The sequence below is a fragment of the Malaclemys terrapin genome, chromosome 6, assembly GCF_027887155.1.
Source record: "Malaclemys terrapin pileata isolate rMalTer1 chromosome 6, rMalTer1.hap1, whole genome shotgun sequence".
In the NCBI taxonomy this organism is placed as follows: domain Eukaryota; kingdom Metazoa; phylum Chordata; order Testudines; family Emydidae; genus Malaclemys; species Malaclemys terrapin.
This window is the reverse complement of record NC_071510.1, coordinates 52,759,494-52,831,582: the sequence shown is the minus strand read 5'-3', so window position 1 is coordinate 52,831,582 and position 72,089 is coordinate 52,759,494.

The window sequence follows — 72,089 nt, the reverse complement described above, 5'->3', positions numbered from 1 at the left end:
TGACAGTTGTGTGTGTTTCTCCTTGATGCAAACCCGCCCCCTTTGTTGATTTTAACTCCCTGTAAGCCAACCACCCTCCCCCCTTCGATCACAGCTGACAAAGGAAATAAAGTCACTATTGTTTTGAAACCATGCAGTCTTTCTTTATTAATTTAAAAAAGGGAGATAACTGATAAGGTATCCCGGGTGGGGTAGGGAGGGGTGGGGGAAGAGGGGAGGAGAGAAGGACAAGTCCACATTGCTTATTGTAGCCACACTACAAATCAAAACTGTTTGAATGACAGCCTTCTGTTGCTTGGGCCATCCTCTGGAGTGCAGTGGCTGGGTGCCCGGAGCCTCCCCCCTCATGTTCTTGGGCGTCTGGGTGAGGAGGATATGGAACTTGAGCAGGAGGGCAGGCGGTTGTACAGTGGATGCAGCGGCGGTCTGTGCTCTTGTTGGCTTTCCTGCAGCTCCACCAGATGCCTGAGCATGTCCGTTTGCTCCCCCATTAGCCTCAGCTTTGCATTCTGCCTCTTCTCAACGTGCTCACTTAACACTTTCCTGGACTCTTCCACTGAATGCCTCCATGCTTTCAGCTGTGCCTATCAGTGTGGGAGGACAGCATGAGCTCGGAAAACATGTCATCACGAGTGCATTTTTTTCACCTTCTAATCTGCGATAACCTCAAGGACGGAAATGATAGGGGAGCATAGAAACATTTACACCTGCGGGGGGATAAAAAGGGAGAGTAAAATTTAGGATGATACATTTCTGAGAACAAAAGGGAGACTCTTTCACAGTGAATCAAGCAATTCACAGCAGACAGCACATGTGCTTTAGGTACAAGGTCGCATTTTGCCTTTTATGTTGAGCCATCACACACGGCTGGGCAACAGAATTCAGTTTCCAGGCAGCCATGGTAAGCCAAAGGGTACACGGATTTGGCTTCTAATGTCTTGATAACATGTGGGAATGTTTTCAAACTGCAGTACCCTCCTTTCCCATAGCAAGCAATGCCGGTTGGGTTTGCCATTTAAAAGGAGGGGCTGTGGTTTTCGGGTGGATGTGCAGCACACGCCTCCCCCACCCCTCTGCGTGGTGATCCCTTTACCCTTCCCCCTGCCACATGGCTGTTCTCAGGGATGATCCCTTTTAGCCAAGCGCAAACAGCCCAGCATGCTCGTGTAGACACATTCATTATAAAATTGACCTAATGTGGCTAAATTCAACCTAACCCTGTAGTGTAGACCAGGGCTTAGAGTTAGACTATGAGTATGATCCAAAGCCATTGAAGACAATTTTCTCATTGGACTTAAATGCCAAATTTTGCTCTTAGTTATATCAGTATATGGATAATAAGTTCATTGAAGTAAGAATTTGTCCCTAAATTCAGTCCTGGTGTAAATTAGTGCAACTTCATTAATGTAGACTAAGTTGTGACTTCTTACACTAATGCTTTGTGGACTGGGTTCAACCTGTTTTTCTCCTGTACTCACTGAGTCTGCTGGAATCAACAGTGATTTGCTCTGTTTGTTTCTTTTTAATCAGGGGAAATATATGCATTTTAATATATTAATAGGCTTTAGAGCTAAGGCAACAGAGATGCAGAAAACGTATAATTATAAATAAACTAGTTTCTATTACTGTGAATTTTAGCAAGTAAAAATAAATCTTTTGTAATAAAAAATTTGAAATTTAGCACCACAATAAGGCACTGCATCAAAGCATACCATCGGGCTTTAAATAATGCAACGTGTTTTAGCGCAGAAACTTACTTGTGATTTTTTTTTTTTAAATCTGGGCAGGACTTACCTGCTTCGGCGTTTAATTTTGAAATCCAATGTTATCTCATAGATTTAAAAAAAAGACATTTCCTCTTTCAATTGTTTAGCAGACTCTTTAGCCACTGCAGTAAATTGGTTGTGCAGCTCACATGTCTGACATGTGAACTAGACGTGTGACAGATCTTTTAAATTCTACTTTGATGGCAGCATTGTGGGACACACAAGTCCTGTCTACGTAACAATTATGAATGAGTCAAGGGGAACCCAGTTACAGCACAGTTATTTCCTGACGCAGTTTTAATTTTGTTAAAAGTTGCAGTGTAGATGGGATCTAACTGCTACTCACTGATCCCTTGCAGTGGTATTACTGGCAACCACAGAGGAGCATCCTAGCTTGACTTCTCAGGCAGAGAGTTGCTACAGGGGATGAAATAAGATAATATAGGGGGAAATAATGGTCTTCTGAACAAAGAGGTGAGTGAGCCTTAGACTCTTATCTAAACTGACACTGGTCATGGTGAGATACAGGAAAGGAACATTCTGACAATAAAATGATTTAAACTAGATATGGATGCCTACAGAAACACTCATCTAGGTACGCAAATATAATGATCCAGACTTTCAGGTCTGGCGAAGATGCACTCGGCACAGGGCTTTGAGTGGGGAACCCAAAGGAGCTATATGCCATCTTTACATCCACCCAGTTATCAGGTTGTTGGGGGCAGTTTCCTCCCAGTGCAAGAGAGAGCACAATCGGAGCCATTAAGAATAGTAATACTGGATCAGGCAAATGGTACATCTACCCCAGTATCCTGTCTTCCAGCAGTGGCTGGTACCAGATACTTCAGAGGGAATGAATAGAACAGGGCAATTATCTAGTGATCTATCCCATGAATCCAGTCCCAGCTTCTGAGAGTCAGAGGTTTAGGGACACCCAGGGCATGGGGCTACAATCCTGACCACTTAGGCTAATAGCCATTGATGGACCTATCCTCCATGAACTTATCTAATTCTTTTTTTAACCCAATTATACTTTAAGCCTTCACAACAAGTTCCACAGGTTGACTCTCCGTTGTTTGCAGAAATACTTCCTTTTCTTTGTTTTAAAACTGCTGCCTATTAATTTCATTGGGTGACCCCCTGGTTCTTGTGTTATGTGAAGGGGTAAATAACATTTCCTTATTCGCTTTCTCCACACCAGTTATGATTTTGTAGTCTTCTATCATATCCCCCTTTAGCTGTCTCTTTTCTAAACTGAACAGTCCCAGTCTTTCTAATCTCTTCCCTCATGGAAGCTGTTCCATACCCCTAATCATTTTTGTTGCCATTCTCTGTACTTTTTCCAATATTAATATATCTTTTTTGAGATGGGGCAATCAGAATTTCATGATGTACTCGGGGTGTGCGTTTACTATGGAATTATACAGTGGCATGATGATATTTACTTATTAGCTATCCCTTTCCTGTTGGTTTTCTTGACTGCCGCTGGACATTAAGCAGATGTCTTCAGAGAACTAGCAATGATTCTTTCTTGAGTGGTAACAGCTCATTTAGACCTCATCCATTTGTATGTATTCTTGGGATTATGCTTTCCAGTGTGTATTACTTTGCACTTATCAACATTGAATTACATCTGCCATTTTGGTACCAATCACCTGATTTTATGAGATCCCTTTGTAATTCTTCACACTCTGCTTTGGACTTAACTATCTTGACTAATTTTGTATTGCCTACAAATTTTGTCACCTCACTGTTTACCCTTTTTTCCAGATCATTTATGAATATGTTGAACAGTATTATTCCCAGTATAGATCCTTTCTTCACTGAAAAACTTACTATTTATTCCTATCCTTTGTTTCCTGTCTTTTAAACCAGTTACTTATCCATGATAGGACCTTCCCTCTTATCCCATGACTGTTTACTTTTCTCAAGAGCCTTTGGTGAGGGACCTTGTCAAAGGCTTTCTGAAACTCCAAGTACACTATATCCACTGGAACACACTTGTCCACTCAAAGAATTCTAATAGATTGGTGAGATATGATTTCCCTTTACAAAAGCCATGTAGAGTCTTCCCCAACAAATCTATGTGTCTGATAATTCTGTTCTTTACTATAGTTTCAACCAATTTGCCTGGTACTGAAGTTAGGATTACTGGTCTGTAATTGTCAGGATCACTTCTGGTGCCTTTTTAAAAAATAGGCATTACATTAGCTAGCCTTTCAGTCATCTGGTATACACTGATTTAAGCTATAAGTTACATACACAGTTAGCAGTTCTGCAATGTTATATTTGAGTTTCTTCATAACTATTGGATTCCCCCCATGTGGTCCTGGAATTTATTACTGTTTAATTTATCCATTTGTTCCAAAACCTCCTCTACTGACACCTCAATCTGGGACAGTTCTACAAATTTGTCATCTAAAAAGAATAGCTCAGGGTGGGAATCTCCCTCACATCCTCTGCAGTGAAAAGCAATGCAAAGAATTAATGTAACTTCTCTGCAATGGCCTTGTCTTTCTTGAATGCTCCTCTAGCACCTCAATCATCCATTGATTGTTTGGCAGGCTTCCTGTGTCTGATGTACATAAAAAAAATTGCTGTTAGTTTTTGTGTCTTTTGCTAATTTCTCTTCAGATTATTCTACTTACTGTTTTTTTCTATTTGAGGTACATTTAATTTGAGCCTCCATTACGGTGTTTGACATAGGAAGAAGTTGCTAGATCATCCTCCAGCTGCTTCCCCTCCTGCCACTGACACACCCCTTCCGTCATGCTTTCTGCTGCTCTGGAAATTCACTGAATGTGGGCTCGGAGTATATTAATGGGACCTTTTTTTTTATTATTTTATTTTAACTGTATTATACCCTACCTTGATAGATTAGGTACATTAGAAGTTCTGTTTATGCCAGCAAAATATTGATGTCAATTCAGAAATAATAGTAATAATAACAGAAAAATAATTGTGTACAAATTAACACAATAAATAATTTTGTTTTGAAAATATGATCAATTTAATTATTACTGTCTGGGGCAGTTCTCTGTTCTCAGAAGAATGGACACTGACAGATTACACTGAACATGCAGGAAAACCTCCTGGATTTAAGATGCTTCAGATGTGTTCCCCTTTCTCTAGATCCTACATTTAAAAGCTCAGCTTGTTCATAAATGTGTCATTTCAGACTGATCTGTATGCCTAAAGCAACCTACATGTCAGTGTGCTTTTAGGAGCAAGATTGATTGAGTGAGGACATTGGAAGAAACGTTCAGTCACAGTAGGTATCAGCAAAATACCAGGAATTAGACTGCAGAGAAGTCATATGATTTCAGTGTGCATGTTGTGTGAAAAAGATAGAGATAGTGTGGTACAGGCACTCTGTTTTTTCCAGCTTCAAGAGTCTGGCATGCTGCTTTTTCCTAGCTATAAGGAGTGAGGCAGTGCTGTTTATTCATATAACTGCAAATCATAGGAAATAATTCAACAAAGGCTTACGGTTCTGCAGTGTTTGAAAACTTTTTTTAGGGCCCAGTGCTGTCCATATTGCCATAGGCATGAAAATAGCTGTAGAATTCCCAGAGACACTCCACAGAATTCTATCACCAGTGTCTGTTCTCTGTAAAGAAAGTTTTCTTGTAGGGTGGCCTACATATTTGTGCTTTGCTTTCTATCTAGATCTTTGTTATCCCTCAAAAAGGAGCTTTATCTTTCTATAGTAATGTGAGGCAATAGTGAATAGTGCAAAATATGCAAAGGTCCAAATTCTGTTCTTCTATTATACCCCAGCAACTGCCACTGAAGTAAGTGGGTTTTCATCAATGTAAACTTGAGGAAAATTTGGTGTTTTGTTTCATGGTCCAGCCCCATATGAAAACTATGCAAAATGCTGAAGCCGGACTATACACTTTTTTATCAATATTCAGACTCTCTATTATAGCATGAAGGAAAACATCTCTCACCATCTCCAAAAACAGTCACATGAGGAGATTAAAACTAATGTGGCAAGAATAAAATGAAGATAAGCTCACAGCTGTCAGTTTGTGAGAACAGGCTTTTAATATTTTCTGGCTGCAACTTAGTGAAATATGGTGATACTGTTGGGTCTGCCAACTGCTGGCCAGACATTTGAACAGACTCATTGAATAACTGGTGTCTGGACTAAGTAGGTCAGAATGGTTTCCTGGGTATAACTTAGATATAATTTTTCCTATTGCTTTTGCATCCTGACTTACAGATTCGAGCCAATACTCTTATAGACTATAGACAGCAACTATTCTATATGGGACAAAGGAGACTCTCTATGGCTGAGCCAGTTATACTACTACTACTACTACTACTACTTTTATAGCCACCCTTCTCCAGGATGAAAAGTGCTTTGCAAAGGGGGGAGATGGTAAATAATATCCCCATTTTTTAGCGCCCCTCCTTTTCCCTTGTGGCTCATAAGAAGTGATGTCAGATCTGGAAAATGAGGCACAGAGATTTAAATGACATTCCAATCATGAATCAGTGACAATCCTTGGCTTGACCAGTGGGCAGCCAGCATAATGTAACTCCACATTATGATGGGAGGCTGGCCTAGTACTTGTAAGCTCAGGATCAGGGGAAATCACATTATTTTTGCACAGCCACCTTCTGAGTTATATCAGGGGCACAAAGGCCAAACACTAGAATCTGGACCTAAAAACAATCAACGTGTCATTGCAATATAGTTTTCTGAGTTAATTCTAAATTGATTTCATTACAGATATTCCGCAAGTATCTTGACCTGACATGGTTAATAACAGAACATAATTGCACTGATTATTTCACTTGGGCTAATGGATATATGCTGCTACCCATTAAATCACAGCTTTAATCTGGCCATTTGTTCATTCATGGGGTCATTTCTAATCAAATGTTATTCACAACTGTATCAAAGATGACAGCGTCTGGAATCAAATTTCCATAGTTGCTGAGTAGTGCTAACTGGTCATGATGACACTATTTGTACTTGCCAATATTTCACTGACCAATTAACAATGTAATAACATAGTTTAGACTTAACCAAGCCAAGACAACATTTAAAGGAATTACTTAGAATTTACTAGCATAGGATATGTCCAAATGCTTTGATACATTAGACAAATAATATTTTCTTATTAGTATAAAATAATCAAACCATTAAAACATATTCCTCAACTAATAAATTCTAGCTAATTGCCTTAGTTTGGAGCTGTCAATCTACAAAGATCTGCTGATGAATGAAATAATGTAAACAATCTGAGTGTGCACTTCCTTTGCAGTGAGATTGCAGACTTTCTCTACTAGCACAATTTGCCTGAGCCAGGATTTCAGGCATTCTTAGAATCTGTTTCTTTTTTCATTTTCAACATAAAGGAAAGTGTAACTATAACTGCACAGTCAGACTAAGTTTGTTCAATTTACCTGTTTTCTTACACCCATCAGCACATAAAAGTTTCAGTGTGTTGACAAACAAGGTCAGCTTAAAAATAGAAACTGAATCCATGCCTCTTCTGGAAAAGCCCGTGAGCTTCTGAAATTGTTTTGCAACTCTACAGTAAATTTCTAATTGCTACGCAGTGAATGCTATACTAAGGACAATGTGATATTAGTTGTTTCCATAGTACCATATACATGTGTGATGCTTTACTGATGTAAAATAAAACAAGGGACCTCCGGGAGCTAACAGTCTAATCTTTTCTTTTACAGAGGCTTCCAGGAGTCAGCAACTAGAGCAATATTATGATGGTCTTGTCAGTCAGTTAAATTCAGAGACTCATCTGTATCCAGAATGGGAGGCCCAGGCCTTTGTTTCCACTGGAAATTCAATCATGCATATAACATTCCGGGTGTTGCTGGATGTAAACTGTGAAGCTGTTAGGGACATTAGATAGACACTTGTATACACAGTTCAGTAGCTTCTCTGTATAGTCTTTCTGAATCCTCAATGATGCCATATAAATTCAAAATTAGCTTCTTTGAATTTTACAGTAGCTTGTCCAGGTGAACTAATAAATGCATGAAAATAACCCTGTACAGGCTGGAACTGGGTCAGCGTACATTAATACCAGTAACCTGCAGAAAAAAGTTCCTGTTACAAAATCCAGGAAAAAATAAATCTTTACTGCAAAGCAAGCAGCAAATAAATCAAGAGGTACCTGTGACTCTTCCTTTCTCAAAGTCCCAGTGCCTATGTATGTGTCCTCCCTTGCAGACAGGCCAGTCTTTTTTCCCTCAATGGTAGTCTGAGCATCTCCTGCTCTGACTTTTCTGTTGACTTGGGGCCCTGCTGATCCCATGACATGGTTGTATACAGTGTATTGCTCTGAAATGGATGTAACTTGCCATCTAATCTGTGGCATGCTGCATGCCTTATCAAAATTAGAATGCAACATGCTTTTTGCTACTTTGAGGGGCATGTGACTTGACACAAAACACTGCAGCCCCCTCTCACATTTTGCTTATGAGTAATTTTCAGCCCCTGGTGATCTCCCTTCCATGGGGTTCTTGGAAAGAGTTGAAACTGTTTCTAATCATCTGATTTCTGATCATGCATATTGAACTATGTTGGGGTTCAATTAAGAATATTACCTGTAGTATATCTGTTACAGAAGTGTAAGATACACATAATATAGGCATGAGACTATTCCATGAGTCATGAATCCAAAGTTCCACAGGAAGCATCCCAAATCAACATCATCTTCCTGAGTGCTGGATTTTGCACTGCTTTTTCTTAGCTAGCTAAAAGACTTTTGCAAGTGGACAGAGTCAACACCTCACTGAGTGTACACATGAGGAGATGCCTGTGTGTTGTTTATTCCAGTAAGTATATGACTAGTCAGAGTTAAAGGAACGTTCAATTGAGGGAACATGTCAGAACACCATGGATCTCCTCCCTTGATGACACCTGAGAGGAATGAAAGGACCTGCTGGCCCCAGTGGGAATGAGAAAGATAAGAGCACATTATCCCTCCCTCTCCGACCACAGGGGTGAATCAAAAATAAGAATCCACCTTCATCTCTTCCTCTCATGACCATGTAGGAAGGAAGAAGAAGAGAAGGCTCCGATCTACCTCCCTTGGTCACCTAGGGTGGAGATGGGAGAAGAGAGGCCCTGGTACCACAGCAGCCAGTTAATATCCTGAATCCAATCTGTCAGATGGCAATTTGGGGACCCAAACATTTCTTCATGTTAAATAAGCAATCAAGTTTTTCACTTTACAGTGCTGTGTTTCCATTTAACTGCATTGCTATCTGATAGTAGGGGTAAACACACCAGCTTACATAGCCTAATAATGAATTTTTTTAAAAGCAGCTAAAAGCCATACAAGGGCATTTCCTCAGGATTAGGATAAAAAAAATGTTTAAGCAGGAAGGAGAGCTGAAGAGCCCTGACTATGAATTTGCTTTAAGCTGTGGAATGCTGAGTTTCTATAGTAGTAAAAAGAGCATGGACTATCCAAATATTCTTGATAGACTTTTAAAGCCTAAGGCCTGCATGCACAAAAGGAACTAGGCATTGTGATGATTAGGACTTAGATGGCCAAATACCTATTTTCCCTTGGTTTGTGAATGGGACTTAGATGGGAGATAGGCTCCCAGGAGCCTAGATGGAAACAGCAGTGTGAATGTTCAAAAGCAAAAACATAAGTGCCTAGTTTTACTACAAAAATTTAGATGCTGAGTAAATTTAGGCACCTACAGGGTTCAGTGAGAGGTTTGTGAATTGCAGTGGTCCCAAAGCTGGGACTTGGGTGCTTAGGAGCCTAACTTCTTTTGAGCGTTCAGGCCTAACTGATTTACTGTCAGAGTGACACCTGTGAATAAATAAGATTTGCAAGATAATATACCCAGTCTGGAAGAAGATTTCCAGAATAAATGTATAAGAATAGTCTTAGGAATCCCTTGGTGCTTGAAGAATCCATTCCTGATTGCCTTCAAGATGGCCATTAATGCTACACAGCTATTCTACATAAAGATTTTTTTTTTTTTTTTGGTTAATAGGTAATGAAAATTTAAACACAGGGATAGATCAAAAGAGAAATCTTGAAACTGAACCACTTTGAATTTTAGGATGCGAGGAGAAAGTTTTGGATTCAAATCTCCATACCAAAACCTACCATCTAGTTTTGTGTCAGGTTTGCAGAAGGAAGGGAAAGGACCTACATTCTGGTTTCAGATCATATGTGGCCAAAGTCTTGTGGGAAGTGCACATGAGAGTTTTATATTGCTGAATGCAGTCTTAAAACTTTAGTCTTGATTTACTTTCAGCCCCAAGACCTAGCCTAAACCTAATCTGGACCCACACATGACTTTTATTTTTCTGTGCCAGATCTTCAGCTAGTATAAATTGGCATAACACCACTGAGTTCAGTGGTGCTGTGTGATGGGGAGTCTGCACCTTAATGGCAATAGTGGCTAGTAGTCAGCCTACCCTGCCATATATAGTCCTTTAAGGGTTTGAAAGGGCCAATATAAAGACTGAAGGGGGATATGGATAGAGACCAAAGTTCCAGGAATGAGTGGTGCTTGGGAGGAAACCCTATCACAGTATCTTTAAGGGTGCAGAGAGGGTGGACAAGGCTCCCATCTCACACAACCAATTGTGAATGAGCTGTGAGATGGAGACTAGCATATGTGCTACTAACAAGGCAGGTAGCAGAAGAAGATGGTTGTCAGACCTGTTGGGAGTGAGGACTAAGTGGTGCCAGCTGAGGAGGAAGCTGGCTTAGGCGCTGCAGCTGGTTAAAGTACATACTACTCCTGGAGGTGAGCTGGGGATTCCTGGCTTAAGAGAGCAGCAATAACTCTCTGTTTTATCCAGGCTCCTGTGAAGCAGTCCTGGGGTCTTACAGAACCAGTGTTCTGTAAGAGCAACAGTGAACTGTGAGTTGAGCCCAGGAAGGGGTAAATATTTTTTTTGTTTGTTAATCTGGGACTACTGTTGAAGGGAGTATTTATTTTGGGACTCTGACAACTCTGGATGGGGATTGAACCTCAGAGAGGCCTGGCTGGAGGGCTAGGCCACTGAAGACCAGATGAAGGCTCCCAAGAGGAGCTAATACTAAGAGAAAGGCCCACCAACCCCACACATAGCCACAAGGGTGTGCTGTCTGGTGAGTAATTCCTGGACATATAGGGCTTGCTTTGGGGTGAGACCCCATGACATGCCATATCAGTTTACATTATCTAAGGATATTGGCTTCTATATTACATTTTAAGAGTGGACAAAGTTTTCATGTATAGCCATTATTGATTCAGAGGTGACTTGGGACCCATCTTCCAAAATGGTGGCTGTGCCCAATATTACCATCTATTTTGTCTTCCTGTTTCTTTTGACCACATTTAGGGTAGCTTACTTATACTGCTGCGCTGGTCAGGCAGCTGAGTGATAGCAACCCCTTGGGCTGCAGCACAGTTGTGGCAGAGAACTGATTTTGCTGATTCACCCCTCTGTCATCTGGCTATTGTAACAAGCAGTATGTTATCCACAAAACTCCTGGCTGCTGTTGGTGAGATGGAAAGTACAGAATCAAACCAATTTATCCACTATTTGTAGCTCTCTGTGGCTGATGACTCACTTGCAGAATATGTACAAGTATGGCTAGGAAGTTGGGAGCTACTTGAGAGGAGGTCCACAGACCAACTAACAAAACATAACTTTTCTTCTCATTGCCCTACCTACATAGTTACAGGTGGTAATTACCATGTTTATGTTCTCAAATTTTCCATTAACTGTAAGTTCTCTGTATGGCCAGGAAACTAGGGGGGAGGGGGAGGAGAGCGAGAAGGGTGGTAAGTGAAAGAGTTTGGTTGTCAGAGTTTTCCTAAGCTCTCACAGCTCTATATTTTAAACTTTGTTTCTAAGAAACTTATTTATTATTTCAAAACCTAAACCTTACTACTTTGTTTCCTGGAAAGGTTTTCATATTTGAGTAGTCTAAATCTACTTTATATGTCACACCAAGACTGATTTGGGTGATTAAAATGGATAAATTTGCTGCATAATTTATGGTAGCATTTTATGATTAACTGTTTCTAAAATAGCTCACATCATTTATTTTACACATGGGCTAACATAAGAATATAAGGCACTACTGTCATGGCTAGCTTCTAAACTGAAAACATGTGAAAAAGTAAATGCTGAAATGTAGGAAATCTAAAAGGACCTGCTGCAATAAATTCATCTATCTATATATTGTGGGAAGCTAGTGTTTTCTGTGAGTGCTGTCTGTGCAGCATTTATGAGATCTAAGCAACTTTTAGTCTACAAAAGATAATGTCAGCTGCTGAGATCTATCAACATACTGTAGGCTACTCCAATCAGATATGGACTGGGTCATTGCAAGAATTTAAAAACCCCTCGGCAGAGTTTGAAGCCAGAAGGGTCCATCTCAGAAGATTAAACATTTTCAAGGTCAGAACTCCAATTAAGATGGTAGAACTGTCTAACTCTTGACAGGACTGAAGTTGCTCTGACCTTCCTGGTGTATGTATAAGTAGAATTACTTCTGGGAATAAATAATTTTATGACAAAGAAAGTAATGAAATGCATGTTGTTGAATTACTACACAAATGTGGGCTATGAGAACTTCCATGAAAGGGTTTAACCTAACAGGCTCTCACAATATCTGAATATATCTGATTAGTGGCGCTAGCAGATTGTTAGCCAGTTCTTAAGAGTAGGTATGGAAGGATAATCCAGTCCATTGCCAGATTGAAACCGAACGTCAAAAGCAAACCAGAAGGATTTACACCATGCAAACCAACTCTTTGGCAACAAGAATACCTCAGCTCTTCTGGGGTTATCTATCTGCTGAATGTGTCCAAGACCAAGGTCAGATACAAAACTGTTGGGAGGGGGCATGACGCCAAGTCAGAATGCAGAGCCTGAGGATGCAGATATTCTAGGTGTATTTTAAAGCTGAACTACTCCTCTGAAGATTTCCAGTTGTTTGACATCCTTTGTGGAAAACAGCAATTAATACATATTGTGAGTAAAATAGATTGAGGAAACATTGCAAACAAATCTCTGGGACACTGATTTCTTCAAGATGAACAAATGCACTTTAAATCCCAAACACTACAAACCACTCAGCAGAACTGACAAGAATACCATGCATTTATTTAGCACCTTTCATCCAGAAGGATCTCAAAGTATTCTAGGACTGGTTCTGATGTCATTCACTTGCTTGGATTTTTTTGGACTAGATCTTCAGCTAGGTGTAAATTGGCATAACTCACTAAACTAAAGTGGAACTACACCAGCTGAACATCATGCCCTTAATATTCTGGTGGCTGGGGGTCATAGGCCGCTTTTTTTTTTAAAGCCTCTGAAATCTGTGGCCAGACTCTCAGTTGTAGCAAACTATTGTCTCACCTGATAATAGCTCATTGGGCTAGTTAGAGTAAGTAGTCATTTTGTGTCAAGTGCCCTTTAGAAGGCTTCCCCGTGGCTCTAACAAGTTTTCAGAGACCAAGAAAATAATGAAAGTCCCTAAACTCCCTCCATGCACTTTTTCATTTTATTCCATGAAATAAGTAAGGGATGTCTAAGAAGCTGTTGTGAATGTAGGAGGCAAAACTGTGAGCCAGGTTTTGCATATATGCTTTGCTTTGTGTCAAACTTTCAAAATACAGAAATAATTTAGAGCTGTTTTTGGTATGTTTTGTAAAACATCTTGGTTTTTAATCTGAGGTTTTTCAGTTCCTATTTTCCATATTTTAATGGAAATAGCCATCTGAGGAATTAGTATACACTAGGTAAATAAATGAAACTGAACGAGCAGGTCTTAGTTCTAAAGTTTATCCCTTTACGTTAATTCTGGGAAATCTGCAGGAAAATAATTGTTTGCCAAGATAGTGCTGATCTTAGGAGGAGCTATGCCCCACAACTTTCACTGATGTCAGTAGGAGCTGAGGGCATTTATTAGCTCTGGTCCCAAGCCTGCAATCAATTACCTGCATGCTTAACTTCTCTCATGCGAGTAGTGTCATTGCTAAAGTCAAGCACATGCAAAAGTGTAGGATGGGAATCAATAATACATACTGACACCAAAGTCCTAGATCAAATTCGATGATCTTGTTACAAATCTAGGGACAACTTAATTTGCAAACTACTCCTTAAATGCAAGGAGAAGCTTGTCTGACTCTGACTAATGATCAAATTATGATAGAAATGATTCATACCTATTCCTGTACCAAGTAGGGTATAAGAGAAGCATCAGTGTCTTCAAAAGGCACATGATATTCTTCTTGGGAGGCTTTTTGGATACCATGTAATCTCTCTCTCTCTCTCTCTCTCTCTCTCTCAAAATTAAGGGTAAAAGCAGGGAGGGTGAGGGAGCATGTTACGTGGCAATGGCAAGGAAGCTTATTTTAATAAAGAACACGGTACTATCCCTAAACTCCCTGTGAGCACCTAATTTTAGAGCAGTAAAATCATAGTCCTCAACAGTGTCACAGCCTGATATTGTGTTACATTCTTTTTTGCCTGTGCCCACCTGATTATTCCTGTGCTAATGACATAAAAACATAAGACACTAAAGATTGACTGTCCAGCTCTAACAGTCAAATGCTTAGCACAAGTTTAAGCCAATTACCAAGGTGGGTCACTTCTATTTACCACTTCTCTGGTTCCTGTATGATCTCATTTAATATATGTTTTGGTACCTGCCTCTAACTTGTAATACTACTACTTTCTACCATTCAATGGTACCATACAGCACAGTTGGAAAAACCTTTTCAAAGAAATAAAGTGGCCCATAAGATAAGGCAGTGCTGCTACTGGCATAATGTAGCATAATATTAATGCTCTTAAACTAGAAGTTGTTGCCTTTTGTTAGGCTATATTCAGCTCAATATAAAACATGAGTTCTAGAAAAACAACAAATTCAATGTTAGTTAGCAATAACCTGGCTAAAGGTCAATCTGTCAGTGTTTCATCCTGTAATATAGTGTGTTTATAAATATCCTGTTTTGTATGAAACCTTAACTTTAAGGTGGAGGTGAACAAGAGAAACTCTTAAGCTAACTTCCAGAGGATTTTTTTTTTTTTGATACTTTTTATCTGCAGTAGACCAAGTACTGCTTTTAGGTCTGCTGCTGTATTAGCTTCTGTGGGACTGAATTGGTATAAATGAGAGAAGGATTTGTAAGCTGCTTGAGTAACACTTGTAGACAACATCATAGAAGATGGTTGTATGAGCAAATCTAGCTGAACAACTTGAGTTTTCTCTAGAAATACAACGAGCAACGCTCTCGTTGCCTAGGAGAAGGTGGCAGCAACAAGTGATACAGAAAAGTAAACTGAGACCTTCAGGGGCTGTTGGGCAATATGTATATTCAGTCAGTACACTGAGTGCTTCAAGCAAATCCAAATTTAAAAAGAACACAAACTAATCTCTCTCTGATACTCCTAGTGTTTGTCTTCCATGTTCCAAAGATGCTGGGACTGTTAACTTTCAGCATGAAAAGAATTTCTCTGATAAGAATTGTACACTTTAAAAATTTACCCCTAATCCTCTGAGCTCCTCTTCTGGCTGTAGTGATGCTGACAGAGTCTTTGACCTTAACGCTTGAATGTTAAGGTCACCAGAGCTGCTCCTCCTAGGTTGTAGCCAGAGGTGGCAGAAAAAGGGTACATATACTTATCAAAAATTACTTTGCTAACTTTTTCAACAATGTTTTATGATATTGTTTCACTTCAGTGCGTGGATGGGAACCTCATTTTCTCATACTCCAACTTTTTTTCCTGGGGGAAAAAGCTTGTCAGAAAATGTTCTTGAACTCCCTCCCCAATTTCTCTCACTTTACTTCTCTCCCTTTCCTAGGGAGGCAGAGAAGTAAAGTGAGTGGGATTTTCCTTTCATCAACCACAAAGGGCGTATTAAGTGTGACTATTATAACACTCTGGGCTGGTCTAAGCTGTTGCCTGCCTCATTTTAGTACAGCATGATATTCAGTCTGAATTTGATGCAGAAGAGTGCTTTCTATAAGAAGCATACAGTGTAATTTGAGGTGCCATTGTATTTTATTTGTTAGGCTTTTACAGACATATTGTACAGGGCATCTTCACAAATGTGCAACAGTGAGGGGAGGGTGCTAAGACACTCTTCTGTTAGCCTTTGAATGGCCACTAGGAATGGTTGCAGTGGTTTACAGTCTGTGCTCCAGAGTTCCCTAGCTAGCAACTTCCACCTCACACTTGCCTGTAGAACTGACAGTGCTTTAATGGGCATATGCACTTGCACCCTTCTAAAGGATGCATGGAGACCAGTTTACCGCCAAATCCCCAGGATTTCTAAGACATTGCCCTATTGAGATGGTACACGCTTTCTCTGAAGGTTTGTGCTTTAAAAAACTCGTGCAGCCTCATGAGTAAGAGCAGGCTCCATTCCTTCATTAACACAGCCATGTCATTTTGTATTAATGAACAGGAAAGAAGCAAAAGTGACAAGAACACAAAGTTTGCATAAACTGAAAACTTACATTTAGCAAAGAACCATTGCAATTCTTGACCTATCCTTTTGATTAATGCTCTTCTTGGAGAATGTACTGCTTATGGAAGGCACTGGTTTGACACGAGTAGAGGCTGGACTCTTCTTTTTCCTGAGAATATGTACAGCCTGGACAAGGGCAGAGCTAGCTTTCTCGTATTGTGCCAGATCCTCATATTGTGGCTGAGGACCGTTCTGGACAGCTTGGGATGTAAAGCTCACTTTTGTACTCCATTCTTGATGTCACTGTGTGCAAGGCTGGCACCAGGCATGAGTTACAGCAGCCCAACTACTGCTCTGAGGTATGCTGGCTATCAGCATCTCCAAAGGGCCAAAATTGTAGCTCAGGATTGGTGGGGCATAGAGATCCCTGGCCATACCCCACTACTGCAACCATACCACCTACAATAGCAGTAAGGCGATAGGTGGCATTAGAGTTACAATTCCTGCTTTATACCATGAGAGGACCCCCTTGCAGTGGAGTGACCTTCTCAAGGCCAGATAAACTGACTGAGTTTAACTATGAAGTGATGTGGTGCAAACAGCCACAGTGCTAGGACCCCAGATCAGACTATAGACATGCTGGGCAGACAGTAGGCCTGATCAGAAAGGACCACTTCTAACAGAGTAGAGTCCATTTTCCATGACATTCAATTCTCTCATCCCTGCTGAGATTGCCAACAACATATTTTCTGTTATAACAATATTTGCCATTTAATTTTTTTTGTATAAATCTGATCCCCCTTTCTGCTAGGGATTGGATTGAGGCCATCAAAGGGCTGTTGAAATGTTAAATCATTATTGAACTAGCAACTTACATGTGAATTTTAAATCTTCTGATGAACTATTCCTCTTTTAATTAACTCTTTTCTCTTTTTAAAATTTTATATTTTTACTTCCTGGTTATGGTTGGGAGCAGAAGTGCTGAAATATTATGGGAGGGTGAAAAAAGCTGCTCTGACTTGACCAAAACAGGCAATACCAAAAGTCTTCTATGAAGCCCAGCTATAAGATATCAGCTTAATTTTGCAAACCCAACAGGCTTCCATACTAAAAACTAATTCCAAAGACATGTTAAGAGACTCTCTGCCCAATTATGAAAATTCTTGACAGTCTTAAGGTGCAGGTTTAACTGAGCTTTCTCTGGAGGAAGTAGAATAGGGGCTGCCTGTCTCAGATTCTCCTCTGAGTTGAGGAAACTGGCGCAATTTAGTTCTACGTGTGAGGGTTTTTTTTGTTTGATTGTCTTGTTTTTTGTGGCTTTGTGAATTAAAAATTACTCCCATCATCTATAACATATGGCTTTCTACCCTTCAGTGATCACTGGGCATTTGTTTGAGGATTAGCATGAACATTTCTTTTTCAAAAGAAGGAAGAATTTCACACATCTTCCAAGCACCACATAGCTGCAGGTCAAGCATGTTACTGCATGTGGGGGTGCCAATTAGTCAATTATAATCTGAGTTTATAGAAGTTGTGCTGCTTTTGTATGCTAGATACTTTGCTTCTGGGTTCATGTCTAATTTGTCAGATTCATCGTTTTATGGTTCTGGATTTGATGTAATGCTCAGTCTGAATTAAATATCAAAACAGGCTAGACCAAATTCATCCTTATAACTGGATTCATCTGTATATTCCTGTAGCTTCTTTATGGGCACAATCCTACAAGTTCTTTCACAATGCACAGCAGGGCGAATAACATTGTTAAAAGTTACATGGATTTACCACGCTAGATAGTGGATAGTTATCACTTTGCATAGTCTTCTGCATTGAACAACAGTAAGTCTTAAGCCTCCTGTGCAGCTGCTCCTTTACTTTACTTCAAAAACTAGGAGGCCTGCAGGGAACAGCTCTTTGGCTCCCTCGGTAGGTAAAAATGAAGGGGTTCTGATCTACTGGTAGGTATGTGTCTTGTGTTTCTAGTTTCATAAAGTGTTTAATGTTGTATTTGGAGTTTCCTTGTATTGTGTTCATTGGATGTGTAAAATGTATTATGTAAACGTCTCCTTCCACATGTATTCAAGTGTATATATTTAGGAAGGATTGTACCCTACTCTATGGCATTAGAGTATAACTAATTAGGACTCCTTAAATGAATCGTTTGGCTAGTCAAACCCAAGGTGGATAAAGAAAAGTGTGGGATATGAGGCTTGCTTTGCTCTGGTCTCCAAGCCCTTAACAGAAGTTCCAACCTAAAGTCTTTAGACTTCATTGGGAATTCACTTCCAGTGTACTATTAGGGCTAATGTTGGCAGACTGGACAGAATCAGGTATAGTTGTTGAGGGGAAGGCAGCCAGGAAGTTGGGTGGGAGTAGGGTGGAGCTGGCAGGGGCTGTCTAGGCCCACTCTCTTCCTAACAGGCCTGGTTGAGTGACAAAAGCTAATAGGACCAGTGAACCAGAGCAAACCTGGCCAGGCAGAACTTCCTGGCTCAGAGCAGTGCACATCAGATGATATAAGTGCAAGCTGAGGGGACTCCCTGTGCCAGTATTGTTATATAGAGTCAAACTGACCTTGTGAGTAAGGGTGTGGGGGGAGGGAGGGGGGTGTCTCTGACCAAGAGTTCTGGGGGCCCTGAAAAAGCCAACACTGTAGTGTGTCCAGCACTCACCTATAAACTAATTTTTTAAACTTAATTTCACTTTATTATTTAGATGTGCTTCACTTAAATTTATTAACTTCTCAACTGAACCTATATTCTAAGCAAAATAAACAGCTGTGGTTAGAGTATGTTAAAGGGACATTGAGTACTTGAAGTAAACTCTGCATTTTAAAGTAGACAAGCACACTTGGCACCTAAGGCACCAGATTTTTTTTTTCCCAAAGCTTGCTTCCTTTTTTTCATGCTGTCAAGACTGCTAATGCAGTCTAACTACATGAGCCTGGAATTATTGCCACATGGACTTCTAAGTAATTGATATGCAGACTGTGATGATTGCAGACTCTGACACCTTTCTAATCTCTGAGTGGACCCCTTCAGATAATAAGCCCTGCACCTTCACCTTTCTCTGAGTAGAATCCCACAATTCTCCCACTCTTAGGGTATGTCTACACTACGAAATTAGGTCGAATTTATAGAAACCGGTTTTATAGAAATCGGTTGTATACAGCCGACTGTGTGTGTCCCCACATAAAATGCTCTAAGTGCATGAAGTCAGCGGACCGCGTCCACAGTACTGAGGCTAGCGTCTACTTCCGGAGTGTTGCACTACGGGTAGCTATCCCACAGTTCCCGCAGTCTTCGCCGCCCATTGGAATTCTGGGTTGAGATCCCAATGCCTGAATGATGCAAAACAGTGTCGCGGGAGGTTCTGGGTATATGTCGTCAGGCACCTCCCCCTCCGTCACAGCAACGGCAGACAATCGATTAGCGCCTTTTTACCTGGGTTACCTGTGCAGACAACATACCACGGCAAGCATGGAGCCTGCTCAGCTCAGCTCACCATATGTCATCTGGGTGCTGGCAGACGTGGTACTGCATTGCTACACAGCAGCTGCTAATTGTCTTTTGGCAGTAGATGGTGCAGTATGACTGGTAGCCGTCATCGGCTATCTGGGTGCTGGCAGACGTGGGGCTGCATTGCACACAACAGCAGCCCCTTGCCTTTTGGTAGAAGATGGTATATTACGACTGGTATCCGTCGTCATCGTACTGCAGTGGCTGTCAATCATGGGCACCTGGGCAGTTTCGACGATGATGGCTATCAGTCGTAGTATGCTATTTTCTGCCAAGCACCCAGTATTTTCTGCCAAGTACCCAGAAGATGCCGAGGGCTATCAGTCATGCTGCACCGTCGTCTGCCAGCTTAAGATGTAAAAAATAGATTTGTTCTGTATTCATTTGCTTCCCCCTCCCTCTGTGAAATCAACGGCTTGCTAAACCCAGGGTTTTGAGTTTAATTTTTTGGGGGGGGGCATTCTGTGTGACAGTTGTTTGTGTTTCTCCCTGATGCACAGCCACCTTTGTTGATTTTAATTTCCTGTACCTGTATGCCATGTCGTCATTCGCCCCTCCCTCCTTCCCTCCCTCCGTCCGTCCGTCAGATACTAGTTTCTTGCCTTTTTTCAGACCAGACACCATAGCACTAGGATCATGGAGCCCGCTCAGATCACCGCGGCAATTATGAGCACCACGCGTATTGTCCTGGAGTATATGCAGAGCCAGGACATGCCAAAGCAAAACCCGGACCAGCCAAGGAGGCGATTGCAGGGCGTCGACGAGAGTGATGAGGAAATTGATATGGACATAGACCTCTCACAAAGTACAGGCCCCAGCAATGTGCAAATCATGGTGTTACTGGGACAGGTTCATGCCGTGGAACGCCGATTCTGGGCCCAGGAAACAAGCACAGACGGTGGGACCGCATCGTGCTGCAGGTGTGGGACGATTCCCAGTGGCTGCGAAACTTTCGCATGCGTAAGAGCACTTTCATGGAACTTTGTGACTTGCTTTCCCCTGCCCTGAAGCGCCAGAATACCAGGATGAGAGCAGCCCTCACAGTTGAGAAGCAAGTGGCGATAGCCCGGTGGAAGCTTGCAACGCCAGACAGCTACCGGTCAGTCGGGAATCAATTTGGAGTGGGCAAATCTACCGTGGGGGCTGCTGTGATCCAAGTTGCCAGGGCAATGAAAGACCTGGTGATATCAAGGGTAGTGACTCTGGGAAACGTGCAGGCCATAGTGGATGGTTTTGCTGAAATGGGATTCCCAAACGGTGGTGGGGCGATAGATGGAACCCATATCCCTATCTTGGCACCGGAGCACCAAGCCACCGAGTACATAAACCGCAAGGGGTACTTTTCAATGCTGCTGCAAGCCCTGATAGATCACAAGGGACGTTTCACCAACATCAACGTGGGATGACCGGGAAAGGTACATGATGCTCGCGTCTTCAGGAACTCTGGTCTGTTTCAAAAGCTGGAAGAAGGGACTTTCTTCCCGGACCAGAAAATAACCGTTGGGAATGTTGAAATGTCTATCGTTATCCTTGGGGACCCAGCCTACCCCTTAATGCCATGGCTCATGAAGCCGTACACAGGCAGCCTGGACAGTAGTCAGGATCTGTTCAACTACAGGCTGAGCAAGTGCCGAATGGTGGTGGAATGTGCATTTGGACGTTTAAAAGCGCGCTGGTGCAGCTTACTGACTCGCTCAGACCTCAGCGAAAAGAATATCCCCATTGTTATTGCTGCTTGCTGTGCGCTCCACAATATCTGAGAGAGTAAGGGGGGAGACATTTATGGCGGGGTGGGAGGTTGAGGCAGATCGCCTGGCCGCTGATTACGCGCAGCCAGACACCAGGGCGGTTAGAAGAGCACAGCAGGGTGCAGTGCGCATCAGAGAAGCTTTGAAAACAAGTTTTCTGACTGGCCAGGCTACGGTGTGAGACTTCTGTTTTGTTCCTCCTGGATGAACCCTCCGCCCCACCCCACCCCGACCCGGTTCACTCTACTTCCCTGTAAACCATAAAACCCCACCCTCCCCTCTCCCTCCCCCGAGCACCGCATGCAGAGGCAATAAAGTCATTGTTACTTCATTCATGCATTCTTTATTAATTCATCACACAACTAGGGGGATAATTGCCAAGGTAGCCCAGGATGAGTGGGGGAGGAGGGAAGGAAAAGGACACACTGCAGTTTAAAACTTGAACTCTTATTGAAGGCCGACCTTCTGATGCTCGTGCAATCATCTGGGGTGGATTGACTGGGTGGCCGGAGGCCTCCCCACCGTGTTCTTGGGTGTCTGGGTGAGGAGGCTATGGAACTTGAGGAGGAGGGCTGTTGGTTACACAGGGGCTGTAGCGGCGGTCTCTGCTCCTGCTGCCTTTCCTGCAGCTCAACCATATGCTGGAGCATATCAGTTTGATGCTCCAGTAGCCGGAATATCACTCTTGCCTTCTGTCTGTAAGCTGACGCCACCTATCATCTTCAGCCCGCCACTTGCTCTGTTCATCCCGCGATTCAGCCCGCCACCTCTCCTCTCGTTCATACTGTGCTTTTCTGTAGTCTGACATTGACTGCCTCCACGCATTCTGCTGTGCTCTTTCAGCATGGGAGGACATCTGGAGCTCTGTGAACATGTCATCCCGAGTCCGCCGTTTTCTCCTTCTAATCTTCAGTAGCCTCTGCGAAGGAGAAACATTTGCAGCTGGTGGAGGAGAAGGGAAAGGTGGTTAAAAAAGACACATTTTAGAGAACAATGGGTACACTCTTTCACGTTAAATTTTGCTGTTCACATTACACAGCACATGTGATTTCGTTACAAGGTCGCATTTTTCCTCTTATATTGAGGGCCTGCCGGTTTGGTGTGAGAGATCACTCACGCAGTGCCAGGCAACAGATTTCGGCTTGCAGGCAGCCGTGGTAAGCCACAGTCTTTTGACTTTTTTCACCTTCTTAACATGTGGGAATGGTTTCAAACAGTAGCGCCCTCATTTCCCATACCAAGCACCCCTTGGGTTGGCCATTTAAAATGGGTTTTCAATGTAAAAGGAGGGGCTGCGGTTCCCGGGTTAACATGCAGCATAAACCCAACTAATCTCCCTCCTCCCCCCACACCCAATTCTCTGGGATGATCACTTCACCCCTCCCCCGCACCACGTGGCTAACAGCGGGGAACATTTCTATTCAGCTGAGCAGGAACGGGCACCTCTGAATGTCCCCTTAATAAAATCACCCCATTTCAACCAGGTGACCGTGAATGATATCACTCTCCTGAGGATAACAAAGAGCGATAAGGAATGGATGTTGTCTGCATGCCAGCAAACACCGGGACCATACGCTGCCATGCTTTCTTATGCAATGATTTCAGACTACGTGCTACTGGCCTGGCGTGGTAAAGTGTCCTACCATGATGGACGGGATAAGGCATCCCTCCCCAGAAACCTTTTGCAAAAGCTTTGGGAGTACATGAAGGAGAGCTTTCTGGAGATGTCCCTGGAAGATTTCTGCTCCATCCCCATACACGTTAACAGACTTTTCCAGTAGCTGTACTGGCCGTGATTGCCAGGGCAAATTAATCATTAAACACGCTTGCTTTTAAACCACGTGTAATATTTACAAAGGTACACTCACCAGGGGTCCCCGGTGTGCCCTCAGGTTCTGGGAGCACGCCTTGGGTGAGTTCGGGGGTTACTGGCTCCAGGTCCAGGGTGATAAACATATCCTGGCTGTTGGGGAAACCGGTTTCTCCGCTTCCTTACTGCTGTGAGCTATCCACATTATCTTCATCCTCCTCTTCTTCGTACCCCGAACCCTCTTCCCTTTGTGTTTCTCCAGTCAAGGAGTCATAGCACACGGTTGGGGTAGTGGTGGCTGCACCCCCTAGCATGGCATGCAGCTCTGCGTAGAAGCAGCATGTTTGCGGCTGTGTCCCGGACCTTCCGTTTGCCTCTCTGGCTTTGTGGTAAGGTTGCCTTAGCTCCTTAATTTTCACGCGGCACTGCTGTTATGGCCTCTGTCCTTCATGGCCTTGGAGACCTTTTCTAATATTTTGCCATTTCTTTTACTGCTACGGAGTTCAGCTAGCACTGATTCATCTCCCCATATGGCGAGCAGATCCCGTACCTCCCATTCGGTCCATGCTGGAGCTCTTTTGCGATCCTGGGACTCCATCACGGTTACCTGTGCTGATGAGCTCTGCGTGTCACCTGTGCTCTCCACGCTGGGCAAACAGGAAATGAAATTCAAACGTTCGCGGGGCTTTTCCTGTCTACCTGGTCAGTGCATCTGAGTTGAGAGCGCTGTCCAGAGCGGTCACAATGAAGCACTGTGGGATAGCTCCCGGAGCCCAATAACGTTGAATTCCGTCCACACTACCCCAATTCCGACCCGCTAAGGCCGATTTTATCGCTAATCCCTTCGTCGGAGGTGGCGTAAAGAAACTGGTTTAAAGGGCCCCTTAATTCGAAAGAAAGGGCTTTGTCGTGTGAACTTGTCCAGGCTTAATTCGATTTAACCCTTCTAAAGTCGACCTAAACTCGTAGTGTAGGCCAGGCCTTAGACTTGATCTTAGGCTACAGCACCCTGTGTACCATCTGGGATAATTATACTTGGGGTTTTTTAGTGCTTTGAGATCTGCTAATTGAGAAATGCAATAATAATACCTATCTGCTATATATATTAAGCAGGTCAGACTGGGTTCAACTCCTGAAAGTCTTCCCTATTGGAGCACTGACGTGTGGTTAATACAATGACCAAACAACTTTCTTAGACTAAAGTATTGTTTAATCTTAAAGGCAGGAACAAAGCATAACATAGAGGATTTTATCACAGCCAGAGATCTATGTGCATGTTTATCAGACCTATCTACATCTTTAGGCAAATCTTGCCACTGACCTATTGGGTCTGGGGGATCAGTCTCTGCCTCAGTCTTAGCCTTTAAGAACACCCTTTTTCCTTCATTCTATTTGGTGTTTCCACGTTTGGTTTAAATAGGTTCTGGTAACCCAGCAGGGTGTCAGAGATGCACTTCAAACTAGATGGCTCTCCATTGTCTTATTCCTTGAAGTGCTGGCATGAGATAGCAAATAATCTTTCCAGGATGCATTTCCCAACAAATCTGTTTATTCATTTAACTAACTATATGCATACAGTAAGCAACAAAATATCTGGTTAAAAGACATTATTAATTATTTCAGATCAGCCCTGTTGCCTTCACACAGGCACACTCTGGTAGTCAGAACACAAGTGGCCTTAGTTGTGGGCAAAACTAATTATAGGTAAAAAGCTTTTTGCCTAATAGAAAAAAAGACCTCTTTGATCCTGCCTTCTAATTAAGTCATAATACCATCGTTGTCAATGGTGTTTCGCTTGAGCAAGGAGTTTAGGATCTAAAATAATAAATAAATAATGGAGATATCCCATCTCTTAGAGCTGGAAGGGACCCTGAAAGGTCATTGAGTCCAGCCCTCTGCTTTCACTAGCAGGACCAAGTACTGATTTTGCCCTAGATCCCCAACTGGCCCCCTCAAGGATTGAACTCTCAACCCTGGGTTTAGCAGACCAATGCTCAAACCACTGAGCTATCCCTCCCCCAAATCTTTAGGCAGAAAAACGAATTTTATTTTCAGGGTTTTTAAAAAAAAAAATAGAAAAACTATTTTAAGTATGAGACAACATAGCCTTAAGACATTTTCAGGTACTAGTAATGTATTATGAAATTACTTGCAACATTCATCTGTTCTTAGATAGAGATGACTGAGATGGTAAGTACCTTCACAGTAGCAGCCTTATAACTAAAGACCTGACTGGCAGTGCCTCCATTATGACTTCTTTACAATAAATAAATATAACCGATACTTCCTGAGCCAAAGTGTTATACTGCTGTAAATCTAAAATAACCTCTCTGACTTCAGTGGAATAGTTCCTCATCTACACCAGCATACATGAGAGCAGAACTTGGCCCCCTATGTCCTCTTTAAAGGCAAAATACATGTTTCCAGGAGGGCTGTGGCCTACAAGGAATGATTTACTGAGGACTCTCAAATTGCTGCTCAGTTTTAACAAAGGTCCTTTGAGGCATTTTTTCATGCTTAACCTAATAGATAGCTATTGATATATGGAATTTGTATTGCAAATGTCCCTACTTGACACTTCCCCAATATCCAGATGATCTTGGCTTCAGAATGTCCTAACGGTCACAAGAGGCCCATTTGTTTATTTAGAAGTCATTAATCATGTACTTGCACAGGCAGAAGTGACTGACTCCCAGCTCATACTATTATCTTATTGAGGAAATATGAGTGTTTGCATGTCAGCTATAACTTCAAAACTGATCCTTAAAATTAAAGCAACTTCAATATTTCCACACAGTGGGAATTGTTTCTTCAATGAAAATAAATACACAGCTATATTATCTTTTTACTACCTGTCAATATTCTGATTTCAGAAGGACTTGTTGACAATTTAGACCATAAAATTAATGGCCCTGGTTCTGAGCTGAGCTCTCACAGCTTGGCATGTGTGGAGTAGGTAAAGGTGGCTGCATGATAATTAGTAACTCTTGAGATTCTGGGGCTGGCCAGGGACTAGTTCGTAGGCCACCTGGGCCACAAGGGGGTGCTCTGCAGCAGCACAGATTTGCACTCTGCAAATGTAGAGTCAGAAATTGCTCCTGGCTGGTAGGGGAGTGCCGCATAAGTGGGGGGTAGGATGCCAAGATTTCTCCCTGCTTCCTCCTGGTGGAGGAATGTGTAAGGGAGGGGGGAGAAGGAGTGATGCACAGATACTGCTCTCCCCCCAACATTCCTCCATGCCCCCCTAGGGGGACTATGAGGAGGAGAGCAAGGAGCAACATGAAGCACTCCCTGCATCCAGATCACTTTCCCCACCTGGGCTGTGCTGTGAGGCAAGCATCATGCGCAGCTGCTGCTCCTGCTCTCCCCTTACACAGCCCAAGTAGGGAAGTGGATGCAGGGATCCCTGACATCACTCCTCACTTCCCCCCACCAGCCCTTGAGGGGTGTGTGGAGGAACAGCGTTAGAGGCAGGAGGGAGGGGTGTGTGCAAGCAGTAATGCCAGTTGCTCCATGCATCCAGGTCAGTTTCCCCATCTGTGTGGGTGGGTGGGGGGGTGGCAGGGGTTGAGGGGGGACAAGCGGGGGGCCTCTGCACACACTGGGGCCAAGGGTGCCAAAACACAAGTTTGCCCACGGTGCCATTTTCCCTAAGGCTCTCCCTGGTACCAAGCTTGTGAAAGAGTGGCCCTCTGGCTGCTCTAACGTACAACAAGCTCCTATGGCTCTCTTGTGGCTGACTCGTCCAACCAACCAAGGTTGGAGTGCAGATGCATTTGAGCTGCACCCCTGACACATCTAGGGTGGGAGGTCATATATATAATACATATAGGGAAGCCCACTACACCAGGGCAATACCTGAGAAGCCAGCTAAACTAGCCTTGTGCTTTACACCTGTGTAAGTCAAGAGTAACTCCATTTGAGCCAATGGAATCACATCAATGTAAAATGGGTGTAAATGTAAGAATCAAGACAAAGGAGGGAATATGTTAATTTGGCTTTGCTCCTCTGGGGCAGTGCAAAGTAGAAAGAATTGGAGCCAAAACTGTCCTCTTGCTGCTTGCTTTCTGACAGAATTTATTAAACACTGACTATCCTCACTGAAAAATAACTTGGTATTCTAGCTGCTATATAGAGTGACATTCAAATGAAACTTTCTGGAATAGGATATTTGTCCACAAAAAAAAAAAAAAAAAGTATTAAGTCCTGTCTGGAGGCATACTCACTTCCTAATCAGTCTTTCAAGAAACAGCTCTGTTAAGGAAATCCACGTTTCTGCTCTGTCAGCTTGGAGTTGAAAACTACAATTTTTATTTTTTTTTTAAAAGCCAGACATGAAAACATTTGTCTGCAGCCATGGTTGCCTCCATCAATATATTGGCACTATCTTTATTTGATTCACTTTCATCTGTGTTGTCATGAGGTCATCTGCCAGCTTGCATCACTGTGGGTGGAAAAACACAGCCTCAGACTGAAGGGGACTCTTCATACCAGCTATGCTCCATTTGTTGTGTATTGGAAATGCAAAGCTTAATATTTCTTTAATCCATCTGTATCGCTGGCCTCAAAGGAAAGATCCTGCTTCCAAAGTGAAATGAAACCTCTTACAACACAACTTAAGCAAAACAATTTTCATGTATTTTAATAATTTGATACTTTAGTACAGTATCCTGGCTAACCAAAACTGTGGGTAATGATGTGGCTCAAGACTTCAAGAGAGCTGGGTTCTACACCCAGCTCTCAGTTGAAAGACAATAAAATGTGCAGCAAATCACCTAACCTCGCTGAGCTTTTGTTTGTCTTTCTACAGGAATTAAACTCACCATATTCTTGTGAGGTGCTTTCAGGTCCAATAGAAGCGCAAAGAATTATTATTGCCACTAAAGGACTCAACTGTGAACATGTGAATAATTTAACAACAAAAGTGGCTTTTGGTCTGTCTTAGTCAGTGGAGTTACTCACATGAATATAACTTGTATATTCTAAGTATTAGCTAGTTTTGGGCCAAAAGTTAGTGCTGACACATTCTGGTGGTGGGTTTTTTAACTTTTGGGGGAGCAACATATGAAAGCATACACTAACATGTCCATCCATGGACAACTAAATAGGATACTAAAATAGAAAAGCTGAAAAATCAAAGCTGATACAAGGAGCTTTAGGAAATTAGGCAGCTATATTCCACTGAAATTCAATGGGAGTTGGACTCCCATCTGGGCCTTTGAAAATCCTCTTTCCCTCCACTGTTTAGAAATTTTAGGTAAAGTGGCTGTTTCAAATTGTGTATTTAGGAGCCTGATCTCCTGTTTCCTGCTTTTCACTAGTCATCATGTCACTGACTATCCGTTTCTAATAACTACATTTCAGAATATGCAGAGGTATTCTAAGCCTTCCACTAGTTAAAATATTGCCTTTATACAACAAACACAACGGGAACAAATCATAAGCTGCCACAAATGTGCCTCTCCATAAGATGCAAATAGTTGGCTTGTTTCTTAAAGAAAAGATTAAAGTTTTATAAATTCTTGTGAATTGCAGGATTCTCTAATAGTTCATGAAGTATTATAATTATATACTGTAGCTCAATTCAGCTTTCAGCAGGTGCAGATGGGAAGAGCAGACCAAAGCCAGACTAAAACCATTTATCTTAAACTGTTTGGTCTGGAATGCAGCCATCAAGTCCTACGTCATAAGCTCCTTCATCTTACTGACCTCATTGTAAGAATGAATCCTTTTAGCTGCTGGGACTAAACTCATTATTACATAACTTTAGCCAAGACTTATAAAGATTCTTATGAAAGTTGTATTTATTAGCCTAGAATAAGGCTTCCAAAACTAAGTGAATCAATCCAGAAAGTTTGCTAAATAAGGCCTCTATTCATGCAAAAAATAAATTGTCTCAGTTGGTTCACATGAATTGTGCAATTTGTCTGTGTATAGTAGGGAAGAGAGATTCTACAGTATGTGCTGATCTTAAAAATGCTCTGTATTATAGGGGAGTACTGGAGAAGTGGTTCTCTGCATACCCTGGGTTGAGGTCTTCCAGGGGGTACATCAGCTCATCTAGGCATTTGCCTAGTTTTACAACAGGCTACATAAAAAGTACTAGCGAAGTCAGTAGAAACTAAAATTTCATACAGACACTGACTTGTTTATGCTGCTCTATATACTGTATGCAGAAATGTAAGTACAATATTTATATTCCAATTGACTTGTTTTCTAATTATATGGTAAAAATGAGAAAGTGAGCAATTTTTTCAGTACAAGTGTGCTGTGACACTTCTTTGTATTTTTATGTCTGATTTTGTAAGCAAGTAGTCTTTAAGTGAGGTGAAACTTCGGGGTATGCAAGATAAATCAGACTCCTCAAAGGGGTACAGTAGTCTGGAAAGGTTGAGACACACTGTACTAGAGAACTGGTCTTCCAGTGTCTTTTGGTTCCTTCTCTGACTCTCTGCTTTGCACCATCTTCCAGGCTTCCCCTGTATGTAGAAATTTACCTCTGTGCAGAGAGTTAACACAAGGTATATGCATTTGTTACATTCCACTTAATGCTCTCCAAGCTTACTGTGCTGGGCTCCTCACTTCTCCCCATTCAAGATCTGCCCCCTCCCCCAAAAACTCACTGATTCTGAGACTTTCAAAAGGGGGGCAGGGGACGGGTGAAGGGGAAAGAAAAAATATATGATTAAGAAAGGGATTAAATGACATTCTAAGGTAACTTCCTTCCTCAGGATGTCTGTGTCCTGTCCCTAGATTGTATGTTCTCCAGGCTAGGAATTCTGCAGACAGTTGTGTATTATTGCCATATCAAACATGTTGTCAGCACTTAAAGTATATGATGTGTAATCTCAACTATTGGGATTTTCAAAAGAGCCTAAAGTGTGTTGGGCATCTAAATCACATTGAAATTCAAAAGTATGGGCCCAAATCCTGAGCTCTTGACACAAGCCAGTGAACTCCCTGGGGCTGTTAGATACTCAGCACTTGGGTCACTTGTTTGTGCCTGAGCATGGATATAAGACCCTAGTTTATTGAAGATAATAATCTCAAACATCAATTGATATCAATTGGAACTTACTTGATCAAGGACTGAGTAAAAACTAAAGGTCTCAGGATTTGGCTCATTTTGAATAACAAATAGCCGATCAAGATGCAGAAAATTTGACTTTATATCATCTGAAAACTTCACTTTTCAGCCAGAAGTTTTTATTTCTTGGCCAACAAACAAAACCTCACACTTGTGAGAAATTTTTGTGTTTTGACAAAATACAAACTTTAACAGAAAGTTTCAATAACATTCTTTGGCTAAGCTCTAGTATATATTTGGGTTGGAAAAGATACCAGCTGCAAAAGCCTGGGAAATAACTTTTAGGCTAGATCTACATTGATGAGCATATTGAGTTACTAGACCATGCACACACTAGCATATGTGGTCTATCTACATAAACTGTGCTGGATGAGCATACAACACAGTGTACACACCACCCTCAATGGCAACACTGCTGCTGTTATGCAACACTAGTGCTACAATTTCAGGGGTGGTACCCTAGGTTCTGTGCATCATGGGAGATGCTCTAGGAACCTCTGCTTGTCATGTTGATACTGTCTCCCACCTTTACCCACTTGCTGGTGGCAGTTCCTGCTCAACTATCCCTCTTGCCAAATTGGGTGGAAGACTATGAGAAATTGGAAGATGATGTGGTTCTGCTCCTTATTGCATGACAAATATTTATGCAGTGGAGTAGGTGATCTGCCCAAATTCCATCCTGGATCTCACCAATCTTTCTGAGACCAAAGACAGCTGACCTTAAGGGGGAATGACAATTTGTCTACCATGATTTTGGAAACTTGGGATGACTAGCAGTTCTTTCAGAACTTCTGAAAGAGGAAACAGACTTTCATGGAGCTGTGTGGTGAGCTTGCACCAAACCTCCAGTGACAAAACATTTGATTCAGGGCAGCAGTACTAGTGCAGAAACAGGTGGCTATTGCCCTGTGCAAGCTGGCAACACAAGACCACTATTCAGTTGCAAACTATTTTGGGGTTCAACAGCCCATTGTTAGGGTGGTGATTTGTGTAGGTTTGTGACTCAGTTAATACTGATCTATCCATAAGTGGGATTTTTCTGCATGTGAACCAAGCCATAAACACCTTTTATCAATCCCTTTTCTGTGTTTGAATTCTTCTGCTTTTAGAATAGCAGTGCTTTCTGCAAGCACATAACAATGCACTCCCTCCCCCCCCCACACACACACACACCCTCCCATGTGTCCTTGGGAATTCAGACATTTCCTAACCTGGAATTGAGGCAGGTAGAAAAGTATTTGCAGTACAATGGTACTAGATGTTGGTACATAAATTGGAATGGTGTGCAAATCATGCAACCCAATCTGAACCAGAAAACTTTTGTTTTCCTTCATCATACACAATCAAAGAAACTAATGTTTGTTAAAAGTAAATGGAATGTCTAATTAAAATATTTTAAAAGGAAATAAAAACCAACAAAATATAATAAGACTAACGTGTCCATTATTCACAGGTTCAAAGTCTTGGCACCTGTGTCCTTGCCCTCCTCCAACCAAAAAGAGGGGAAACAATGGAGGCCAGCTGTTCTTGGAGACAACTGGGGATATCTCTTGCACAGGGATTGGAGGGTGAGCACTTAATGGGCTTCATCAACTCCCACCGGCTAATCATTCCCCTCCTGGACACTTGGCAGGGGGCAGCTTTTGAGGGGTTTTAGGTGCCAGTGGAGGGTGTGGTCCCAGGAGTCCTGCCAGGTGCTCCTGGTCACTCGGGGAGGGGGGGAAGACGGGGGCAAGGGAAGGGCAGGCTTCTCTGCCTCAGCAGAACCCTGGAGGCAACTGGAGGAGGTTGTGGTGGAAGCGTAGAAGTGGTGTGGCTACAACAGCAGGAAACCCTCCAAAACTTGTTTGGCCATCAGTTCCATCAGCCTTTCCATTAGGGCAGGCTCCCATTGCCTACAGTGTGCCTCCTTCTCAGTGAACCAGTTCATCAGTCTCTTCCTGCTGAAGAACTCAAGCCTCCCATGCCCTGAATAGTCAAACTTCTTTTGATGCCTCCTGTCCGTGCCAAGGTCCTTCTCTATCTGTCTCTACTGGCTCTGGAATGTTGCTTCTGGAAGCATGGTTTTCCCTCTCAGGAGTAGAAGTCCTACCAATTCAAAGACAAGGGTAGTATTTTTTTCTCTTTTGGAAGAAGCTGAGGAAAGCCCTTTACATGACACACTTTGATGTGGAAAGCCACAATATTAATACTTTTTCAGTATTCCATGAATGCAACTGTTAAACCAACCATGGTTCTCAGACAGCCCTTACAGCCCACGAGGAAGGAGCAGAGGCTACTAATGGTAAGATACTAATGTTTTTAAAAACTCAAAATGTTCATAGTGTCTCAAGGTCGAGTGGGAATGGTAGTTCCTTCTATGGGCATGTTACCAGCTTGCCACTTCTTTAAATACTGACCAACATTTGGATAACATAGTGGTCTTCAAGGTATGAAATGAGGCTGCTTTTCCAGTCCTGTGAAGGAGATCTAGCAATCTGTCAGATTGATGTTTCTGCTAATGGTCACCCCACAACATCTTACTGCATGAAGGAATTTGGTCACTTTTGAAGGTGGACCAAGCACATTAGCATTGCTTTTAAATCTCAAGACCCAGCTGGAGTTCCTGAAAACCATACACTTGTTGAAGTATGCTTACAGGACTAGAAGGCAAGTCAACTGGGTATTGACTGAATTCTCAGATAGCATATAGAGCTTCCATGCAAATGAAGAGATGAACATAACCCCCTACCTGCAACATCACCAGAAAAACCCCTTCCTCTGCTTGCCCAACAACCGTAAAATGGGCAGGAAAAGACACACACACTGCAACTCTACTTGGTTCCCTGAAGCTTCAGATCAGCACCACAACTGTCCCTTCCCCAACCAGGACCTTTCTAACCTCCCTTCCAGTGCTCTGATTGGCCCTGACCATTGGCGCCTGTGTGCTGGCTGAGAAATGCATAGACACAAGGATCAATGACTGTTAACAACTTGTTTTATGACTTCTTCCAAAAGCATTTAATCAGAAGTCAATACAATGGATTTATAGCCAGGTCTTGGTTGGGGACCATTTAAGCGTTTAAGAGGAATGGGGGCCAGGGTTAAAATGTAGCACTGGACCAAGAGAGAATATTGTAGCTTCCCAACTTTGAGTTCTCCTGGGGCTCATGAAGAGGAACTTCCTCAACTGGCTTCTCCAGGTAGAGATGCAGAATCGCATGCTCCTCATCCTCCAGGTCTTCCTGGGCATCATCTGTGGCACCACTGCCTCCTTGCTCTGGCTCTCATTGGCATGCTCAGTGAGGTTGAGGAGGAGATTGTGAGGCACTTCAGGCTGGAAGCTCTTAGCAGCACCTGGTCAAACTCATTGAAGCATATACAATGGGCCCTCTGAAGAGTGTTTTTTGCCCTCCTGCAGAGGAGCTTCAGCTGCTTGATGCATTCCTGGCACTGGGCCACAGTCCACTCAATCCCCGCCTACTCTGTGAACAGTCTCAGTACATGTCTGTTCCTGCCATTTTGGGCAGTCATGGACCATGTACTCTGACCACACATTGATGCAGACCTGGGTCTGGTCAGTGGGCTGGGTGGCTGCTCTCAGATCCATGTTCACCTGAATCACACTGTAAAGAGTGCAGTGGAAGGCTGTTCTGATTCAGTCAGCACAGCTTGTTACTACAGGTAAAACTTGGGGGGAGAGGGAGCTGGTAAGGATTAGGCAAAAAAGCATTCATTGCTTTGTGGGAGTAGGGTGGAGAACTAAAACTCAAGATCTAGTACACACCTCTTACTCCCATCCACTCTGCACACTGGCATGGGTACAAGGTGTATACTTGGCTAGCGCACCTGAAAGGTGGGGCTTACTTGCCTTCAGACATGTGTTTCTGGAGTTTAGATGGGGACAATGGTGGGATGGTGGGTATAGCATGTCCATGTGCAAGGACAAATGTATAGTCACTACTGTCTATTTTTGTCCTTGTCCCCATAGTTTGATCACAATAGCAGCTTTAATGAGTTTTTCATATGTTCAAAATATTATCTGTATCTACAGGATCTTAGAACAAGAATGAAATGATAGCAAAGAGCATCCAGGATCTACACTAGACAGGTAGGTCAGGATTGTGACACTGTGCTGAAATATTTTGGAGAGGCTTGCACAGCAATTGCCTATGTTGTACTGGTTCTGGGGGGATCCCCCCCAAAATTGTGTAATGTCTGCTTTAAACTTATCCAAAACCAGCCCCCTCCCCCCCAAAAAAAATCATGAGTGGTGGGGATTGAATGGAGGGGAAAGGCATGTTTTTAGTCTGCTTTGAATGAATATTAAATATGATTGTAAGACGGAAGTCTTTCAAAAATATGTGTGTTCATTAAGCTGAACTGCTGTGGCTGGACTAAGTTATATAGAAAATATACTTAATCCCATGACCAGCAACATGCTCCACAAGAATCCCACACTTTGTGCTGATGTCAATGTAAATACTAGTGCTGGCTAGGGACATTCTTTTAGAGACGTCTTAAAAATAATTCCTTTTTCAGAAAAAGTTAGTCATCTCATTTTGACCTTCTGAAATATTTGCAAGGTTCCCTGCGCTGCCCAATGCCACAGCAGCTCACCAGGCAGGGAGCTAGATAACTTGGGAGCTCCAGTTCCTGAACCGCTAAGGAGCCAGGAAGTCCTGAAGGCCCCAGCACTGAGACCAACCACTAGGCAGGCTGCCCAGGTGTGGGGGGAGCTGGGAATGACTTTCCTGCAGAAAATCAGTTTTCCAAGCAAATTGAGAATCTTCCATCAGAATGACTTTCTAAAGGAAAGTCAATCAGCTCTACTAAACACCATGTTTAGCTTAACTTTGGAAGATCATTAGTAAGCATCTCAATCAGATATTTTTTGATTGAGCATTCAATTATTATTTTTTTTTTTAATCTTGCAGCCTTATCCCTATGGAACCTATCTTCAAATGAATATAATGTCAGATGTGACAGGTACATCCAGGTATCTGGATAAGAACATTGGATGTTTTTGATTATAACTGTCACAGTTTCAGGGTCACTGCACCTATATTCCCCTCCATGCTCCCTCAAAAGTTTTCCATTGCCCAGTCCTCACTGTTCTTGGGTGAAGACTCACATCTCTCTTCCCCCTGACTGAGGGGCTCTTTAATTCTACACAGTTCCCTGCCTTCATTAGTAGACTGGCCTGCTGGGGATATCTACTGGTCAATATCTGTGCTTTGCTTTTTCTCTAGAGGTTACAGTGTATTGCTTGCAGATACAAGTTGCCACACAGCTTTCGTGGCAAGAACATTTATTCTTAAGGTAAAAGCATTAGGCAAAACATATTCAAACCAAAGCATATGCTAAAAAGCTTACCTGAGATCAGCCCCCACCCTAAGCCTTCAGCCTCAGGGTCTAGTAGGTGTCAAGCCTTCAAAACCTGTAGCTGGGTTTCCCCTGTGATTACAAGTTCATAATTGTTGCAGATTTGGAACCAGAACCCAGGCTGGGCAGTTCAGTGGCTTCTCAGGCTCAAGCCTTTGATCGCCAGCCTCTGGGATCAGTTGGTCAGCAGACAAGGACCCATTCCTCAGGATGTAGTTTCAAAAGGCTGGGGTTTTGCATAAATGGAAGTGAGGAATTTGCATTTAATCTCTCTAGGTATTCCCCAGGCAGCGCACTTGTCTGGCACATCTTCAATATAGTTCTTTGAACAACCAGGCCTTGCATTGCTTCTTCCCCCTAGAGAGGATACCTACAATCCCAGCTCAGGTAAGGGTTGTTGTGGTGTGTGTGGGTTGTTTTTTTTTTTTTTTTTTTTCCAGTGACATTGAAGGAAATTGCCCTATTGGTCATAACAGTCACAAGTAAAATGATTAACAGTGACATTTAAAGACGCTTCAAAACTGACATTTCATTAAAATGAATGATGGTGGGGAGACCCCATGAATTTGATGCTACCTAAGAATCATCGGAAAGTTCAACTTGAATTATTTTATGGCCGAGGCAGGGCTCTTGCATTCACAAAAGAGAGCATTTCCCTAAACTGTATGGGTGTTGGGATCAGTTGGAAGCAGGAGGCAATAATGTGTTTTCTTTTTCTTTTAAGAATACTGACTGTGTCAGCAATCCAGCACCTTCATGCAGACCTACAGCAGAGGCAACATAGTCAATGTAAAAACTACAGGGAAACAAATTTCAGTTATCAACTTCTTAGTATCAGTATTACCAACTCTATATGCTCAAAAATCATGAGTCAGGCATCAAATTGAGTGGTTTCTAAATCTCATTTGGGGTTCTGTTTCTTTCAGGGTTCTAAGCCTTTAGGATACACTTAAGTCACATTCCCATGCTGGGGGCTACAGCAGCAAAGCATTGTGGGTCACGCCAGGTGGCACAGCAAGTGGTAATACAGCCCCTCACTGATCAGGATTGTGACCTGGAATGTCATAGGAACTAAAAAGGACTGTATACTAATATGGGTAATCCATAAAAATGGGTGAATAGCTTTTTTGTTGTTGTTGTTGGCAATTACTAAAAGTGGGGGGTGGGATCATTTCAAGACAGTATTTTCCATTTTAAGCATTTCTAAACTTGAATTTATTAAAATTTTAAAGGACACTTCACAATGAAGTTCCTTTGAAACAATGCATGTAGTTTTAAAAACGTGATTTTTAGTTTTTTTCTAACTGAATAATTCCGAGAAATCAACACACTCTCAATGTTTTGGTGTTGCCAAATATGGTGGCACTTTTTTTTTTTTTTGCAGGGGGGGAGCGGGAGACATGTTTTTATCTGGGCAAAAAAAGTTTCAACTATGGTAATCAGAATGGTAATCAAACTCTCTCATGCTTCATATCACTGCCTACCTAATAATTTAATGGGAGTAGGAAGAAACTTTCCTTATGGTTAAGCTATCTCACAATATCCATTATGAAGTTTCTTGTATGTTGCTCCGGAGCATCTGTTGCTGGCCACTGTCCCAGGCCATTAAAACTAGATGGGCGACTGGTATAATCTGATAATTGATACACTAGTATTTAAGGATCTGAATGATTATTCTTACTAATGAGATTAAATAGTAAATCTTAAATGAAACTTCACAAGCATGCTGGAGATGGAGATCCCCTGGAACTCAAGTTCTCCCTTTAGGCTCCCATGTTAAAGCTGTACATCCTCAGACCCAGCCCTCCTTGGTTGGTTGTACCCTGCAGGAATGAGAGTGTTGCTAGTTGAAGCAGTAACTTTATGCAAATTGAGACAACTAGATGGAAAAACCTAAATGGATTAATTTACCCTCTTTTCTGTGGCCAGAATGTCTATAAACAAATGACCCTCTCCTCAGAATTACTCAGCAAATTCTTTATTACCCCTAGACTTTTAAAAGGTAGGGGGTGTGTGTGTGTGTGTGTAATACTTGGTTTGAGTGTGACTGATTTCATGAATCACATGGAATTGCTCCTAGTCCCTACTTGGCTGAGCATGGCTTCTCAATCAGCATGAGGGTTTGAAGACTTCATTAGGGCTCTGAACTTTCAGGGAGAGGAAGCATCTCCACAGAATTAAGGAATTTTAGAACCTGTAAATATTTTTCCTCTCTGGTCAATACAGGCTTACAGTAGCTTTTTTTTTTTTTTTTTTTTTTTTAATAATAGCATTGGGTAAGACATATTGGCTGGGGGCAGCGTATAAATATAATTTTGTCTCATCACATTTACATGAAGTACTGCCTGCATGCACATGATTCTACTTGCACTGTACTGTCATTACTCTCCGGTTTGTCTCATTAAATTGCCTCATGCCAAGGGTTATAGGAATATTGCTAAGCAGCATCCAAACCCATATAACAGCAATTTTTAACCTATGATCTGTGTACGTTTAAGATTTCCAAAGGGGTCTGCACCTCCCTTTGAAATTTTTTTAGGGGTCCGCCAATGAAGAAAGGTTGAAAACCACTGCCATATAATATACACCAAATGTTTATACTTACAGTACTGGTCTGTCTTCTGCCAGCACTAAAGTTATTGACACAAAGTAATGGTACCATCCTTGTCTGACCCATTTAGTTGGTTCTGTGCCAGGGCTCTGGTGAGGGGCTCCAGATAAAAACAAATTTTCAAAGAGCATTCTTTAGCCTGAAATGAACTTGCTTTGATCATTCTTACGCTCTTTTTTTGTGTTTTACACTAGCATTACAGAAACTTTATCACACTTGATAGTTGAGTGTTTGCATCAGAAGTCAAAGAAGCTCCCCCAGTTTATACCAGTTGAGGATCTGTCCTGCAGCATTAAGCCAAGCTCCATCTTTTGAATTATACCATTTCTGGTGCTCCCATTGCACAGCACATATTGCCCCAAAGGCACTGGGAAAGAGGTAGGGCTATCACCAATGCCCCTCTTCTGCACTTTTCAGATACCATATCCGGGAGCAGGTTTTCACTGTCCCAAAGGATGACTCAGCCTGCACAGTTCCTCCTACACATTGGGCTGCTTGAGTCAGGATCACACTGCTCCTAACAGACTAATGATTAAATGGAATAATGTGACCCCTTTAAGAACAGGGCAAAGTGTTTCAAGGGCCAGTAAAGTTACCAGAACATCATCTGAAAGAATTTAAGATAAAGTTCAAGCCCCGCAAGGAAACATCATGATGTTTACCCTAGGTTTGTCTGTAAAGCACATAGCAGATTTACACTTGGAGTTTCAGACTGACAACACTGTGCTGCAGTAGGCAGGGTTTTCAGGCAAGCCAGGCCAAAAGTGATTTCACTGCTTAGGGTTTTTAGCTTTCATTTTTTAAAAAAAATGGAAATGTGTGGTTACTTGTAAAATGGAGGGGTGTGGGGATTGGACTGGAAAGAGAATGGCTTATGGAGCCAACCACAATGGAAACATAACACTGAAATGTTTAATCTTTCCTCCCACTTATACATCTTCCCCTTTCTTTCCTTTTATACAAACACTGGAAAAATGAACTTTGAAAATATCCACTCATGAGGAGACCTGCAGATTTGTCATGCAAAAGACCATTTAACTTGATGGAAGGCAGCTTCAGATAACTTAATTGCGGTTTTCTCACTTTTTTTTTTTTTTTTTAATGTTGGTGTCAGAAAAAAGAGTAATAAAACCAAATCAAGTATCTAGGGAATGTTCTTAGCTTAATTACAAAGGCTTTTTCCTTTCAATTTTAACATGCATTCAGTAAGTCTTTTATGAAAATTTTTTGGCAATGTTCTCTTCAAAACAGAAATTTAAACTAACCTATTTAGTTTTCTTATTAGATTTGTTTTCCTTACAAAATATTTTTCTCTTGCCCCACAATTCTGCCTCCCTTGAAAATATATCTGTTGTATGACGTTAATTTCCAGCTAGCTTTGCTCCATTGTTAGTTTCACTTCCCAGACTTTAAAAACATGTTAAGGTATTTTTAGAAAGATTAAATCACCGGTAAATGGGGGGAGGGGAGGAAGTCAAGGGTTCCCGATACTCTGCTTTTTTCAATAGTATTTGCTGACTGTGTAATCACAGCTTGCTTCACCAAGTAGTATTTAGCCCATTTGTAGTTTTATCATCATTTGTTGGGGGGAAATGGGGAGAATACTATAGCCTGAAGATAGATCATTAAACTAATGTGAATATTAAAAGGGGTGTGTTTTTTCTTTTATGGGGATGGGGAGAAGGAGCAATGACTTGTACAATTATGCAGGGAGACATCCTAGCCATTGGAGACTGAATGAGCAATGCCTTGAACTACCCAGGGGCTCAATGACGGGCAAGTTAAGGTAGGCACAAGGAAATAAAAATAGACCGATGTAACTCCACCTTTTGATATTCGCACTCAAGTAGATATCTCAAGATGTTGTGTACATTTCCTTTTGAGTATCACCTTCTCTGTCTTTGCTGAGTAGCTTTGTTCAAACTGTAGTTACTCACAGCCTTGCCTCCTCAATCTGGACTTCTGCTGGTACTAGCATTCGATTCCTACCAATTTCAGAGGGGCCCAAACATGCATGGCGCTGAAGTCAATGAGAATTAAAAGCACTCAGCACTTTGGAGATGGTAATCAGCATCTCATAGGATTTGGGAATTTCATTTCTCCTGAGATTCAGTGCTCTGACAAATTTTCCCCACAGCACTGCTTTCTCCCACAATAGGCATGTGCGCGCTCTCTCTCACTCTCTCTGCAGACACAGCTGTTCCTCACATTTCAGCATTTTCTGCCTCTTTCCTCTGTGAAAGAGAGAGAAAATCAGCATAGCTCTTCCTCCAGTACGATGATTGTAATCTCCTTTTCCTAGGGAGTTGGAATTATAAAGAGACATAAAATGTGCTGTACCAATTTGGGAATAGGTTTATAATAGTGCACTGCCAATCAGTCATCTGAAAGGGCAATTGTCTTGGAATCCTAAAACTCCAGTGACTGGTTTTGGGGTTGAAATAGAAAGCATTGACTAGTAATCTGGTCAGACTCGTGGAGGATTAAATGGGTTTACATAGTTCACAACTCTGCAGTGTATTGTTTAAAGAATTCATTCTTTCTTCCTTCCTAGAAAGCAAAGTTTGACGTGGATTGTAACATCACAAGGGACATGCTTTTGTTAAAACTGAATGCTTTGCCAGTTTAAATATTAATTGATCCATTTTCTCTGCTGTAACATGAAATGTGTCAGAAGATACGGCCTCAAAGTATGTTAATACAGAAGTGAGAAAGTCAAGATGGGGAAAATGTCAGGTATGTCAGTGTCTTGTTAGAGGCAAATAATTTCAAGTGACATGCAAAGTAGCAATATATATGTAAACTAAAAATAGGGGTCATATGTTTCCAAAAAGGAGGGAATGGGAAAAGAGCTGGCATTTTCATATGGGGTCTGGGTCTCCACTGAGATCTGTCATTCAGGAACCTTAAAAGGACCAGAAACTGGCTGCAGATTTCTAGCATAGGATCTCCTTGGCTTAGAGGAAGTCCCTGTTAGTGGCAGAGTATTGGTTTTGTGTCTCCTGCTCTTGGCATATAGGGTGCATCAAGGGCAGGGAGGGGTTAAGGCAGAGCTCTGCTCTGCCTATTGTCTACTGTTGTAGGGATTTTTTTTTTAATAATTTTTTTTTTATTAAGGACACTAAACTGGTCATGAAATGTACTGTTGTCTGGTGGCTCTAAATAGCCAGGGCTGGCTCTAGGCACCAGCAAAACAAGCTGGTGCTTGGAGCAGCACATTTTTAGGGGTGGCATTCTGGCGCGGGCCATGCCGCCCCTAAAAATGTGCCCCAGCCGCCCTAACTCACCTCTGCTGCTGCCGCTCGCACACCGCTGCTCGCCCTCCCTCCCAGGCTCTCAAACCCGGGAGGGAGGGGGAGATCCCGAGCGGCCGCGGCCTGCGAAACAGCTGGTTTGAGAGCCTGGGAGGGAGGGGGAGACCCCGAGTGGCTGCGGCGCACGCGCTGCTTCTCCCTCCCTCCCTCCTAGGCTTGAGAGCCTGGGGGGAGGAGGCAGGGCTGGGGATTTGGGGAAGGGGTGGAATTGAGGCGGGGCCGGGGGTGGGGTAAGAAAAAAACGGGGGGGGGGGGGGGGGCGGCCAAAATTGTTTTTGCTTGGGGCGGCAAAAATCCTAAAGCCAGCCCTGTAAATAGCATCAGGGTTGGGGTTGGTCCTGGAAATCAAAACTGGCTCCATGATGCCTTCCCATTTGCCTGCACTGAGTAGAGCTCTGCTGCAAGAGAATCTACCCTATAATTTTTTATGACGCCTGCATATTGGGAGAGACTCTAAAGCAAATATAATGTTCTTGGTCACATCTCTCTTCAGGATTCTATATCTATTTCCTCTGTATCTTTGCTTTTCATATATTGCCCATTGCATGATCACTGAGCATGTAGGTGAGGAAATAAAATTCAAAACTAGACAAGAATTGTCAGACAGTGCAGGTACTGGTACCATGAGGTGTGATCTACAATGGCCTGAGAGCCTGTTGCAATTATATGCAGCAGCCCTCTGCTGTCCCCACAACTTGTAAGGGTCCCAATGAGTTCCTCTGAGGCTGTCACTTGTAACAGGATGCATTGTTATCCACAAACCTTACTCTTCTCCTCTCCCTCTCCCCTCCCCCTTTAAAGGAGCATGTTTTGGGAAGTGTCTTCTTCCCACTATGGGTTTACAATAAGAATATGATGTGGCCCTTAAGTTGGAAAGGTAGATAAATAAGATGACCTCGGTATACATCCTTGATCCTACCAAGTCGTACTCAGAGAGTTGTTATTAATGGTTCCCAATCCTGCTGGAAAGGCGTAACGAGTGGGGTACCGCAGGGGTCTGTTTTGGGACCGGCTCTGTTCAATATCTTCATCAACGACTTAGATATTGGCATAGAAAGTACGCTTATTAAGTTTGCGGATGATACCAAACTGGGAGGGATTGCAACTACTTTGGAGGACAGGGTCATAATTCAAAATGATCTGGACAAATTGGAGAAATGGTCTGAGTTAAACAGGATGAAGTTTAACAAAGACAAATGCAAAGTGCTCCACTTAGGAAGGAAAAATCAATTTCACACATACAGAATGGGAAAAGACTGTCTAGGAAGGAGTACGGCAGAAAGGGATCTAGGGGTTATAGTGGACCACAAGCTAAATATGAGTCAACAGTGTGATGCTGTTGCAAAAAAAGCAAACATGATTCTGGGATGCATTAACAGGTGTGTTGTGAGCAAGACACGAGAAGTCATTCTTCCGCTCTACTCTGCTCTGGTTAGGCCTCAGCTGGAGTATTGTGTCCAGTTCTGGGCGCCGCATTTTAAAAAAGATGTGGAGAAACTGGAAAGGGTCCAAAGAAGAGCAACAAGAATGATTAAAGGTCTTGAGAACATGACCTATGAAGGAAGGCTGAAAGAATTGGGTTTGTTTAGTTTGGAAAAGAGAAGACTGAGAGGGGACATGATAGCAGTTTTCAGGTATATAAAAGGGTGTCATAAGGAGGAGGGAGAGAACTTGTTCACCTTAGCCTCTAAGGATAGAACCAGAAACAATGGGTTTAAACTGCAGCAAGGGAGGTCTAGATTGGACATTAGGAAAAAGTTCCTAACTGTCAGGGTGGTTAAACACTGGAACAAATTGCCTAGGGAGGTTGTGGAATCTCCGTCTCTGGAGATATTTAAGAGTAGGTTAGATAAATGTCTATTAGGGATGGTCTAAGCAGTATTTGGTCCTGCCATGCGGGCAGGGGACTGGACTCGATGACCTCTCGAGGTCCCTTCCAGTCCTAGAATCTATGAATCTATGAATCTATAAAAGTCCTTGAGGAGCTTCTATTAGGGTGAAATTTAGGTTACTATAGATTTATATGCATAAATTATTCAGCATAAGTAATTTATTTCATTATTTATACTTTAGATTTTAATTATCAGGGTTTTTACTTCATTACCTACTAACTGTCATCTGTAACCTATCATTTAAATTAGCTTCTGTACCAAATGACTGGAGGATAGCTAATGTGACGCCAATTTTTAAAAAGAGCTCCAGCGGTGACCCTGGCAACTACAGGCCAGTAAACCTCACTTCAGTACCAGGCAAATTGGTTGAAACTGTCAGACACATAGATGAACATAATTTGTTGGGAAATAGTCAACATGGTTTTTGTAAAGGGAAATCATGCCTCACCAATCTACTAGAATTCTTTGAGGGGGTCAATAAGCATGCGGACAAAGGAGATCCAGTGCATATAGTGTATTTAGATTTTCAGAAAGCCTTTGACAAGGTCCCTCACCAAAGGTTCTTAAGCAAAATAAGCAGTCATGGGATAAGAGGGAAGGTTCTCTCATGGATTGGTAACTGGTTAAAAGATAGGAAACAAAGGGTAAGAATAAATGGTCCATTTTCAGAATGGAGATAGGTAAATAGTGGTGTCCCGCAGGGATCTGTACTGAGCCCAGTCCTATTCAACATTCATAAATGATCTGAAAAAAGGGGGTAAACAGTGAGGTGGAAAAACTTGCAGGTGATACAAAACTACTCAAGATAGTTAAGTCCCAGGCAGACTGCAGAGAGCTACAAAAGGATCTCACAAATCACATAATGGCAAATGAAATTTAATGTTGATAAATGCAAAGTAATGCACATTGGAAAACATAATCCTAACTATACATATACAATGATGGGATCTATATTAGCTCTGACCATTTAAGAAAGATCTTGGAGTCATTGTGGATAGTTCTCTGAAATCATCCACTCCATGAGCAATGGCAGTCAAAAAAGCAAACAGAATGTTGTGAATCATCAAGAAAGGGATAGATAATAAGACAGAAAATATTATATTGCCTCTGTATAAATCCGTGGTATACCCACACCTTGAATACCATGTGCAGATGTGGTCGCCCCATCTCAGAAAAGATATATTGGAATTGGAAAAGGTTCAGAAAAGGACAATAAAAATGATTAGGGGAATGGAAAGGCTGCCATATGAGGAGAGATTAAGAAGACTTGGACTTTTCAGCTTGGAAAAGAGGTGACTAAGGGGGGGGGATACGATGGAGGTCTATAATCTGAGTGGTATAGAGAAAGTTATTTACTCCTTCTCATAATACAAGAACAAGGGGCCACCAAATGAAATTAATAGGTAGCAGGTTTAAAACAAAGTATTTTTTCACACAATGCACTATCAACCACTGGAACTCCTTGCCAGAGGGTGTTGTGAAGGCCAATACTATAACAGGGTTCAAAAGGGATCTAGATAGATTCATGGAAGATAGGTCCATCAATGGCTATTAGCCAGGATGGGCAGGAATGGTGGCCCTAGCCTCTGTTTGCTAGAAGCTGGGATTGGGTGACAGGGCATGGATCACTTGATGATAACCTGTCTGTTCATTCCCTTTTGGGGCACCTGCCATTGGCCACTGTCAGAGGACAGGATACTGGGCTTGATGGACCTTTGGTCTGACCCAGTATGGTTGTTCTTATGTACCCCACTTTTAGTAATTGGGATACCAGGTAGTGCTCACTATAATAATATAGACCTAGTGCCAGTTGATGTTCATTTAGTGGGCCTCTGCCAATGAAGCTTCAACATGAGTGAGCAAGCACAGATGTGTGTTTTATTATATATACAGTTGCTTCATTCATCTGTAAGCAAAAAATGCTAATCTGTTATAGGCAGTAACTTTCATGTTATTAAGCTGCTTAGAAATGTACTGCATGTGTGTGTATATATAGCTTTAAGCAAGAGAGTTCCCACTGCAGAGGAGAGCAACACAAAGATAAAAGGGTCAACAGGGGACGTGACTTCGGAGTTAAAAATTAAGAGATGTGGACATATTCAGTCTGCGGGGGGCGGGGGGGAATGGCTGAGGGGAGACATAACTGTCTATGGATATGTAAAGGGGTGTTTATAAAGAGGACAAGGATAACTTAGTAGTCAGTGAAGAGAGAAGTAGTGGTAGGCTTAAGCTGCAGTTGAGAAATTGTAGGGAAAGTTATTAAGGAAAATGTATAATTATAAAGCAACTTTAGGTAATGGAACAAACTTCCAAGGAAAGTTGTGGAGTCACCTTCATCGGCTGTATTCAGACTAGATGCGTCTCTAGCAGGGTGTTTTAGTATATTTAAATCAATTGTCATAATGGCAGGATCATGGATTGGGCTATACCACAAGTGACTGCAAATCCAAATGATTTCATGAATACATGTCACAAACACTCCATCACAAGTGGTACTAATTGGTATCTTCACTGGCAATCTCAGCAGTGCTGCTGCTCCTTTCCCTAACCTTGCTATTCCATTGAGAAACACTCTCTAGATAGTTACACAATGACTAGTCTGTGGATTGGCGCCGGACCCTGAGATCTCCCTGACGCAGTTTAGAAAGGCAGCAAGCTGGTCCCTGGTATTAGAAAAGGTTGAGAAACACCGATCTAAACACTCCAGTTCTTTCCCTTTTCACACACCTCTAATTCACCTTGGACACAATCCAGCACAAAATTATCCGGTGCGATGCAAAAAGTTGTTTTCATAGTAGGCTAACCTATTCAAAGAACAGGAAAGCCCACCAAGGGAGGCATAAAGTAGCTCTAAGGCAGAGATTTGCAGATCCTCCTATGGAGAAATGAACTCCTAGAGTCCCACACCCTTCTATTCCCAATTTATAGCGTGTCCATTCATCCTATTACAGTAACTCCTCACTTAACATTGTAGTTATGTTCCTGAAAAATGCAACTTTAAGCGAAACAATGTTAAGTGAATCCAATTTCCCTATATGAATTAATGTAAATGAGGGGGTTAGGTTCCAGGGAAATTTTTTTCACCAGACAAAAGACTATTATTTACACACACACACAGAGTATAAGTTTTAAACAAACAATTTAATACTGGTACACAGTGATGATGATTGTGAAGCTTGGTTGAGGTGGAGGAGTCAGAGGGTGGGATATTTCCCTTACTGCTAAATGATGAATTAGCAATTGGCTGAGCCCTCCAGGGTTAACTCTCTCACTCTGCAAGGCAGCAGGAATGGAGGGAGATATGCACATTTCCCTTAAGTACACTGCCTTGTTAATTAGATCAGCTTGCTGAGACCACCCGGTTGGGTGGCAAAAACGCTGGAGCCGGCCCTGATAGGGGGAGCTGATAGGGGGCTGCCGGTCCACCCTTGTTCCAAGTCCCCATCAGCTAGCTGCAACTGGCTGCTCTTCCTGCAAGCAGTAGACAAAGCAGGCAGCTGTCAAACGATGTTAGAAGGGATCATTACACAACTTTAAACAAGCATGTTCCCTAATTGATCAGCAACAAAACAACATTAACCGGGACGACTTTAAGTGAGGAGTTACTGTACTTCCAAATTAGATCATGGAGCTTGTTATGGCAACTCCCTTGTGTAGTCCTGTGTGAAGAGAGTTGGATCCAAGTCCTACTGAAGAAAATAATAATATAGTCCAGGATCCTGCCCCTCCTCTCTGCAGGGCTACAATGTTCTCTCTAGGGCCCCTGAATGCTTTCTTTCAAAATGTGAGCCCTACAACTCCAACTGGAAGCAGAGGAAAGATAAGAAGAATAGTAAGAGATCATGTGGCTGCATCAGGAATGCTAGTGACCCAAAAATTCAAAAAAGAATAGTACAAAAAGTGGAAACAAGGACAATTTGCTAAAGAGGAATACAAAAGATTAGCACTAGCATGTAGGGACAATATCATAAAGGTTAAGGCACACAATTAGTGATTATCCAACATCTTATCAGATGAAAGGAAACAGATGAAGTCAATCAGTAATTGGTGCTTGACAATAGTGGGGAGAAGAGACCAATGAGCAAGTGGCAGACCTTCCCACAATGGCTACAGATCCACTCACTAGATGGAGGTTGGAGCACACTCTGTTTCCTGGCTCAGTTGCAGGCATCACCCTGGACTCTCTATGGCTCTCCATGATCCAGCTTCTTCAGATTGAGTGTTTATTGGCAGGGGTCTCCCAGTTGTCAGTGGGAATACTGAATCTCTTGAGAATTTGCTTGACCTTGTCACTAGATCAGAGCTTTGGCTTTCCTCTGTTTTGTGGGTAGTTCTTGAGTTGGCCATAGAGCACAGCCTTCAGCAGACAATCTTGAGGCATATACTCCATGTGTGTCAACCAGCAAAGCCTGTGAGCATCCAGTGTAAGTCCACTGTAGGCTGGTTCTGTCAAGGATCTCATTGTTTGTGATCCATTGGTTTCAAGTGACTCCAATGATTTTTCTGAGACAGCGAAGGTGGAAGCTGTTCAGTCTTCACTTGTGCTTGGAGTACGTGACCCAGCTTTCACAGCCATAAAGGAGGGTACTGAGGACACAAGCCTGATAAACGGATACCTTTTGTATTCAGGGTTAGCAGCTTGTTGCTCCAGATATGTGAGGTAAGTTTGCCAAAGGTGAAAGAGGCTCTTCTGATTCTTGCATTAAGTTCTCTATGAAGACTAAGTGAGCTGGCTAAAGTTGAGCCAAGATAGCAGAAGGATAACAAGGTGATAAGCAATAGTCTGCATGGATTTGTCAAGAATATATCACATTGTAGCATGTTGATCCCAGGATATTATAGGTACAGAGTAGGTGAGGCAATATCTTTTATTGGACCAACTTCTGCTGGTGAAAAAGAAAAGCTTTTGAGCAATACAGAGTTCTGTCACCTGAAGATGATCAAGAATGCCTCATGTCCAATCAAATTTCCTTCTTTAACAGTAACCATCTTAGTGGATTGTGGAGGGAGGGGAGAATCAGTAGATGTGCTTCAACTATGGCTTTGGACACAGTCCATATGACATTCTGATGAACAAATTAGGGAAGTATGAGCTAGATAAAATTATTATAAGGTGGGTAAACAACTTTGAAAGACCATTCTCAAAGAGTAGTTATCAATGGCTTACTGTCAAACTGGGAGGATGTATAAAGTGGGGTCATATACAGGTCTGTCCTAGGTTCAGTACTATTCAATATTTTCTTTAACGACTTGGATGATGGAGTGAAGAGTATGCTTATAAAATTTGCATATGATGCCCTTGGAGGGGTTGTGAGGAGTTTGTAGGACAGAGTTAGAATTCAAAATGATCTTGCTAAAATGGAGAATTGGTCTGAAATCAGTAAGATAAAATTAAATAAATACAAATGCAAAAATACAACTATAAAATGGGGAATATCTTGCATGATGGTAGTACTGCAGAAAAGGATCTGGGGGGTTATAGTGGATCACAGATTGAATGAGAGTCAATGATTTGATGCAGCTGCAAAAAAGTCAAATGTCATTCTGGGATGTACTAACAGGAGTGTCATATGTAAGATGCGGGAGGTTATTGTTCTATCTTCTTCGAACTGGTGAGGCTTCAACGAGAGAACTGTGTCCAGTTTTGGGCACCACATTTTGTGAAAAATTTGAACAAATTGGAGAGAGTTCTGGGTAAAGCAACAAAAATTAGAGGTATGGAAAACATGACCTGGGGATTAATATGAGAATTGAAAGGTGGCTAAGGAACTCGTTAAAGGGGAGACTACAACAGGTCATAACTGAAAGGGGAACTGTCAGGCTGGAGGGAGGAGAAATAGTGGAGTTCCTCATGGACCAATCTTATTTAACATTTTTATTAATTACCTTGATATAAAAAGTGGGAGTGTGCTAATAAAATCTGAGGATGACACAAGTTGGGAGGTATTGCCAATACAGAGGAGAACCAGAATATCATACAAGATTATCTGGATGATGCTGAAATTTAATAAGTGCATGCCTTTGCACTTAGACACTAACAACAATAATTTTTGATATAAGCAGGGGACTTATCAATTGGAAGTGACGGAGGAGGAAAGGCCTGGGTATATTGGTTGATCACAGGATGACTATGAGCTGCCAATGTGACGTGACTGTGAAAAAGGCTAATACAGTCCTAGGATGCACCAGGCAAGGTAGAGACATGGAAGTGTTAGAACCATTATACAAAGCACTGGTGAGACCTCATGTGGAATACTGTATGCAATTCTGGCCTCCCATATTTAAGAAAGATGAATTCAAACTGGAACTGCTGCAGAGAAGGGCTGCTAGGAAGATCTTAGGAATGGAAAACCTACCTTATGAGAGGAGACTCAAAGAGCTTGACTTGTTTAGCCTAATCAAAAGAAGGCTGAGAGGAGATATGACTGCTCTCTATAAATATATCAGAGGAATAAATATCAGGGAGAGAAGAGAGTTATTTAAAGTTAAGTGCCTATGTGGACACAAGAAGAAAAGGATATAGACTGGCCATCAACACGTTTAGGCTTGAAATTAGGTGAAAGTTTCTATCAGAGGAGTGAAGTTCTGGAACAGCCTTCCAAGCAGATTAGTGGGGGCAAAAAACCCAAGTGGCTTCAAGACTGAGCTTGATAAGTGTATGGAGAGTATATGATATATGATGGGACTGTCTACAATGGCATGTAGCTGATCTGTGACTGCTAACAGCAAATATCTCTAAGGGCTAGTGATGGGACACTAGATGGGGAGGGCTCTGAGTTACTACACAGAATTCTTTCCCAGGTGTCTGGCTGGTGGGTCTTGTCCACATGCTCTGGGTCTAACTGATCTCCATATTTGGGGTCGGGAAAGAATTTGATTCCCAGGTCAGATTGGCAGAGACCCTGGGGTTTTTTCCACCTTCCTATGCAGCATAGGGTACGGGGTCATTTGCAGGTTTAAGCTAGTGTACATGGCAGATTCTCTGTAAGTGGAAGTCTTTTAAATCATGATTTGAGCATGTCAATAACTCAGCCAGAGGTTAGGGGTCTGTTACAGGAGTGGATGGGTGAGGTTCTGTGGCCTGCAATGTGCAGGAGGCCAGACTAGATGATCATGATGGTTATTTCTGACATTAAAGTCTGAGACTATGACCTATAAAGAAAGGTTGAAAGAATTAGGTATGTTTAGTCTAGAGAAGAGAAAAAGGATGGGGGACATAAGTCTTCAAATATATTAAGTGCTGTTATAAAGGGGTCAGTGATTAATTGTTCTCCATGTCCACTGAGGGTATGACAAGAAGTAATCAGCTTAGTTTGCAGCAAGGGATATTTAGGTTGAATATTAAGAAGAACTTTCTAACTAACCTTCTAGTTAAGCCCTAGAACAGGTTTTCTGGAGATATAAGGAATCCCTGTCACTGGAAGCTTTAAAGAGAGAGTTAAACAAATGCTTGTCAGGGATGGATTCTGCCTTAGCACAGCAAGGAATGGACTACTAGATGATGTCATAATGTCACCTCTAGCCACGCATTTCTATGATTTTGTGTGACCCAATGTGTAACTGCTGTGCTTACTGAGAGCCAAGTTTGGTATTATTTTTTGCTAAATATCAGGGGGTAGCTATGTTAGTCTATATCCACAAAAACGAGTAGTCCGGTGGCACATTAAAGACTAAGAGATTTATTTGGGCATAAGCTTTCGTGGGAAAAAAATCCACTTCTTCAGACTCATGGAGTGAAAATTACAGATGCAGGCATTATTATACTGATACACGAAGAGACGAGAACTCTTTTTTTTTTTTAATGTAATATAGGTGTTTCTCTTAGAAACTAACAGAGCAGACTTGCTTGTTTAAATAACATATTGTTTACTGGAATATTGGTATGCATTTATGACGTATTTTTTCCCCATTTTCACTGCAAGGTGGTTATTCTAAGGAAATGCAAATAACACATTCAGTTTTTCACATGTTCTTTTTGAGAGTGCTTCATTGTCTTGCAAATGGAAATAGCCCCTTTATCCAGGTTAATAGTTAAACAGCATAATATATACAATATAAAAGGAACCAGTATTTATGAGAGGCACAATTTATATCAAACAGGAAAGGTATTCACTGTCAGTTAACAACAGCTTTCCCATGCAAGGAAACATGGGCAATAACTACTTTCCTTTTCTCATTACTCTACATAATACCTTTTCAGGACTAGATGATCTTTAAGAATGAGCTAAAGCTGCAAACTTTGGATCAGGATTATTATCTGAACTTCTGCAAAATTTGGTAGTTTCCCTGTGTAGTGCTGGGTATGGGAGCAAGGCCGTGACATTTGAGTCTAGATGCAGATTCTGTTTTTAATGCTCAGATAAGTTCAAATCCAAGCTTTAGATTTGGAACTATATTTTGTATAAGTCTTTCTGAAGTTTAAAATAATTTCTTGGGGAAAGAAGCAGTCTATTGTTTTATCTGTATGTCAGTGTACATAGTTCCTCTCAACCAAAGACTTATAGAAAGATGGCGATATAATATTTGCCATGGAATTGTTACTGTCTCTTGGTCCTCCAAAATCAATCTATATTTAGAAAGTGTCCCTATGCTACCACTTCTTCCCAACAATCAAATAACATCACAGCATACGATAGTCCATTAGCCTTTCTGAATAGAGTCTACAAAACAGTATTAGTGAAATATTTCTAGAAAGAAAATTCTAAGAGCATTTGAACTGGTAGCACATAATTTTAAGAAAGAATATTTTTATTTAGCCCACTCAAACTGGAAAGAGAAAATGTCTGGGTTAATGTATTAAAATCTAGGGAAAATCAAACAATGTTCAGTTTCAAGTGTTTACTAGTTTCAAAGAACAGGCATACCGTTCAAAAGATGTTAATCTGATTCAAAATCTTTTTTGTTGTTTGTAATAGTCTCTTATTGAACCAGTAGGGAACACACACTACTAATGTACAGTAATAAAGAAAATAAAACAGTTCAGTGCTTTGAGTGTCTCCCTTTAGATCAAGGGTAACATCTAAAATTAACACAGTCATTTTCATCTTACAGATACAATCACTCTTTCATTCTTTAAGCAGTTTGAGTACAGCTTTATCAGTCTGATAGTGAAATTACTGACAGGTCTGTTTCAGCCTCTTGTCTGCTGTTTCTGTCATTGTCGTTCAAAAGGTGCTATACCATGACAACACGACATCTTTATCTGACAATTTACAAATACATCTATAGGTCAGAGTTTGCTTGTACAATTCATATTAGAGTTCAGCATTTACTGGAGATGCTGGGAGTACATCAATCTTAATCAGAAACTACATTTAATGTTTTGAGGAAGAATTTTAAACTATTATTTAAACTAAAAATGGGGCAATATTCTTGAAAACGCTCAGCATTGGACTAACTCTGCCCCATTTTAATCAATGGTAAAAGTCCTATTCAGTTCAATGTGAGCAGAGTTAGTTTACGGCTGAGCACTTTTGAGAATCCCAAGGTAAGTATGATATTTAAGAAGTTTCTGGGACTTCATCTGGTATGCACAGTAGTGCTAGCTTCAACATCTATTATATCGTTTCTGTCAAACGTATAAACATGGCAAATTAGCTTCTGTGATAGACCCAGACCAGTTGGGAACACCACAGTAGCAGAAGGGAGATATACTGGCCACTGGATAAGTAGTTTTCTGTTCCCTGAGTGACCAGAGCAGGGGCTGCTCCAGGCTAATAGACCACCTGACTCCAATTAACCTGCTAAGAGTCAGGTGAGGCAGTTAAGCACCTGACTCTAATTAAGGCCCCTCTGATGCTATAAAAGAACTCACTCCAGTCAAGCCAGGGAGCCACAGGAGAGGAAGTGTGAGAGAGGAACTGGGAGCAAGAGGTATACAAGAAGCTGAGAGTGAGTAGGCATACTGTTGGAGGACTGAGAAGTACAAGCGTTATCAGACATCAGGAGGAAGGTCCGGTGGTGAGGACAAAGAAGGTGTTGGGTGGAGGCCATGGGGAAGTAGCCCCGGGAGTTGTAGGTGTCGTGCAACTGTACCAGGAGGCACTCTAAACAGCTGCAGTCCACAGGGCCCTGGGCTGGAACCCAGAGAAGAGGGCGGGCCCAGGTTCCCCCCATACCTCCCAACTCCTGATCAAACACAGCAGGAATTGACCTGGACTATAGCTTCTACCAGAGGGGAAGGTCTCTGGACTGTTTCCTGACCCACCGGGTGAATCTGTGAAGCGAGCAAATCCGACAATAAGTGCAGGACCCACAAGATAGAGGAGGAACTTTGTCACACTTCTGTAAAAAGAAAACAAGAATACAATCAATTACTTCATTCAGTACAGTTCCCTGGTCTAGTGTTTATTTTAAAACAACATAACAAACAAAAACCTACTAAAATATGTCACAAACTTATTACAAATCCTCAAAATTCCAAACCCATGTACTACCATTATTTCAGTCTTCATATATCATATGTCAATGACCTATAGTAGAGCTTTATCTATACTAGGAAATTTCATAGTGATAATTAAACCTCCGTGGATCCCTTGGTGGCAGAAATGAGGGAAGATGTAGAATAGACAAGTCAGGTGTTTTTGCCACCAAGTCTCTAACTCTACTCAGAATTACCACTGACTAAAATAAGGATGGCCATACTGGGTCAGACCAAAGGTCCATACAGCCCGGTATCCTGTCTTTCGACTGTGGCCAATGCCAGGTGCCCCAGAGGGATTGAACAAAACACGTAATCACCAAGTGATCCATCCCCTATCGCCCATTCCCAGCTTCTGGCAAACAGAGGCTAGAGACACCATCCCTGCCCATCCTGGCTAATAGCCATTGATGGACCTATCCTCCATGAACTTATCTAGTTCTTTTTTTAACCCTGTTATAGACTTGGCCTTCACAATATCCTCTGTCAAGGAGTTCCACAGGCTGACTGTGCGTTGTGTGAAAAAATACTTCCTTTTGTTTGTTTTAAACCTGCTACCTATTAATTTCATTTGGTGACCCCTAGTTCTTGTGTTATGAGGATAAATAACATTTATTTACTTTCTCCACACTAGTCATGATTTTATAGACTTGTATCATATCCCCCCTTTAGTTGTCTCTTTTCCAAGCTGAAAAGTCCCAGTCTTCTTAACCTCTCCTGATATGGCACCCGTTCCATACCCCTAATCATTTTTGTTGTCCTTTTCTGAACCTTTTCCAATTCCAATATATCTTTTTTTGTTATGGGGCAATCACATCTGCACTCAGTATTCAAGATGTGGGAGTACCATGAATTTATATAGAGGCAATATGATATTTTCTGTCTTATTATCTATCCTTTTCTTAATGATTCCCAACATTCTGTTTGCTTTTTGACTGCCGCTGGATATGGAATGGATGTTTTCAGAGAACTGTCCACAATGACTGCAAGATCTTTCTTGAGTGGTAACAGCCAATTTAGACCCCATCAATTTGTATGTATACTTGGAATTATATTTTCCAATGTACATTACTTTGCATTTATCAACATTGACTTTCATCTACCATTTTGTTGCCCAGTCACTCAGGTTTGAGATCCTTTTGTACCTCTTCGCAGTCTGCCTGGGACTTAACTATCTTGAGTGGTTTTGTATCATTTGCAAATTTTGCCACCTCACTGTTTACTCCCTTTTTCCAGATCATTTATGAATATATTGAATAGGACTGGGCCCAGTACAGACCCCTGGGGGACACCACAATTTACCTCTCTCCATTCTGAAAACTCACCATTTATTCCTACCCTTTGTTTCCTATCTTTTAGCCAGTTGCAATCCATGAGAGTACCTTCCCTCTTATCCCATGACTGCTTACTTTGCTTAAGAGCCTTTGATGAGGGACCTTGTCAAAGACTTTCTGAAAATATAAGTACACAATATCCACTGGATCACCTTTATCCACATGCTTGTTGACCCCCCTCAAAGAATTCTAGTAGATTGGTGAGGCATGATTTCCCCTATAAAAACCATGTTGACTCTTCCTCAACAAATTATGGAAGGAATGGAAGTGATTATGTCTGCAAGATAAAAATGACTGTTTACTAAGTCTGAGACAAGGACTAGATGACATAGTGGTAAAAAACCCTATGTCCTATCTACACTACATAGCTTCCACCATTGCTACCACCGATGGAGCTGCACTGGTGGTGAATTACTGTGATAAAGTTTTACTAGCATAGACACAGCCCATAAGACCATAGATGGAGGGGGGGAAAGGACCCAAGTCCAGCAACTATGGCATTCCTAGGTCCCATTCCTGCCTGTGAATCAGTATGAGTGGATCCCTACATCTATCCAAAGATTCTTTGACTTCAGTGGAGCTCTGTGGGGGCAGATGGGTCTACCTATATGGTTCCATTTGTAAGTCTAACACTATATGTGTTTGTGTGAATCATGAAAACACAGCAAAACACAGATTTTTTTTTAAAAAAAAAGACTACACAGAACAAGTGCCAGATGCTGAATAGCACAAGTCATCTAATCACTGATTTAGCTCCCTGTTTTAACATTAGAAAATATATTTTCTATCGGGTATTTTCCAAATCAAGGACAGACTAGAAATTATTAAGATGATGTAAATAGTTTCATCTTTTTTTCAGATGAAAACACTTGGCCAAAGCCTGTAGCCCTAACTAGGCAAAACAGATGAAATTCAGTGTTAGGGCTGAGACAATGACTGCAGGATTTGATCCATAATATTATGCTATTAATGATTTTTATAGAAAGAGTATTAATTGTTTTGGTTAAACACAGTTGCGAGAGAAAATAGTAATGGAATTTGTTCCCGTATATGACTTTGTTAATAAACTTGGAGTATTGCATTTTACTGATATATTAAAATATTTTTAAAGTTACTTTCATTCTTTCATACTGCAATAGAGGGCTTGGGATGGGGGGGAATAGAGGGATGTGAATTCATGATTACACAGATCCACCAGCTTTCCTTATTTAGGGCAGCGCGTTACAGCAACAGCAGAAGGTAGTGAGGTCCATGAGCTGCAGCAATGACAGCAGAGTGGCTCCAATGCCTTTTCTGCAGATGAGGTTGGGGGGAGAGATTTTAACCACCTCAATCCCTATGAAAGCCACACATGAAATTCTATTTACTTGCGCTTTGCTCTAGGAAAATAATTGCAGCCTTATGATGAAATATCTCTCTCTCTCTCTCTCTCTCTCTCTCTGTGTGTGAGAGAGAGAGAGAGAGAGAGAGAGAGAAACAGGTGATATACAAAATGATATTTCAAGAAAAATACATTTGACTTTGTTTTAACCTCATGTACAGTACTTGGATGGAAGGAAGGAGGGAAAAACTGTCAAATTTTCGTTCTAATAATTGATTTAGAGAATTCCTACAAAGTGGATAGCACAAATGAGTAATAATGGTCTATGATAGACTAAACCGTATCCATCACGATCTATTGCCAATGCCTACAGAGTGCGGACCAAGCATAAATGGAGCATTTCCATTCCTGTTCCTCTGGACATGCATAATACAAACAGTTTGAAAAATGCAGGCATTTGTTCCTTTTAGAGAGCATTTTGATATAGAACAGTGTATTAGATGCAGCACATAAAAACGTCCCACCAATCACATTCAGTTGCCTGAAGATTCAAAAAATCTCATTTAGATAAGTGATCTCATGCAGTGGAATAGTGACTATATCATTCCATTGACCCTGCTGAGAGCAAAGGTAGCTAGAGCTCAGCTTGGCTTTCAAATTCTAAGATGAGCATGTTCAATGGATGTGGTTAAATTACTACTGGTTTGATAGAGCTTACCAATTCTCACAGTGTTCCCCATGTTAAAGTATAGTGAATTTATCTCAAACTAGTAGCACTCGTTAACACAGCAGAAACCTTTGAAATGAAGCCCCTGTAAAAGTGGGTGTGGGGATGGATAGATGGATGAATAAACTTGACTTTTTTAGTAATTCTTGTGAATTCCCCCATTGGGTTTGCATGATCGGGGCTTTGGCTTGCATCAGCTGAGAAATCTTATTACATTTAAGTAGAATTTAATGTGTTTATATGTGTCATAGAATTGCACAATGCTTTTTAAATAACCATACTTTGAGATCCTTGCACGAAATGCCTATATAAGTGCAAAGAGATTTACAAACAATAACGAACAACTCCATGATGACTCAGGTAGGTATTATCATCCCAATTTTACAATTGAGGACACTGTGGCCTGGTCTACACTAGGCGTTTATGTCGAAGTTAGCGCCGTTACATCGAATTAACCCTGCACCCGTCCACACCGCGAAGGTATTTAGTTCGACATAGAGGTCTCTTTAATTCGACTTCTGTACTCCTCCCCGACGAGGGGAGTAGCACTAAATTCGACATGGCCATGTCGAATTAGGCTAGGTGTGGATGGAAATCGACGCTAATAGCTCCGGGAGCTATCCCACAGTGCACCACTCTGTTGACGCTCTGGACAGCAGTACGAGCTCGGATGCTCTGAACAGCCACACAGGAAAAGCCCCGGGAAAATTTGAATTTGAATTCCTTTTCCTGTCTGGCCAGTTTGAATCTCATTTCCTGTCTGGACATTGTGGCGAGCTCAGCAGCACTGGCAATGATGCAGAGCTCTCCAGCAGTGATGGCCGTGCAATCTCAGAATAGAAAGAGGGCCCCAGCATGGACTGATCGGGAAGTCTTGGATCTCATCGCTGTGTGGGGCGATGAGTCCGTGCTTTCCGAGCTGCGCTCCAAGAAATGGAATGCAAAGATCTACGAGAAGATCTCTAAAGACATGTCAGAGAGAGGATACAGCCGGGATGCAACGCAGTGCCGCGTGAAAATCAAGGAGCTGAGACAAGGCTACCAGAAGACCAAAGAGGCAAACGGACGCTCCGGATCCCATCCCCAGACATCCTGTTTCTACGAGGCACTGCATTCCATCCTAGGTGCGGCCGCCACCACTACCCCACCAGTGACCGTGGACTCTGAGGATGGGATATTGTCCATGGCCGGATCCTCGGACATTTTAGCAGACGGGGAAGATGAGGAAGGAGAAGAGGAGGACGAGGCAGTCGACAGCGCTCACAACGCTGATTTCCCCGACAGCCAGGATCTCTTCATCACCCTTACAGAGATCCCCTACCAACCGTCCCCAGCCGTTACCCCGGACACAGAATCTGGGGAAGGATCAGCCAGTAAGTGTTGTAAACATCTAAACATTTATTTTTAACAGAACAGGAATATTAACAATTAAAAAAATGGGTTTCTCATGATTAGTTTGCCCTAGGCGCTTAACGGTTCAGTCATGGGCAGTGCAACTATTGAAAAAAAATCTAGCAATGTCCAGTTTTGCATGATTGTCCTGCCCAAGCCGCTCTACTGTTTAGTCACTGCTACAGCAGCTAGAGTAAAATGCGGTCTATATGTCCGGGGATGGAGCAGAAATCCTCCTGTGACATCTCGAGGAAGCTCTCCTGGAGGTAATTGGAAATCCGTTGCATTAGGTTCCTGGGGAGAGCGGCCTTATTGGGTCCTCCGTAGTACGACACGTTGCCGCGCCACGAGACAAGCAAGTACTCGGGAATCATTGCTCTGCACAGCAGGGCGGCATACGGCCCTGGTCTTTGGAGGCTTTCCCGGAGCATTCTCTCTTTCTCGCTGTCAGAGATCCTCATGAGGGTGATGTCGCTCATGGTGACCTGCTTTGAATGAGGTAGGGGAATGTTAGTGTTGGGACTGCTTTACCGTTCCTTTACAGAACTGTAACCGCTGGTTTGCAGCCATGCGGTGGAGGTGGGAGAGGGGCAGCTGAAAGGGATCGTTCCCGGGGACAGCCGCGAGGGTGTGGGACAGGAGCAGAGTTCCTGCTTGCCGGATTGCTGGCAGCAGGGACCGACATTGATTTCAATGTGAAATGAGGCCATTGCTAATATTAAAGTTTTAAGCTGCCACAAGTCTACGGCTTACCATGTCTGCCTGCAACAGAAATTCCGTTGTCCTGACACGCTTCTCAAATGTGCTGTGCAAGACCCCAGGCACTGAATGCAAAGGCCGAGAATTCGACCTTGTGCTGAGTGCGCATGTGATAGGTGCTGTGCATGGTCTTGTTCACAGAGAAAGACTATGTTCTTTGTTCACAACTACATTTATCTTTCTGAGGAATTCACTCCCTTTTTCCCATTCCCACAGCCCCATCTGCGACTGTCTCACAACCTAGCCTGGCATCACACTCCCAGAGGCTAGCGAGGATTAGGCATAGGAAGAAGAGGACACGGGAGGACATGTTCTCAGAGCTTATGGCCTGCTCCCGAGCCCAGGCAGCACAGCAGACCCAGTGGCGGGAGAACTTGTCCCAAATGCACCAAGCAAACATGGATCGGGAGGAGAGGTGGCGGCAGGAAGACCAGCAGGCGACTCAAACCCTGCTTGGACTACTGAGGGAGCAAACGGACACGCTCCGGCGCCTTGTGGATGTTCTGCAGGAACGGAGGCAGGAGGACAGAGCCCCACTGCAGTCCATCTCTAACCGCCCTCCCCCGCCACCAAGTCCCATACCCCCCTCACCCAAAGTGCACAGAAGGAGAGGCGGCAGAGTCCATGCAAACTCTCACTCCACCCCTGCAGAGAGCTCTAGTAGCAGAAGGCTCTCATTCCCCAAAATTTGACAAGTTCTTTCCTTCCCGCCTGACACAAGCCCCCGTCCAAGTTTCACCTCCCAGTTCCATGTGTAGTTGATAATAAAAAATATGTTTCTGTTAACTAATGTTTCCATCATGTTCTTTTGGAGGAGGGGGGGAAAGGGGGATGGTAATTGGACAGGACAGTCACCTTTGGCAGGGTACATAGGCGGGGGCAGGTACAGCAGCAGGGCACATACATAGTGCAGTGACTAGTTGCCCTGGTCAGTCTGGGAGGTGGTTTTCATGTTCTGTAGTGGGGGGTGGGTTGCTCTGTGACTTTGTGGCGGGGGAGGGCAGTTACAGATCTTAAGCGGCGGTCCTTATGCAGGATCACAGAGCCACGCAGCAGGAGATCTGTAACCGTCCTCCCCCTGCCACAAAGTCACATAGCCCCCCCATACACACAGTCCCGATCAGGAGGGGTGACAGGCTCCGTTGAAAGAACCAGCCCACCACAGCGGAGCCTGTCAATCCTTGAGTTTAGAAGCTTTCTTTGCGTCACTACACTACACCCGCTCCGCACCACAATCTGCATCCCAGTTTTAAAAAATTCCCGCGAAAACAGTAGTGAAGAAAACGGTGTTCATTAACAAAGTAGAACTGATTTTATTTCGAAACGTGTGTTGGAAGGGGGGGTGAAGGGGGTATGTAACTGGAGAGGATAGTCAACATTAACTGGGTAAAGAAACGGGGGCAGGTTCGGCTTCTCTGTACACAAACTTTACAGTCACAGGTTACCCTGCTCACTCAGGAACCTAGCTTTCAAAGCCTCCCGGATGCACAGCGCGTCCCGCTGGTCTCTTCTAATCGCCCGGCTGTCTGGCTGTGCGTAATCAGAAGCCAGGCTATTTGCCTCAACCTCCCACCCCGCCATAAAGGTCTCCCCCTTGCTCTCACAGAGATTGTGGAGCACACAGCAAGCTGCTATAACAATGCGGATATTGGTTTCACTGAGATCACAGCGAGTCAGCAAGCTTCTCCATCTCCCCTTGAGACGGCCAAAAGCACACTCCACCACCATTCTGCACTTGCTCAGCCGGTATTTGAAGAGTTCTTTTTCACTGTCCAGGGCGCCAGTATAGGGCTTCATGAGCCAGGGCATTAGCGGGTAGGCTGGGTCCCCGAGGATGACTATAGGCATCTCCACATCCCCAACAGTTATTTTGTGGTCCGGGAAGTAAATACCTTGCTGCAGCCGTCTAAACAGACCAGAGTTCCTGAAAACACGAGCGTCATGAACCTTGCCCGGCCATCCGACGTAGATGTTGGTAAAACGTCCCCTGTGGTCCACCAGTGCTTGCAGCACCATGGAAAAGTAGCCCTTTCTGTTAATGTACTGGCTGGCCTGGTGGTCCGGTGCCAGGATAGGGATGTGAGTTCCATCTATGGCCCCACCGCAGTTTGGGAATCCCATCGCTGCGAAGCCATCTATGATTGCCTCCACGTTTCCCAGGGTCACTACCTTTGACAGCAGTACATCAACGATTGCCTTGGCTACTTGCATCACAACAACCCCCACGGTAGATTTGCCCACCCCAAACTGGTTCGCGACTGACCGGTAGCTGTCTGGAGTTGCAAGCTTCCAGAGGGCTATGGCCACTCGCTTCTGGACAGTCAGGGCTGCTCGCATCCGGGTGTCATTGCGCTTCAGGGCCGGGGACAGCAACTCACAAAGTTCCAGGAAAGTTCCCTTCCGCATGCGAAAGTTTCGCAGCCACTGGGATTCATCCCAGACCTGCAGCACTATGCGGTCCCACCACTCAGTGCTTGTTTCCCGTGCCCAGAATCGCCGTTCCACGGCATCAACATGACCCATTGCCACCGTGATGTCCTCGGCGCTGGGTCCCCTGCTTTCTGAGAGGTCTGTGCTACTCTCAGACTTCAGGCCATCACCGCGGTGACGTAGCCTCCTCGCCTGACTTATCTGCATCTGCCTCAGGGAAAGGTGTATGATAAGCTGCGAGGCGTTGAGAGCGGCCACAACTGCAGCGATGCTCGCAGTGCGCTCCATGCTCGCAGTGCTGTGGCGTCCGCGCTGTCACTGACTAGAAAAGTGCGCAAACTGATTTCCCGCCGGCGCTTTCAGGGAGGGAGGGCGGGAGTGATGGACGGATGACGACAGTTACCCAAAAGCACCCTGGACACATTTTTTTTACCCAGAAGGCATTTGCGGCTCCACCCAGAATTCCAATGGGCAGCGGGGACTCCGGGAACTGTGGGATAGCTGCCCACAGTGCACAGCTTCCAATGTCGACGCTTTCCCCGTTAGTGTGGACTCACAAAGTCGAATTACTGTCCTTAGTGTGGACACACACGTTCGACTTTGCAATATCGATTCCAAAAATTCGATTTAAGTAAAATCGAACTACTCTCGTAGTGTAGACAAGGCCTGTGGCTCACAAAGGTGAAGGGCCTGAATCAGGTCTCAGTTATACAAGTTTCAATCCAATTATTTCAATGGAATTACTCTTAATTTTCACCCATGAAAAAGTCAGAGGAGAATCAGGCCCAGAATTAGTGGTCCATCATCATATAGAAAGTTTTTGTCTGAGATAGAAATACAATTCAGGCCCCTTCCTCCAGTCATGTCCTTTAATTTTATAATTATCCTTAAATAGCCTCCAATCACTATATGTATAATTTGAAAACTCATTCTACTCCGTTAAAAAGGATGGTGGTGTGTATATGCTTTACCCTTAAACATGGCACTTCAATTTGTGTGTGGTGTTTTTTTAATTAAAAATAAAATTGGAAAGCATTTAATCCTAGCAGTTCAGTGTTTTACTAATAATTGAAAATTTAAAGCCCGTATAATCAGAGACTTTCTTTGTAAACATAGCTTCTTTTATTCTCCTTCTTGTGCACTGGCATGGATGTGACTGAGTAGCACTTCAACTACAGCTGTGCACACTTGTATCTATAAACTTTTATCTAAAAAAAGCAAAAGTGAGTTTTCTTTGGATAGCAATGAGAAGGAAAGAAAAAGAACGACAATCCAATCATTTTTAAAAATAGCCAAAACACACACACACTCTCTCTCTCTCTCTCTCTCTCTCGCTCTCTCTTTCTCTAGCACTCTGTAGGAATTGCAATCATGATGAATACCTACATTTATTGAGTAGGTCATATTTTTCATATAGTCATAATTCACACAGTGCAAGTGGAACTCCAACTTGCTGATATATCCTGTTTATTTTCTGTATTATACACTGAAATACTGTATGTGTAACAGTGGTGTCTCATACAGCACCTGTATTTCATCACGTTTCAGATGGCTTATTCCAAATGACTGCTATAGTTCACTTGGACTTAGCAGTGATAGCATACACTTTGTTTATGTTTTATATTGTGAATAATTTTCCTGCTTTAGTTTTATTAATATTACCTCCTTGTTAGCACCTGTGGGAAAGTGCTGCAATAATACTCGCATCACTCTGAGACCTGTCACTGGGAGAATGGCTGATATCCTCAAAATGAGGGCTCTCTTTTTTTTTTTTTTTTTTTTAAACTTGAGCAGGTTTTTGTTGCTCCCCTTCAGGTACCTGGCTCAGTTTATATGCTGCAGACATAGCCTGCCATATGGTCCAGTAACCAGGGAGGGAGAACAGTCAGAAGATACTAAACAGCCACTGCAGAACTATACTAACAAGCAGTACAAAGAATGGGATGGGGGAACCTGTTGGTTAAACAGTTTGTTACAAATTTGTGCTTGAATGAAATTTTGGGAGCTAGACTTAACAGGTAGTGCTGGATAAAGCATTGAAGACCAGGCTAGTGCCCAATAAACCTACTTTTGCCCCTCACCCACAATCACCACACAAAAAATAACACAAGCAATTGCCATTATCAACAGGCCAAGAAGCTGGGGAATTTCATAATGTAACACTCAAATTATGAAAGCCTGTGTTAACAATATACTAGCTTCCTCAATTGCTCGCACGCTTAATAATCCCACAGTGGCATTAACAAAGGTTAGGGAAGAGTCAGCTTCCTCAGCTGAGCTGGTATGACAGAATAAAAAAGAACTGGGTGCCAGAAAGGACAGATTAAGAGATAGGAACCAAAATCTAATAAAAAGAACTATTCTCTGATGCTGGTCCTAAAGGCCTTTTTTTTTTTTTTTGGTCTTTTAAAGCAAAAGTACTGAAATCTCTGCTCATGTTAGAAATGTGCCTATGTGTATTTAAAAGAGCAAGAGAATAGCAAGTTCAACTATGACTCAGAGAAAGGAAAGAAAATAAAATTACCAGAGCTAAATTCTGTAGGAGCTGTGCTGTAGATCTGTTACTGTATTATTTTATTACATTGTGTGTGAGTCAGGCATCAGCCTTCTCATTTAGCTTATAAGTCACATGAATTCTCCTACTTTACAAAATGCAAGCATCTTGCAATCCCCCTGCTTTTAAAGGTGGAAGACTGTGATTAAGCACTTACAGACAAGTTTTCAAATGAAGGTACATGTGGTGTGCCCACAAAAAGGGATGAGCACCTACAAAGTCTACACATTGAGAAACGGGTTTACAACAGAAAATTGTCACTTTTTCAGAAAGAATGAAAAGAGAGATCAGTGTAATACAGGTAGTTGACAGTGGCAGGGACCAGTAATATGGCTGACGGATAAAGCCTGCTACCAGTGTTATATAAAGTGCCCAGGTCAATCTAGTTACCTAAAACTGAGCACGAGGGTCCTAATCCTGCAAAGATTTATGGACATGTTTAACTTTGCTCACTTATTAATCCCAATGAAACCAATTAGTTTCAATGGTACTACTCACTGTATGTAAAGCTAAATATATGCATAAGTCTTTACAGATCAGGGCCTAAAAGCACCCTCCTTATAGTGTTCATGAGTGCACATTACTCTTCCTTAAAAAAACAAATTAAAACTACTAGCTGGTTTAATTGAATTTCTAATGTCTTTCTCCCTGGATAACTGAATTAGTACTCCAGGCCCTCAACTCCTCCAGCGAATAATGATGAGTCATGCACACAGTTTTCAAACTACTTGGCACTCTGGTATTATGGAGATGAGTGTTACAGCAGAAGCAAAGATGGATAGATATAATTTTAAAAATCTGCTGTTGTAGTAGGCACCATTTTATAGGTAGAAGTGAAGACAGTAGCACTTCAGAAATTTCCATATGGATGTGACACTCCTGCATTATCCTGTTTCCATGGTGCCATGAGGGAAGGGTGTAATATTAACACTAAGCTGGCCTTTCACTCATTTTGCTCATGTAAATTAAAGGCTGGGTCCTGTGCTGTGTGCCTCTTAGGAAGTGGAAAGCATCCTCAACAGCCACTGAAGTCTTTCTTCTTAATGGGTGCTGAGGGCGCTCAGAACCTTGCGGGACCAGGCCTTTAATTTACATGTGTATTTACATATGGGAAGGGGGAAGCAATGTAAATATTCCCGAAGGAAGGTTTGCAGGAATCTGTGTAATTTCTTCAGCTGTCAGTCTTCACCCCTCTCTGTTTTCACTGTGGTGCATAATGGATTACTACATTCTAAATGTGACATCAAAGGACATGATATCTTAAATTGAATATTAATACCTACCCATAAAACTAATCAGAACACATTTCCAGGTGAAGCATGTGCTAGTTCCCCCATGACTTTCTCCATCACATAGCAGGAGTTGTGCGGTCACTCCTGGATGCACGCTTAAAAACTGAACGTTTAGGTACTCTTCCCCCCACCCCCTTTTTTTAATATAATCTTGGCCAATTTGGCTGAGATTAGCCCCTTTCGAGTTGGATTTGGTTTTCCCCTTTTCAGATACTGTATTCAAGCATTTTATTTTCTTAACTGTACAATGGAGGGTTCTAAGCAAAAAATCTGAAGAAATGGGGAAATTACAGTTTAAAGTAAACTGGGTCTTAAGTGCACAATCCAGATCCCACTGAAGCAAGCAGTAGCTCTAAATCAGTATGTAAGGTGTTCAAAAATTGGAAGCTCCAACGAGGCTGTTTTATATTGTTACTAACAAATCTGAATTGAATTTAGTGTTTCTGCAGTTTGCAAGCCTAATGGCAATACCTATGTAGGATATGCATTTTAAAAACTTTATCCTAGCTTGCAAAAACAGAATTGCTGTTTCTACTGTACACCTTCTGACAACATTGCTATAAAGCAAAGTAAAATAATTCCATAAATTTCTGGAAAGCAATGTTTCCATGTACAGTAAATCTACAGAGATTGCTCAGCAGTTAAAAAAATTACTTTGAGCTATAGAATATCTGTGGAAAACCTGTACTGATTGAGTACTGTTTATTATTTAGTGAGGGCTGTACAATGAGTCAAAGAATGAATTCTAGTCCAAAGATCTTGTAATCTTGATAATTTTTGGCAAAACTTGACCTTCAAGTGGCAAGTCTACCCCAAGGACTGGAAATGGGTAGGTTTCAGTAACAGAGTTTCCTATAAGTGCTTCTTTTGGGATGGAGGGATAGAACTTGCCCCTCCACAGAAGTATGACTATCTTCATGGCTCCACTGAGATGAAAGATAAATCTGTTTTAACAATGTTGAGTTTGGAATGGCTACCTTATCCCTATGCAATCCCACTTCTCTTTATTGGGCCCTAAATAAGCTGCTATTTAGATTCTTACATTTTAAAGTCTAGGAAGGAACCATTAGATCATCCAGTATGACCTTTTGTATATCACAGGTCATTACATTTTACCTAGTTTACAAGTATATCAAGTCCAATAACTTGTTTGACTAAAGCACATCTTCTAGAAAGGCATCCAGTGTTGAGGTGAAGACATCAAGAGATGGAAACTCCACCACTTCCCTTGGTGGCTTATTCCAAGGGTTAATCAACCTCACCATTTCTTGTCTTCATGTCTTCCTTGGACCGTAAGTTGAAAACAGTGAGGTTGCATAGGTGTAATTGGCCTGCAGAGTTTGTATCATCAGCACTAATGTAAAATAATCCAGCTTGACTTTCAGATCTCAAGTAAAGTTTACAAACTCACTCGTTCAGAAAAAAAACCCTCTCTTTACTTATAAACTTAGCACATTTCACCTCTAACTCACTTATATTCAATGAACTTGGAACCCCAAGATTGGGGATTGGGTCCTGCTTGGACTAGATGACCTCCTAAGGTCCCTTCCAACCCTAATCTTCTATGATTCTATGATGCCATTTTGTGGGTGAAATTCTGCCATTTGATGCAGGTGATTGGGTGTGGATGGGGTGGTTTGGCAGAGCACAGAAGTATTGGTCATGCTTCGGTACAATAATCAGATGGTCAGGCAGGAGTAGGTGGATCAAGTCAATAAGCCACAACAAAGATGAGCACCAGTAGGATGCCCTGCTGGTACATGTGTACTGATGACTACAGCATACCTTCTACATGATTACAGGACTGGACAGTTTGAAGAGGGACATGGGTTTTGCAACATATCAGTATGAAATAAGACATTATGAATAGGCTTGGCTGAATTCAATATAGTTTTTAAAACTGTGATGGATATTTTATTTTTAAACATTTTTCTCTATTTTTATCAATTTAAATTTTGTTGTGGGAAATTATAGGAAGTCAGACAATCATTCAGAGACAGTAGTCATTGAGAATGAAAAATTTAAAGCTTTTTAACCATTGAAACACAAACTGCCAACATCATGTGTCAAAGTATATAAAGCACATATCATTAAACCAACAAAAATATTTCTTTTGTTCATCTGTACATTCTGATTATCATCAATGTAAGAAAAATGCTGCTTGAGAATTAGAATTTGATTTGTGTGTGCTTGGTGAAATAGTTTTCCCCTAAAAATCTAATCAAGGGCCAAGTTCATCCCTGCTGTAGTTCCACTGAAACCAACTGAGTTATACAAGAGAAGAATTTGAGTCTATGTTATTAAACATCAATTCAAAATCCAGTTACCTAATGGCAAGAACTGTCAATTACATCAAAATTAAATGTACATTTGGTGACCTTAATGTAACATGCGTCTTAGTTTTAACTCCTCTTGTTATGTATTTGTACAGCACCTAGAACAATAGACTCCTGGTCCATGACTCTGGCTCCAAGTCTCCACAATAATGCAAACAATAAATATTCAGTTTTCTGTGACTGGATAAAATGAATGAAGAGGATAATATTACATGGGTTAACCTTGCAATGAAAATAAAAAGTGTAATCAGTACACATTGTAATGTAGTTCCCTGGATTTGAACAAATCCAAAATATTTAGGTTCTGTTAGAATAGCAATGTCTGGATTTGGAATTATTACAAATGGTCAATAAACTCACAGAAATATTCTTCAGAGCTGTGGGTTGCTGTTTCACTATGGGGTGGAAGCTATATAAATACTAATGCAGACAGCTTGTGAAATTGCTTTTCTGAAAAATAAAGTGATTGTCAAAAATATATCACAAGTTGACCAAGAAATGATACATTTCCTATCATATTTCATCACTAAATAATGGAAAGTCTAATAGTTTCCTACCTGCAAGTTATTGCTTTAATGGCATTGATGCTTTACAAGAGGTAAAGGTATCTTGAAGACAAAACAGTTTTAACTATTAATTTACAAAACAAGTTTTTTTTTAAAAAACTGCAGATAAATTCCATCAATTCCAGCCCCAAGAGTCATGTGACCCACTCTAGTCTGCCAAAGGTCATCCAGAAGAGCGCATACAACTAGGCAAGCTGATGTCTCTCTACTTCATTTTCAATAGAGATGGCTATTGTTTCAACTGAGCTACAAAATCAATTCCATGCAGTAATTTAGAATAAATTATATTTTATATATATATATATATATATATATATATATATGGTTAGTGCTCCTGTTAGGTCAATTTATCTTTTAGTAACAGTTTGTAGAGACAAATGATGCCTGGACACATTTAAGGAGGTTATCCCTTAAAGATCGTTATCCCAGGTCGTTATCCCTCTAAAGATAGTTAAACATCAATATTTTTTGATCCACATAAGAAAATGGGGTGGGGAGGGGAACCCAAAGTCCCCTATTCTGCATGGAAAGCCATTTTCTACTCCCGGATCACTATGACTAATGAATCGGAATGTCCATAATATAATAGGCTGTCCATAACAGCTGAGGTGACAGCAGTCTTAAATCCCTATGTCTTGCTAAAAATCAGCTAAACCAAATTCTTGCTTGCTTAAAGCCTCACTGTATGCATTGAAACACACCAGCAAAACATGTTACTGTCTATTAGTGTTGTGCAGTAAAGATACAAATATGTACAAAGAAGAAACTACAGGACAATTTTTGTTGCCCTTACAAGCTGTTCCAGTGGATTATTAAAAGGTAAAATTGTGGTGATATTTGTTTCTTTTTATATTGATTCAGGGCTCCTGATAGATTATTCTCTGAGTTTTCATACTAGATGAAATTTACTGTATGAATAGCAGCAGTGTAGGTTTTGTCACATTATATTGCCAATGTGCCTCAACCCTAAATTGGATAGAAATTCTCCTCTCAGTGGTGAAGTCATTCAGGCTCCATGCCCCTACTCTCCTGGAGCTATCTATTGAGATTGCCAACATAGGGTCCAACTATGCCTCAAGGCATACAAAAGCCTTGGTTACAACATGTCACTAAAGATACATTTTTTGCACTCTCATCTAGATTTTTTTCCACCGAGCTGCGGAGCAGTGAGTGACGAGCACAGCGAGCGATTTCACCAGGACATTGCAACAATGGAGAAACGCTATCAGGGCAAATGGAGCCCATCAATGCTTGCAGACTATTGCTGGACAGTGACAAAAGATGCTCCAGTTAATGAATACAAGAGACAAGCCAAGAAGTGCCGAGTAGACACTGAATAGGACTAAACTATGTACATAATAGTTTTTTGCCTTTTGTTTCATAATAAATTTTATTTATATAACCCTTTTGCTGATTTTTAAAGTGTTACATAAACAGGACAGGTGAAATATTATCATGTAAAGCAACCATAAACACATGAAAAGACCTAGGTTTACAATTTATGATTAAAACTCTACTATCTACTCAATATACATAGACATAAAATGTAAAAACTTAAATATCTTAGAAACAGTAGCCAATCAGTTGTTTTAATTGTCATATTTGAATTCAGCGCATCAAAATACATACTAAATAGTACATTTTATCTCTGAAGCAGACGACTTCTCAAAAATTGTAGACCAGTGTTATTGGTAACTATTGACCTGGGCTGGATTTTAACCAGATATAGAGGTGAAAGCTGTTGGATGCCATCTGGAATCCTTGAGTTATCCTAATTTTTTTTCCTTCACTATAACTCTTCTGACTCCCAAACAAAAAAAACCTCCTGTGATTAGAAAGGGAAAAGTGGATTGTACCTGTGTTGTCTTTTTATCTTTACACAACAAACATAATATGAAGAGACTACATGGGCACAGTGGGGCCAGAAATTCTGCAGTGGAATGGTTATCCATCAGAGAATGCAGATTCATCGAAACTGAAATATTTTACAGAGAGAGTTCAATTTCAATGAATGTCTGATAGAACCCAAGCTGAGCTCCCACAGAACCTTGCCTGCTCTATAGTTCTCCACCTACCTGAAGGGCTGACAAGAAACAGACTGTAGAAGTCCTGGGAAAGGCCAGCCTTCAGGCTCCTGGCTCAGCCTATTCTCAGGCAGACTAAGGGGGATTTGGGAGCCTGGAAGTCCTGTCTGAGATAGGAACCCTGGAGCTTGACAGCTAGGGCTTCCAGGGACATGGTTTCCCAAAAGCCCTCCAGGTGTAATTTTGTTTTTGAAAAAAAAAAATCTGATTGTAGAACTTTTTTAAAATTCTATTCTGCAGCGAATTTCAAGTTTGTTTTTTCTAAATTGGAAAAGGTGGAGAAAGAGAAGAAAAAAGTGTGCGCGCAGGGGAAACAACACAAAACCTAGACATCATTCATTCTATTACAAGCAACAGCACAAAAGAAAAAAAGAAGGGGGATTTTTTTTAAATCATTTCAAAATTCTGAAAATTTCAGTTTTTGAAATTAATTGAAACAATTTCATTCAAATCAACTTGAAAATTTTGATCATCACAATGAAGTGAAAATTTACTTTTGTTTAGAAATGTAATATAAAAAATAAAAAATTGATATATTTTTCATGGGGAAACTGGTGTTTGACCAGCTCTATGGACTAACAGTGGTGCAGCAACTACAATCAGTACAGGAGCATTGAGACCTAGAGAACAATCTTCTTAAAATTAGTATTAACCTCTTGGTAATAGTGTTTTTGAAGATCTTGCTATTCAATATAGAGGAATTTTGCAAACATGGGCCTAGACCATCCTCTCTGGTTCCAGGATTAGAGAGGACTGTAATCCAAAGTACCTCTCCTCATGGGCACAGCAAACTCTCTGCGCTGTCCTGTGCTTGAGAGCAAATAGAACTTTGTTGTCTGCAGTATAATGGGATTGACGATCTGTGGGTTTTGTTGGTAGGGGCAGAATGGAAAAGAGCAGAGCAGAGACCTCGCTGTGGTGGCATATCTTAATGGGGCTTCAGATCTCTGGTCAGAACTCACATTGGGAGTTCATGTCTGATTAGGACCATTAGCCCTCCTGGGTTTCAGAACCAGCAACTATGATGAGATTGCCAAGAAGGAGATGTGCCAGCAGAGCAATATGGAGGAAGCAATCCTTCCTGCAGAACTTTCTGTTTCTGTGTTCTTGGCTTTCTCTGGAACCACAAGGTTGGGAAATTGTATCGTATGTATTCCCCAGGTAATCTGAGAGGATATTTTCATCCCCCAAACTCTGCAAAGACAATCTGATGGAGTTTTCTGTCCCCTCCAGCCCCTTCCAGGAGGGTTTCTCCATGGAAGTGGATGATCTGGACTATACTCTGCCTCAGAAAATCAGACGTCCCATTTCCTAGCATCAAAGCAGGGA